Source organism: Neovison vison, chromosome 8 (genome assembly GCF_020171115.1).
Source record: "Neovison vison isolate M4711 chromosome 8, ASM_NN_V1, whole genome shotgun sequence".
NCBI classification, from domain to species: Eukaryota; Metazoa; Chordata; class Mammalia; order Carnivora; family Mustelidae; genus Neogale; species Neogale vison.
The window spans coordinates 124,834,839-124,904,784 of record NC_058098.1 but is presented as its reverse complement, the minus strand read 5'-3'; the positions used below and the strand labels follow the sequence as shown (position 1 = coordinate 124,904,784).

General features: G+C 50.9%; 2 protein-coding genes across 4 annotated transcripts; one reads left to right on the top strand and one right to left on the bottom strand.

Annotated features, from left to right (window-relative positions):
* Window positions 1-12,600: 12,600 nt before the first annotated feature.
* On the top strand, window positions 12,601-60,549 carry EFR3B (EFR3 homolog B). Of its 3 annotated transcripts, none has more exons than XM_044261965.1 (22): window positions 12,601-12,677; window positions 13,704-13,831; window positions 22,046-22,196; window positions 36,971-37,092; window positions 40,349-40,498; window positions 41,972-42,106; window positions 42,568-42,646; window positions 43,371-43,476; window positions 43,700-43,861; window positions 44,556-44,667; window positions 45,046-45,097; window positions 47,544-47,716; window positions 48,430-48,505; window positions 48,832-48,993; window positions 50,188-50,319; window positions 51,874-51,941; window positions 52,650-52,777; window positions 53,534-53,625; window positions 56,143-56,191; window positions 57,489-57,595; window positions 58,891-58,940; window positions 59,371-60,549. In XM_044261965.1, the coding sequence occupies exons 2-22, from the start codon at window positions 13,725-13,727 to the stop codon at window positions 59,474-59,476; spliced, it is 2,319 nt and encodes a 772-aa protein (XP_044117900.1). In that variant the 5' UTR covers window positions 12,601-12,677; window positions 13,704-13,724; the 3' UTR covers window positions 59,477-60,549. The 3 variants fall into 3 exon arrangements, with proteins under 3 accessions (XP_044117900.1, XP_044117899.1, XP_044117898.1); XM_044261964.1 differs by having other exon boundaries at window positions 43,368-43,476; XM_044261963.1 differs by having other exon boundaries at window positions 43,341-43,476.
* Window positions 60,550-66,667: 6,118 nt separating this feature from the next.
* On the bottom strand, window positions 66,668-69,912 carry POMC (proopiomelanocortin). The gene is made up of 2 exons (XM_044262543.1): window positions 69,781-69,912; window positions 66,668-67,482 (listed from the first exon to the last, which is right to left on the bottom strand). Exons 1-2 carry the CDS (start codon window positions 69,910-69,912, stop codon window positions 66,817-66,819), a joined length of 798 nt encoding a protein of 265 aa, XP_044118478.1. The 3' UTR covers window positions 66,668-66,816.
* Window positions 69,913-69,946: the final 34 nt, after the last annotated feature.

The window sequence follows — 69,946 nt, the reverse complement described above, 5'->3', positions numbered from 1 at the left end:
AAAAAGAACATACATTTGGGGCACCGGGGTGGCTCAGTCTTTAAGCGTCTGTCTTCAGTTCAGGTCATGATCCCTGGGTCCTGGGATTGGCCTGCATCGGGCTCCCTGCTTGGCGAGAAGCCTGCTTCTCTCTCTCCCACTCCCCCTGTTTGTGTTCCCTCTCTCTCTGTGTCTCTCTCTCTCTGTCAAATAAATACATAAAATCTTAAAAAAAAAAAAAAAAGAAAGAAAGAAAGAACATGCAATTGTATCTTTAAGAATTTTCATGGAGGGCACCTGGGTGGCTCAGTGTGTTAATCCTCTGCCTTCGACTGGGGTCATTGATCTCAGGGTCCTGGTATCAAGCTCTGCATTGGGCTCTCTGCTCAGCAGGGATCCTGCTTCCCCCTCTTTCTCTGCCTGCTTCTCTGCCTACTTGTGATCTCTCTGTCAAATAAATAAATAAAATCTTTAAAAGAAAAAAAAAAGAATTTTCATGGACCATGTTCTCTAACACAGGTGAACTGCTCTGAGAAAAGGCAGTAAGAAAATATTCTAACGTAGTGCTGCCTACTAGAACTTTCTGTGATGATGGAAAGGTTCCATTATCTCCGTGCTGTCTAATACAACATCTGGTAGCCACATGAATACATACCATGATTTCACTAAAATTTTAATAGTTAATCACAGATAGTGTGATCATGTGATGTTTACATTCATTTTTATTTCTTGCTATTTTACAAATGTCTACACAGGAGCATGGATTCCTTTTAAAATCAGAAACAAGAGGGGCTCAGTGGGTTAAAGCCTCTGCCTTCGGCTCAGGTTGTGATCCCAGGGTCCTGGGATCGAGCCCCACATTGGGCTCTCTGCTCAGCAGGGAGCCTGCTTCCCTTCCTCTCTCTCTGCCTGCCTCTCTGCCTCCCTGTGATCTCTGTCTGTCAAATAAATAAATAAACAATCTTTAAAAATAATTAAAAAAAATAAAATCAGAAGCAAGAAAGAAAGAGATTTTTTTTTTGCCCACTTTACTGATAAGTACCCCATCAGTAACCCATACAGCTACATGCTCAAAAAGATAGCATCTTTTTTGTTTTCTTCAATTCTCTATTGAAGAGCTGTTAATTTTTCCTTCTGTGGATTCACCTGCATTTACCAACTCTCTCCAGCCCTAGAGATCCAGCTCAGGTCTTGCCTCTTCCAGGAAGCCTTCCTGGACTCACTGAACTCCCAGAGATTTCTTCAGGCTTATGGACTCCTTGGTCTCATTGTGACATATCATCAACTTTAGATATGTATCGGTCCCAACTAGACAGTGGTTGTCATGAGACAGTAGTCCCATCAAGTTCCTTGATGGCAGAAACTATATATTTTAAACTTCCTCCTCTTCCCCACCCCACCCAGCAAGTACTGTGCAATGTGCTGGCTCAGTTAGCATCAGCTGGACCTGGCCAGGCCCTCTCCAGAGGCACTTGAGTCTGACGCTCCTTGTTCTCCAAACTTTGTTCTGCTTCCTCCAATTCATCTAGAAGGGGTGTCTGTGCTATCACCCTGGGGCTAAATTTTATTGTAAATTGCTTAAATAGAATTAGTTGGGTTTGGTAAGGATAACCAAGTGTAAAGCTAAGAAAATAAATATGAACTATTTTGAGTAAAAAGGCATTGCTCTTGGTGAATGGGGATAATGCAGTTGATGTTTATAAGAAGGAAACTAAGGGCCAGGAGAGGAGGTGACTTCGCTGGGTCCCACGCTGATCAAAGGCATCACACGTCATACCCGCTTTCCTCCAGTCCTTCTGGGCTCAGGATACTGTACTGAGGTCAGAGGAAAGAGACCCAAGGAATTTACAGTTTATCTGGAGGAGGGAAATATGAGTCACTGAAATCACTTAGACTGAGCACGCGGGTAATAGGAGAGTGTGTAAGACAGTACAAGAATACAGCTGGAGAAGGTAATGTCTAGCGCCGGGGCTGTTACTAACAGAGGTCTTTCAAGGAAGACCCGGCAGGTGCCAGAACCCACCCGATGTGATGATTTCAAGGCCCCAGTTCCAAGGTTCAGATTCTCCGGCCCCTTCACCATCTTCAGCTTCTGCACGGTCCTCGTCACCCAAACACCCCCTCATCAGCAGGTGCATGACTCCGTAACTAAGCGCCTCCCCATCGGCTCCTCTTCAGACCCCTGTCTCTTGTCACAGCTGGTGTGGCCTCTGGCGGCTGGGCTGGCAGTCGCAGGAGGAGAGCATGGGCGAGAGCCCCAACCCCCCCTGGTGGGGAAAGGACATGAAGACAGACCACCGCCACCACCCCCAACCCCGCCGCCGCCACCTGGATGAGCCGCCCTGTGTTGAGTACTAAGTTGAAGGGATGACATTTAATGAGTTAGCCACACTGACTGCTTGACTGTGAAGCAAACTAAGGCAAACATAGATTCACCTCAAAACTACACATGGAATGACCTGAAGCAAGGAGACTGGGCAAGGGACATTTACAAGGACTGGCTATCAGGTGTCCAGCAGGCAATCTAGGACAGTGGCTATGGCCAAAGACAGCCCAGGATGAACCCAAGGAAGGGCTGAGGATACGTTTTGGGGGAAGGTATGGGAGAGCCTCATGGCAGAAAGCTGCACGCTGTTTCCTGAGGCAAGTGCTAAACCCCTTTGGTCCTGCTTTTTTATCTGTAAAGTGAGAATAACAGAACTTATCTTACTGGGTTGTTATGAGTATTATATTAAAATGTTTGTCAAGTGCTTGTTTTAGTGCCAAGCATAGAGTGGGTATTTTCTTTAGATATTAAAGTTCAACACATGAGATGCTGGGCAGTGAGGAGGGACAGGAAGGACCCCGAAGGAATGAACATTGTCACTCAGAGCATCTGATAGAAGATGTGCTAATAGGGAATTTGGAGCAAGGGCCTTGGATGTTGGAAAGAATGACGTGTTCATGGTGTTGGCGATTTTCTGTTTGTTTACTTCAGATCACCCATCGCCCTGGTTAGTGGGTAGCTCCCTTCCAGGGGTCAGAGCAGTGGAGGAAACCATCAGATAGGCGAGCAAAGGAGAAACAGGCTGCAGAGTGTAGGAGGTGAAGATGCTGCCGGCAGACCAGGTGAGAGGTCCAGAGTCCCCAGAGGCGGCCAGCAGCTGGGAGACCTGCGGCCACATGCCGGGGGCGGGGCTGGTGCTTCTCCCCGGGCCGCGCACCAGAAACACAGAGGAACACCTCAAGCTTCTCCTGAGACTCAAGGTTCTGATTCTGATGGGTGGTCAAGGCCGCAGCCACAGGTCACGCCAGGAGCTGGCAAGGCTGGTGGACCCATATGCGGTGGGGGCAGGGCAGAAGGTGCCCTGTCCTCAGGCTACCCGCCAAAGCGCCCCCTCCCCACCTCACCCCTGCCCACCTGGAGGGAGCTTGACTCCAGTGAGCTTGGCCTCAAGAGGCACAGAGGGTGGCCACCCCAAAAGATGGGCTGGAGTTAGTGATTCTCCAAGGGCGCGTTTCCCCAAGGCCCTCCTAGAGCTCTGTTCTTTTGTTGTCCCCTTACCGACCTTGACATTCGTGATTCCTTTTCGGCCCCGTCACACGCTCATTCTTCATTCACCAAATATGTAGGACCATGGACCCTGCCCCAAGGGCTAGACCCTGTCCAGACTCTGGGATTCAGCCGGGACAAACAGGCTAGGTTCTTGCTCTCGAGGTCCTCACTGGCAAGTGGGGGAGCCAGAGTGTAGACATAATATGAAATGTGTCAAATGGTTAAAAAAAAAAAAGGAAAGGAAAAAAGTCTTGTGAAGAGGAGTAGGAGGAGGAAGTCAGGGATAGAAATAAAAGGAGAATGGGGGTCAAAGAAGTTCTCGCTGGTTAGGCGATATTTTGGGCAGAGACCTTAGCAGAAAAAAGTGGGGGAAGAATGTTCCAGATGGGGGAATATTAAGTGTGAGGGACCCGAGGTGGGGTCGTGCAAGATGGCTCGTGCAGCTAGGGCAGAAAGAGCCATAGGGAGATAGGAGGAGGGGCAGGGGACCCCCCGAGACAGGTCTAACCACTCTTAAGAGTTTTCAAGTTCAAGGAGGTCAATAAACTCCTGTCATTGCCCACCATTAATCCCTACTGATGGGATTTGTCAGTAACCCATACAGCTCCACGCTAGTGAAGTTGGGTGTATCACTTTCCCCTCGTTTTCTTAAAACAGGGACAGGAGCACCTAGGAGGCTTCGTCAGTTAAGTGCTGACTCTTGGTTTCAGCTCAGGTCATGATCTCAGGGTCGTGAGGTCGAGCCCCACGTGGGGCTCTGTGCTTAATGTGGGGTCTTTTTAAGATTATGTCCCTTTTAGATGAAACCAGAGAGAGAGACAAACCATAAGAGACTCTTAATCATAAGAAACACACTGAGGGTTGCTGGAGGGGAGGGGGATGGGAGGATGGGGTAACTGGGTGATGGACATTGGGGAGGGCATGTGATGTAATGAGCACTGGGTATCGTATAAGACTGATGAGTCACAGACCTGTACCCCTGAAACAAATAATACATTATACGGTAATTTAAAAATTTTTTAAATCCCCCCCCCACAAAAAAAAGATCTCTCCCTCTCTCTCCCCTTCTACCCCTTCTCTTGTGTGCACTTTCTCTCTCTAATAAATAAATAAATGAAATCTTTTTAAAAAAACAGGTAAAAATATATTAGGCAAGGGGCACCTGGGTGGCTCAGTGGGTTAAAGCCTTTGCCTTCGGCTCAGGTCATGACCCCGGGGTCCTGGGATCCAGCCCTATTTTGGGCTCTCCGCTCGGCAGAAAGCCTGCTTCCTCCTCTCTCTCTCTGCCTGCCTCTCTGCCTACTTGTGATTTCTGTCTGTCAAATAAATAAATAAAATCTTTTTAAAAAAATATTAGGCAAGACAGGGTCTAGTGACAGATCAGGATCCTTAATAAATTTACTTTTGCCATCCGGTGGTTGGATCTGTTAGACGCAATCCCTGGAGAGGAAGAGAGAGCCCTGGGGGAGAGTACTTCTGCTTAAGAAATAAAATGGCTCAGAATTTAAAAGATACTTTTAGAGGCCGTGGCTGAGTTAAACTCCACCTACTTCTACAGACTCACATTAGGAATAACTACGGCCAGTAGCAGGATTAAATAAATATAAAACACCGTATCGCTCTCTTGTAGCAGTGAACAGTTTTCAAATTCTTTGCAGCGTCTTCTGTTTTAGGGTTTTTTCTCCTCCTGGCCCGGTTGTGGCTGCTTTGAATTCACCTTCTCCGGGTTGGAAGCTTTCTAGTGGTGCCTGTGGGTTCCTGTCATGCCCTGAGCTGCTCTGGCGCCGGGAGGCCATGGGGTCTGGACCAAGCCTTGCCAGACATCTCCCTTATCAGAGAAGAGACGTATCTTCTGCTTTCAGCTCTGATTACTGACCGGGGAAGTGCAGAGGGCTGCTCAAGGCTTTCTGCCCTCTGGCTGAGATTCGGAAAAAAAATCTCTGTAGTTATATGACTGCTTCCTTTCCAACTGGGAGCAGATACAATGGTAAATAATAGTGTTAGGCTGATTTTCCTCAGTGACCCATTCTCTCAAAAAAAAAAAACGACAAGCATTTTCTGTTCTTCCTCTCTGCTCCAAAAGAACAAACCTATTAATTTTGTTTCTCTAGCTAATTTTCCTTAAAACTGGGTATGTAAAAGGTTAAAAAACAAACAGGAAACCCCAGAGTCCAACACAGCAGATCAGTGTACAGACACTTGTACACTGGTTTTCCTCTTATAAACGCCCTACCCCTGCCCTGTGCCTTCAAGATTCTACTCTTAGAGATTATTTTGTTTGAGATTTTTTTTTTTTAAGATTTTTATTATTTATTTATTTGACTGACAGAGATCACAAGCAGGCAGAGAGAGAGGAGGAAGCAGGCTCCCTGCTGAGCAGAGAGCCCGATGTGGGGCTCGATCCCAGGACCCTGAGATCATGACCTGAGACGAAGGCAGCGGCCTAACCCACTGAGCCACCCAGGTGCCCTAGAGATTTTTTTTTTTTTTAAAAGAAGCATATGCCCTCTGGAAGACTGTTTATCAGCTGTCTACTAGCATCTTGTGAATTAGATAATCAGATCACTGAGATAGGGAATTTTGATTTTTTGGCAGGGTGCTAATAAGGGGATGTCTCTAGGACCAACGTAAGCAGCCTAAAGGTCCCAAATGCCTTAGTTGCAGGGCCTCAGGGAACGGGAGAGGAATGAGGAAAAGGTGAAAGTCCTCACAGAAAAGAAGTGGGAGGGGAAAACAGGAAGAAAATAGCAGAGGGAAAGGACAAGGCAGCCATCTTCAGGAGATCTGCCTTTTGCCCGCCCCCCGCCCATTTGCTCTGAGCTATCAGATCCTGTCTCACAGCACTGGTGGTCGGTCCTGTCTGGGCCAATGAGCCTCAGAGCTCCAGCCTTGATCTCCATGACAAGCCCTCAACCTCCTCCCTGACTCCTGTTGGACAGTGCCACCGGATGTCCCCAATCCCCTGTCTTCCCCCATTCAGCCGAGGGTGTCGCTGGTCCCCCGTCATTGTACTGGAAAGCCCACGGTCCTACCCGGAACCACCCTCCCTTCCTCCCCACAGAACCATTGCCAATTCTCTCCTTCCTCTCCCAGACGGCTTCCCTCACTTCAGGAACTTACCCCTGACCCGGGGTGATTCACTCATTTATCTCTGCCTTAAATCTCTGGGTCCAGTGTTGCACGCCACCCCCAGGCTGATCATCACCGTCACTCCCTGCTCATGAAGCTCCCAGAGCTCCCTGGTAACTTGGCAAAACCTAAATTGTCTGGCCTAGTGCTCCAAGCTGTCTTCAGTCTGGCCCAGCCTGGCCGCCCGGGTCCCACCTTCAAGCGGGTTGAGGAAGAGAGAGGAGGCAGGGGGCCGAGCTACCGCTTAATTTGTGTCCTGGCTCCCTGGCAAGGAGCCATCACTGTCTTCATTTTTTATGGGAGAAAACTCCACTCTAGGTTAAGTACGTTGTTCAAGGTCAAACAGTCAACAATGGGAAGCGCTGGGATTTCAACCGAAGCCCGTCTGACCCCTGAGCTCAAAGGCTTCACCACTGTGCTCTGGGACCTCGCCCTCCCGGTGCAGCCAGTGGACCCAGGCGGGGGCGGCACCTGGGAGCCTGGCGGAGATGTGGGGGTTCAGGTCCCATCCCCACAAGCTGAACGGGAATCTGCATTTTAGTTGATTCCCCAGATGTTCTCTGGTGCCCTTTACAGTTTGAAATTTTAGGGGAGAAAAAAGTGTCCCTTGACCCTCTTAGGGCTGGGTCCCAAGATAAAACGGACAAAGATTAATGGGACAGACGCACAGGGATTTGAAGTTTTACAGGAACCTGAGGGCCTTCATGACAGAAGGAGACCCTAAGACGAGACCAGAGCAGGACGCTTTCGTACCTTTTAGGCAAAGACACAAGAAACTTGTGAAGAATTGACAAGACAAAGGGGTTTGGGCTATGGGGTAGTGGATGGTGAAGAAGTAACTAGGAAGATATGGGTAAGCTTAATAAAGTTTGTTTGCCGGTTCCTCTGGTGCCTTCTCTGCATTTCTGCCTTTGCATTTACTGCTCCTTGATCGCCTTCAGTTCAAAATAACTTTTATGTCAAAAGGCATATTTTGGGGTGACATAACTCAATTCCCTTTAGGATGCGGGGTGGTTCTTCTCTTTCTGCACAAGCTCTTGGCTTTCTCAGCTCCGTGACGGTGCCATCCCCTCCCCTCCCTGGTATAGTAGTTAACGTCGTGGCCCCTGGATTTTGGGGGCTCAAATCCTGGTCTGCCGCTTATCGGCTATGCCACTCTGGGCAGGTAACTTTGCCTTTCGACGCCTCAGTCCACCCATCTGTGAAATGGCAAAACAACAGGACCACCCGGGGTGGGGGGGTTGTTGCAAAGATTTAACACTTTTTTTAGCACTGTGCCAGACACACGAGGAAGAAAGCACCCACCGTGTTTTTCAAGTGTGAATCCTACCCCACTTCTTGTCCCTTCTCTTCTGAGAAGCCCTGCCCTGACCATCAGCTCTCTGGGTGATCTCTTCCTTTCTGGAAATCTGTGGCACATTCTGGGACTACAGTCACAGCATTGTATCTTAGGGAAAATCTTTTCCTCTTATGGTCTTGATGAGGAAGCAGTCTCGAAGATAAAAGGGCAGAACCAGAACTTGAACTCAGAGTTCACAGCAATAGAACCAGGACTTGAACCCCGTCCTTTTCAGACTCTAAAGTTAGCACCATTTCCAGTGTACTACGTTTATAGCCTTGTAAACCAAGGCATATGCTCTTGGAAAAAGAGTGTTAAAAGTATTCCTCATGGTGATATTTGTAGTTGTGAAAAAGGAGGAGATGTTGGTTTGAACAAATGTCAACAGATTCCCTTACCTTATGACTTACCAGAGGCTTTAATATGCTAATTTGTACTGTAAATCTGAAATCGGGGGATTTGGCATGCACAGTTTCCTGCACTGATTTGCCCCTAGACCCTTTTCTGAGGGGTGCTTGTTAGCGTCTGGCAACTACTGTTCCACGGAACACAGTTTGGGGAATGCAGCTCTGTTCTCCAGAGCCCCCCCTTCTCCCCATGGACTCCTCAGTTCATTGAAGTTCACCTTTGCTTCCTCCATGGTGATGCTGGCAGTTTGGGAGGAGCCAGCGGGAGACAAAAGCAGAGTTTATTGAAGAAACAGAGAGAGCAGATACAGACGGAACCTCTGGGAGACGTGGAGAAGAAAGGAGCAGGAGTCTGACTTTCTCTGGGGTCTGCGGGATTTTACTGAGGACAGTGGTCTGGTGCACCTGCCCTCGCAGGTGTCCAAGAACCAGTTAGAACAAAGACAAGGACCCAGTTGTTATTCCTTAGAGCAGGGGGTCTGGAGTACGCAGATGGAAGCTTCCTCCGGTCATTCTCACCTGGTCCTTCCTTAGATGTTATCCATCCTAGAGAAATCCATTAGCTCCTTGTCTCTTATAAGGAGGACATATGCTATTTGCAGCACAAGGCATGTCTGAAGTGGAGTGGGGGTGCAAGTCCTAGCAAGAATAGAAGCCCCAAAAGGAGCAAAGGGAAAAAAAAATTAGCTTTTTCTCTCACGGGGTCCCTTCTGTTTCCCTGTCTCAACACATGACCACTGCTGTCCTGATGACTGACCTCCCAAGGACCAGTCCTGGGGATTCTCTCCAGCGACACTTGCTTTGTCTCATCAGCACCTGGCTCTGCTCTGCTGAGGGAGCACCTAGCAGATCACATTTGCACTGGGGTTCGCGAAAGCACTATGGTTTGGGGACGCTGGCTGCGGGGAGGGGCTGGAGCTGGAGGTCAAGGTACTGTGATTTGCAGGTGCCTCGAGCTGCCTCGGGCAAGCGGTACATGTTTCAGACCCACAGGTCAATGAGGTTTGATCCGAAGGAGCGTGTCTTGTGTCTCCCTGCTCAGGCCTTCAGATGTGCACCGGCCTTGGATGCTGTCACTGCGCAAGCGGTCAGTGGGGAAAGCCCCACTATGACGTAGCAGCCAGCACAGAGCAGTGAGCAGCGAGGAAAGGACTTGGCTGCCCCGGGCCTGGGGAATGCGGGGGGTGGGGGGGGGCACTACCCTTGAGCCTTCTCGGGGAGCTACCAGGCCCCACCCTGCTTCAAGGGATTTGCTGCCACCAGCTCACTTAGACCTCACAACAGCCTTGTGCCCTGAGCCCAGGACACTCACAAACACAGTGTGGTTATTTGTTCAAGGTCACACATCTGGGAAGCGGCAGTGCTGGGATTTCACTAGAAACCATGCTGTGGGGTGTCTTGGTGGCTCAGTCTGTTAAGCTTCGGCCTTGGGCTCAGGTCATGATCTCTGGGTCCTGGGATCGAGTCCCGCAGCCGGCTCTGTATTCAGTGGGGAGCCTGCTTCTCCGTCTGCCCAGGCTCCTCTCCCCTCCCCCTGCTCCTGCACGTACATGCTCTCTCTCTCATTCTCTCTCTCCCTCAAATACATAAATAAAATCTTTTTAAAAAAAGAAAAAAAAGGGGGGGGGAAGGCCTTGCTGTTGACCACTCTACCTCACAAGCCCTCAAGGGGTCTGAGGAGGTCGGAAAGGAAGAACAGACCAGGAAAAAGCCCCAGGACCTAAGTCAAGAAGGACCCTGAAAACAGTGGCAGCTTTGTTGATGAGGGGGTACCCACTCTCCTCTCTTGTTCTCTTACCGCTCCCTGTCTGGTGGGACAGTGCCCTGGGGCCTTGAATGCGACTGGTTCTCCCTGGGGCCATGCCCTGTGGCTCCTCACATGGGAGAGGCGTGTTCCAGGGAGAGGCCCGTGGGTTAGAGAAGGAGGCACTGGATAGAAGGGGCACGTGAGGCATACCCCTTCTAGACACAAGAGATCAGGAGACCAACAGGCTGCCTGGTTTTACTGGGAAGACACCGAGCCCATGTCCCCAGACCGAGGTACAGCCAGGCCTGCTCACTCCGGGACGTGACTCGTGTCCCCACTGGTAGCACCAAGAGCCCCCAGCCCCTTCGGTGCCCCTGCACAGAGCTTTCTGCCCTGAGTACCCAAAATGGGCTTATGCTTCCTGACAAGTCTGGGTTTCTAACGAGCTTGGCCTCTGTCCCGTGCAGGCCCTGCCCCTTAGGCCTCTCAGACACGCTGGAGGAAGGGACAGGCACTGGGGCTGGGCAGTGCCAGCTTCTCTGTGATGCTCTGTCCTCGCTCCCTTCAGACGCAAATGGCCGGTTCTCCTGGTCTGGAGACAGCGACAAAGGAGGCTGCCGGGAGAGCGGAGGGCATGTCCGTGGGCATCTTGGGAAGAAGCTTGCGAACGGCTGCACTGGGCAGAGGGCAGGGTGGCCGAAGGGGAAGGATGGAAGGATGGGCTTCGATCCCAGGCTTCGAGACCCGGGACAGAGAACACCACCCCTGGGAGCTGTTCCATCAGGAGAACTAGCCCTGGCTGGCGTCCAGGGCCCGAACACCCCCTCCCAGGCGTGGACGGAGAGGAGAGGAGGAGACGTCAGGCCAACCCAACGAGACTGAGCGCAGAGGGCCTGACTGCAGCCGCCGACCAGGTCTGCGGCCCTCTGCAGGGCAGGGGGCCGGCTGGGGGTGCGCAGCTGCCTGTGAGGCGGGCGAGGGGTGATGTGAGCCAGTTACCGGGTGGCCTGTCCTCCTGTGGCGTGCCCCCGGGCTTCTCCCAAATAGCACCCGTTCCCTTGTACTGGAGTCGCCCCAAATCTCTGCTCCTTCCTCCTCCTGGCACAGCCGCCCGCTACCCCCTCCCAGTCAAAATTTCCAGAGAGCCGCTTTTCTCCACAGCGGTAAAGCTCTTTGTGAGATTCTAGTAATTCCCACTCAAGTAATTCATTCTTTTCTGAATGGTCCATGGCCTTGATCCTTCCACGGTGCACTTGCATTCCAACTGGAGAGTTTGTGCAAGCGGAATTAAGCATTAATTGGGAGGATGAGGGAACAATTATTGTTGGGGGTTGGACTTTCCCAGGCCCTTCGCTGCCCTCCCCTCGGCTCCTCCCCGAGGGGCCCATTCCCCGCACCAGGCAGGGAGAGGTGCGGCTGGAACGCGGAAGGAAAGATCCCTGGGGCGGGAGGAAGGTGGAGACAGCGCCGGGTCCCAGAGGGTTCCGTGTCCTTTGTCTAAAGACAGTTTATGGGGGGGCTTGCAAGAGTCAGCTTTTTATTTTCCCAGGGTTTGGTCTATTATCGCTGATTTCCTAACGCCATCATTTCACAGCACCCAAAGACACAGAAAGAGGTCATGTCAGGGAGCCTTCTCCATGCAGTAGATTCAGCTTTCTGGAAATGTACCACGTTGTTCTCAGTCTCTCATTTTGCCACAGGCTGGTGGACACCTCGTGGGGTGGGGATGGGGGGAGTAGCCCAGGGTAGGGGGGAGGCTGGCACAGGGGGCTGGTACAGGGGGGGACTGGGATGGGGGGCTGGCCCCCTAGGGCCCCACCCCACCCTGAAACACCACCCGTCACCCTGCATTAAAGATGCATTTTCAAATGTTAATAATTAATGGTAACGTTAATTTATCAGCATTTCACGTAACGTTCTATAATGGAAATGGCCGCAGGGAACAGGAAGGTAGCAGATATTGAGGAGCAGAGAATAAAAGAAGTGGGGTGCCCGTGGGGGTGGGTGGGAGGAACGAGCACTCCTCGAGCTGTGCATCTTCCCAGGACACTGGGGAGGCTCTTGGGCTGCAGGAGGCAGGGTTATAGTCCTGCCCCCTAGTGTGTGTGTGTGTGTGTGTGTGTGTGCGTGTGAGTGTGCACGCACGTGCACGTGCACACGTGTCTGTCCAGGGGTAGCACCTGACCTTTGGGTGAGCTCCCAGCCCTCAAAGTTCCCCTCCATGGCCCGGCTTCACGTTCACACACGCCGCCAGGCTTGACCCCCTAAGCGAAGGACACAAAGCACAAAGGCAAAGGTGTAGCATGAGGCAAGTCGTGGGAGTCGGCCACCTCAGGGCCCCTGGCGCTCGGCACTGGAGGGATGGGATCTTTCTGCTTCCCGGCCTGGGTTTGATTCCTTACAAGCTGCCTTGGCCTGGTTCCCAGGAGGCCACATTCATGGGTTTTTCTTCTTGCTGTTCTAGGTGTCTGTGGCTGCTGCGGCGCTCTACGCCCCAGGTACAAAAGGCTGGTTGACAACATCTTTCCTGAGGATCCCGAGGTGGGTCACTCCTCCGCCTGGCATCACCTCCCACTGTCTCACCCCGTCCAGGGCTGCGAGGGGAAGGCGGGTCTGCCGGGCCCCTCGCCCATGGGCCTGCTCAGACTCTGCCAGGGTTCTGCAGGCCGCGGAGATTTGGATCTGTCTGAAGTCAGGATCTGCAGGGGGCTTGGGAAGCTGGTTTCAGCTTGGTTTAGGTCTTTACTGCACGGCTGAGACATCTTTCTCACTGGTGTCTCTCTGAGCAGTGGTTTCTAGAACTGCTCGCTCTCTTGATGGTGCTCTCTCCCTGCTGTGTCCTGTGAGCACTTCCCTTCTTGGGTTTTGGCTCAGGAGCCGGTGTCTTCTCTTTGGCTCCCTCTGGCACCTGCCCAGGGTCTGGCTGTGCGCACACGGGAGGCCTGGCTTCCTGGCTTCCCGGCCGCTACTCCCCGCTTGGGCTGCATTATGGATTGTGTGGTTTTGGAAATGTCAGGATCTGATATTCTTGATTTGCTCTTTGGAAATCAATGACATCTTCTTGATGGACAGTTGAAGGGCCACATTTCCAGCATCCTCTGGAGAATTCCCTAATTGCTACTGAACTGCCTTCTCTTCCTGTTCATGTCTTAGGGCTGGATTTCCAGCACATTTTAATTCTGAGTTGCTTTCAGTGAAGGTTTATCATTCACACACACACACACACACACACACACACACACACATATAAATGCCTACACACATGTACATATATACATTCATGTCTTTATATGTACACATGTATCCATATACATACAAAAATAATATGTACATTTATACAACTATTCTAATTTATAGCTGGCACACTCTGGGCTAAGTTGTGAGTTCCTGGGAGGTAGGAACCATGTTTTCATCATTTCTGTATCCTGACCCCACATGGGAGGTTTGTCACATACTTAAAGGCACTGGGAAGAATGATAATTCAATCAACATATGATTTACCTTTAGACTTGAACCCTTCTAGCCATGGGATGGTCACGGTGAGACATGGGGTCTTGTCTTTTACAGGATGGCCTGGTGAAGACCAACATGGAGAAGCTGACCTTCTATGCCCTCTCAGCTCCAGAGAAGCTGGACCGAATTGGCGCCTATCTCTCCGAGAGGCTCATCCGTGATGTGGGTCGTCATCGATACGGGTGAGAGTGTGAGAAAGTGAGAGAGATACTTTTAGAAGCATTGGACAAAACATAGGGTCCTTTGATGAAAATGATAGTAGACTTGGTCACCGAACAGACTGGAAAAACAGGGACTGGGCCTGAGGGAGGTTTGCATGTGTTTTTCCAATGGCAGGTAAAATTTGATGCCATTGCCAAGATGTGGGAAGAAGGGGATGTCGGCTTCCTCGGAGCACCTCTGTTAGCATCCATTTTCCCCTTTTGTCTCTATCCAGAAGCCTCACCCACACTCTAGGGCCTTGAAAAGTTGGTCTAGTCCTAACTCTGCCATTATTCTCATCAAACCAAGCAACTTACAGTCTAAAAAAGCAGGGAAGGGGGGCTGTCCGATTCTTGATATTGGCTCAGGTCATGATCTCACGGTTGTGAGAGCAAGCCTCATGTAGGGCTCCGTGCTGGACATGGCACCTGCCTGGGATTCTCTCTCTCCCTCTCCCCCACCCACCCCCAATCTCTAATTTAAAACAAAAACAATAAATATTTAAAAAAAAAAAAGGCAGGGAGGAACCATCTACATTCTAGTGAGAAGGCAAGGTTGGGGTAATTTGTCCATTAAAAATACACTTAAATGAAATATTTATCAGTCTGAGGGGGAAGGACTTGCTATGTTTAGTAAAGAAAAGAAACCTTAAATGAAAATGACTGATCGATAGATTTAACTGTTTAAAAATTTAAATATTTTGATGTCAAAAAAGAAACCATCAAAATTTAAACAACAACCAAAAGAAGTGTTTTGAAAGAGTAAGACAAAGGATTCAAACTCATCTATTATTTGTATAAACCAATGATGGGGCTGGAGTGGGGAAACTGAGTCACTAAAAACTGAAACCAGGGCTCCAAGTAACCAACTCACAGAAAGAGGAAGGAGAAATAATAACGGTCAATAAATTTATAATCAAAGATGTGGCTTGAAGCACTAAGATACCATCTTCACTTAGCAAAAAAGTATTTCCAGTACTAACCAAGGAATGGCAACGTGAGGGTAGTTTCGTACTTTTCTAGAATAAGTGCAAATTGATTGAACCTTTTTAGACCATAATTTTTTTAAAAGATTTTATTTATTTATTTGACAGAGAGAGAGATCACAAGCAGGCAGAGGCAGGCGGAGAGAGGAGGGGAAGCAGGCTCCCTGCTGAGCAGAGAACCCATTGTGGGGTTCAATCCCAGGACCCTGAGATCATGACCTGAGCTGAAGGCAGAGGCTTAACCCACTGAGCCACCCAGGTGCCCCCTAGACCATCATTTTAAAATATAAGTCAAGTCTTCAAATAACATGTATGCCATTTGATCCGGTAAATTCTTTGTCTATTCTTCTATCCCAAGAAATCAATCTTAAATATAAACTAGCTTTCCACACAGAGATGTTCATTGTAGTGTTTTTTATAATAATGATATATTGAAAATTAATGTCTAATAAGAGGGAAAGGGTTTAGTGAATTATAATGTGTCTCACTTGGTGAAATATTATCTATTCAATAGAAACGATGTTATAAACACACTTTCCCCATAATAATGAAAATGCCTTAAGTAAATGAAAAACAGACTATGTCATTACAAATGCAATGTTTTACAATTAAGTTTAAAAATAAGCAACAAATACCAATGCCTAGAAAATAAAGTAAAAACAAATATGCTGTAAATACTACGAGAGCTCATTTTCTGAGCAGTGCGGTTGGGGTTTTGTGTGTGCAAAAGCTGAATGTAAGAAAACCCGAAGACATCCCTGGTGGCATTGCTGATGGTTTGGAGAGCAGGGTAAATCTTGTGCAATTGTTCTGAAGTCCCGGTTGCTTCCGTTCTCCATACCTCCATGCTCTGCTTTCCTCTGCTTCTTCCTTTCTCCTACTGCAGACTCCAGATCATGGTAACATTAGCAATTTTCTCCCTGCATTATCTCTCCTGTTCTGGTCCTTCCAAATGAGTACTAGCTATGACCTTCAGAACAGGGACCTGGCTCCTTTAGAATAAAATATAGGCTCCGCAGCTTGACTTCTACAACCTGCCCCTAACTCACCAGCCTCCCCCAGCCATGCCCGCCACACCTGCCTTGCCTGCTCAGACCCACTCCAGCCACCCCCGGCTCTCTGAGCCTCATGCCTCTGCGACAGTGCTCTCTCCCCTCGATCCCGATCATGCCCCCCCCCCCCCACGGCCCAACAGCCCAACCACCTGCCAAGCTCCCTTCCTTCTGGCGAGGAAGCCGGAGTGAGCGCTGGCGTGAAAACATTTGCCTTGTACTGACAAGGTGTAGACCTCCAAGCTCTGTAGGACCCACCCGCAAATCCAGAATCAAGCTATCTCTAGGAGGGACAGCAAGACCAGAAACAGTACATTTCTATCATTGTTTTATAAAATAAAATTAGGTTACACGCTCAATAAAAAGGGCACAGATACACTCTACGTGCTGATTACGTAAATCGCCCTGACATACGGTAAAGCATGCTCAAGCAAGTAAAAATGACTTCGTCCTAGATTCAACCGAAAACTGATAGGCTAGCAGTAACATTAAACATTTAATACTAATTTCATCTGCCCTCTCTGCAGGGATGGTTCTCTAGATAAAAATGTCCCATAGCCAGCAGAGCCGATTAGAATCCTTCCACTGCCCTTAGAACTGCAATTCGAAATCGGTATCATTCTGTTAAAAATAGTCGTGGCAGCCTCTCAGTGTTTAAAGTCTTGAAGGCCTCACTGGAAGTTTTAATCGTAAACATTTGGAGAAGAGAAATCCGTTAGATTTGATCTCCCGTTCTCCTTCCCTGTTCACCCCTTCTTGCCCAGCCCGGTGCTATGTACATCATTCCCGTCTTCCTTGTCATTAGCAGCTTCCCGATGGCAGCTTTGGAAGCGCAAATATTCACCTACAGACGGTCTGAGGGCTGTGTCTCCCTGTGATCACGGAGGTGTCTGTATTTATGGTTTAACTACATGGACGTGAACCTCGGGGGTTGGCCTCAGGCGTAGAACCATCCTCTCTGGCCCCCCTGCCTCTCGGCCTTACCACCCCTCTCCTGTGGGTATGAACTCTGCCTTTATCCGCGTTCAGCATCAGGAATGATGACCATATGTGGGCGGAGAGAGACTAGGCTGTGAATTCTGAGGTAGAGCTCACTGACCTGAGCTATGACGGATGGGCAGAGACATGCAGAGCGGCAAAAAGTGAGATTTCCTCCTGTTTTTCTCTTTCTTTGTGCATGTTCCTTCCAGCCCTAGAAGGGCTGTTCTACGGCTAGAACAGCCCTAGAACCTGGAGAGGGGGTTCATGCTTCCCTCCCTCTGCCGAGGTCAGCCCCTACATCTGAGTTCCTAAAACCCAGAAGTTTCTGTACTGGAGTGGGGCTGACCAAGTACATTCCAACTGCTTAGAATAAGAGGTTCTTTGTCAAGGCGACTGACCTTTGAATGATTCTCGGGCAGGGACTGGCCTTGCTAAAGCTGTCCCCTCTCTCCTGCCTGCCTGCCTTCATCTCTGACTTTGCCTTTCCTCTCCAACCCCGCCCCCCGCCCCCCTCTGTTCCCAGACTCTTTACACCTGCTCCTCCTTTCCTCGGGTTCAGGGCCTCTTGACCGAGCTCAATGTGTTCAAACAGAACCGGCTGCCTCTTCTGGACTTCAGCAGGAGACATGTCTTGCCTCATCTCCTGTGTATTTCCCTCAGTTGTTATGACGTACCTCCTGCCTTGGCCATTGTCATTGAGTTCCTGTCGTTATCACCTGTCAAGTGTCTTCTCCGGATTTCAGTTGCTGCCCACGAACCCAATTCTCTCCCAGGTTCCTTGGGCTCTGCCTTCCTCACCTGCTGGGGAGCCTTACCAGTACATCCAGTACCCTTCGTTGTCACCTGCTGTCATCTGTACCCACTCTCGTCCTTCCCCCCCAGACCCTGTGGCGGGTTAGACACTCTATTCTCCTTGACAGTGTGGACCCCACTACAAGACCTCCTGGGGAAGGTAGAGATTAGAGAGCTCATCTTTGGAGATACTTGGAAAAATTCAAGCTCATAATTACAACCTTTCCATCCTTCGTATCGGGGCTGGACATGGGGAACAAAGCAGAGCATGTTCAAAGAACTAGGCTTTAAACTTCTGGACTTTTCAGTTTCTCTTTCTACCATAATTTTCACTTCCCATCAGAGTTTCGACTCTGGATTAGTAGCCAATTGCTTGTTATTTTATTTTCTCATTCATTCAATCATGTTGTTAGCAAAGGACTATTTTTTCCTTCTTAGGGTTTTCTGGTAATTTTTAACAGGAAAAGGAAAAGCAGCGATCTAAGCTCTGGAATCCGGGAAGCCTTCTAGTTTCTTCTCTTGCCAAACCCCACCCCCGCCTCTTCCTTTCCCTCGTTTAAGCTCTGTGAACTAAGGGTGAAGCCCTTCATACGTAAGATGCTGGCGATGATTCCTGAGAGAAGAGAATTCTACCCTGACTGCCCCCATTTCCCACCTGCCGTGTTTGGTTGCCCGGATGGGGCCTGTTTTTTCTGCCAGGAAAGTGTGTCTCCTTTAGAAGGGCCCCAGCCAGGCCGTTTCCCCAAACATACATGACTCAGTCTGCCTCACTGGCCAGCACAGCCGACCTGAAACACACAGGGACTGTCTGCGAGGCATCGCAGGTTTCCAGGACTGTGACAATGATGGCATCTGAAGAGCAAGGCTGTCATGAGCCAGGAATGGCCAGCACTGCGCCCCCCCCACCCCACCCCCAGCAGGGACTGGGGGCTCCCGTTTGCTCCAGGAGCTCAGAGACCTAGGGCTGGCCTTCTATTTGAAAGACATTCTGTAGACAAGAGCATGACCTGTTCCGCTTGTAAACATGTCCAGTGATGACTGTTTAATGGTGCTTAATAATATTAAGCCATAATTTAATAATTATTAAATTATCAGTTCACCAAACATTTTTTTGAAAATGGGCAGGAAAATTTCAGGGTAGGGAAGCTGCTTTTCTTCTAATTGCTCAGTACAAAGGTTAGCCCAAGAGCACTTAAGAAATGGTATCTGATGTCTTTAAAAAAAAAGAAGAACATTAAGGAAACAGACACCATGATGGCCGTTACTTTATAGGTTTGGATTTGCAAGGCTGGCTCCTGTGTGAGGTGGTTTGGACACACATTGAAACCAAACAGCTGCCCCAAGAGTTATCATGCAGCCTTGTGTTGTGGCCTCGTGGAACCCCCAGAAATCACCTTGTAGTCATACTTTTTAGCTAGTTCTTTGTATTTCACCAAACTTGGTTTTAAAAAAAAGAAGATAAGCAGCTCGCTAATCAAAGTCTTTTTAAAATACTTGCCGAACATTCAAAGATGGGTATGATTGGGATCGAGGCATAAGGGAGAACTGATCTCTAAATTCATTCTTGATTCTATGTCTGGCATATGAGCCTGGATCTCGAGTATGAGGCAGCTTTCACACTCCGGAAGCCCGTGCTGACAGCTCTACCGTAATCTTTAAGACAGGTCTTGTGTTCCCTGCTTTCGACTTGGAGGCACTAACCTGATTCCTCCACACCTCTGTTAGGTTTGGGGTCCTTTGCCCACTTGACCTGTCCTGCATTTCCGTGTATCAGGAAGGACTCTTCTAGTCCACGTGGTTTGAATTAACAAGTAGAAGGATCGACATCCCAGGCACGTGGGTCCACTCATGAGTTCGCGGAGTCTTGTGATGACCTCCCCGTCACAGGCTCCAAGCCCTTCCAGCTCTCCTCCTTCCTGGGAGGTCGGTCACCGATTTGCCTTGGACTGCTCAGGATTCACTTTTATTTGCACCACTGGGTCTCCGAAGTGCTCCTAGACCTGAGTATTAGGTATCTGGGTTCTTTGTGTAAAAATACAGTGGCTCCAGCATTTTGGGGTTTTGCAAGGGGTTTTGCTCTCTCTTGGGTGACTGTCCAGCCCCACAATGTTGGGCGGGGTGGGGGGATCGTCTGGGGACTCCAGTGCTTGGGACTCCAGTGGCTGCCACTCCTCAGTCCCAGGAGGAAGGGAGGAGGGGAGGGGCCAAGCCTGTCTTCTAAGTCAGTGATGCCAACATTGTTCACCTCGATTTCCCTCATTTTTTGTGTGTAATTAACATATAATGTATTATTAGCCCCAGGGGTGCAGGTCTGTGAATCGCCAGGTTTACACACTTCACAGCACTCACCATAGCACATACCTTCCCCAATGTCCATAACCCAGCCACCCTCTCCCTACCCTCCTCTCCCTGGCAACCCTCAGTTTGTTTTGTGAGATTAAGAGTCTCTTGTGTCTTGTCTTTCTCTGATCCCATCTTGTTTCATTTTTTCCCTTCCTACCCACCAAGCCCCCTATGTTGCCTCTCAAATTCCTCATATCAGGAAGATCGTATAATTGTCTTTCTCTGATTTATTTATTTCGCTCAGCATAATGCTTTCCCTCATTTTAATGGCAACATTTTCGTCACGTGGCCTCAGCTAGCAGCAAGAGGGGCTGGGAACTGATCCTCATGAGCCCCACAAGCTCTGCTAAATTCCAAATTATGAGGGAAAAGGGGGGAAAGAGATTCCAGGGGTGATGTCTAGCGTTCTGCCTCAGAAACCTGACTCCCTAGAAAAAATTACAAAGATTTCAACTAGAATGATACTGGACAGATTTGCAGCAGCTTCTTCATTAGAAGGTGAACGATGACCTTTTCTAATGAAAGTCTACTCCGTTTTCTTTTTCTTTATTTTTATTTTTTCATTTTTTGAGAGAGAGTGGGGGGAGGGACAGAGGAGAGGGAGAGAGAGAATCTTAAGCAGGCTCCACACCCAGCATGGAGCCCAATGCAGGGCTCGATCTCACAACCCTGAGATCCTGAGCTAAGCAAAATCAAGAGTCAGATGGTCAACCGGGGTGCCCCTCCTCTGTTTTCTGCCGTGTGCAGTGACTTATAAGTTGGGCATGTACCCTTCATGATGTAACTTAACCAGCCACACACTCGCGTGGCCACTGTGGAACACACGTCGGGTTTGGGCTCAGACGTGCCCTCCTAATTCTCAGGAGGAATTTGATTCATGGTATTTTTTTCTTGGGGTTCAAGAGAGGCGTTGAAGGGGATAGCCACCAGCCAGGATCATCAGGGGTTGTCCTGTGAAGGCTAGTTTGGGAAGGATTGGGTATTTTTAGCGTGGAGAAGAGAAGAGCAAGAAAAATGGGATTGCTCTTTTCAAGTGGTTGAAGGGTGGGCAGGTAGAAATATGAAGCTTGAAATAGCTTGAAATATGAAGTCGTTTTTATGTAGTTGTCAAGAAATGGGATGGGCTGACCTACCTAGTATATTCATCATTGGGTGCTGCGTATTTCCGGTTTCGGAAGGTATTCAGGTTTTAGACTTTAGAAGGAATAAGAAGTCTGGGCCTCAGAATCATCTTCGTTAGGAAAAAATAATAATTTTGTTCCTGTGTATCTTATCCTCTGTGAGGTACAGATGCTCTCTAAGTAGGGAATGTGTCCCCTAAATATGGTAATACCATATTGTGTGATGATCAGAGGACTTCTGAGGTCTTCAAATGCAATATCTGCAGGTTTTATACTCTTTAACCTTCACAGTTGATTGGTCTTCAGGCCTATATGAGATTCTTCATAAACATTCTTCCTAAAGTTCTTCTCTTCCTCCCCATTAGAGTCATCTCTGTCCTTTGGAACTCTGTGGAATGTCCTGCATGATCTTCGTGTAGCATTTCTTATCTTCCCTTTACAGGAGATATCTTGTCCATCGAACTCCAGGCTCCTCGAGTTGAAGGACTTCTTCCCCCTACACCCTTGCACTAAGACAGAGTGTTTCCCCTGTGGGTGCCCAACAAGTACTTCTCGACTTCAGATCGAGCAATTCTTTGATCTCATTGGGTTTGGGTTCAGAATTTGCTCTTCTGAGCATCAGTTCTTTCTGCTTGGATCAACTTATGAGATGGTACACCTTGTCTGTCCTTACGTTCTTCATCTGTAGAATGAGCGGCTGGGGAGAGCTGGTCTCCAGGCTCCCTTCCAGGGCTGGTTCCTGCTGATTCTTGGTGCTGGGCTGCAGTAGGCACTAGCTGGAATGGCTGTCCAGACATTAGCATCCTATTGGAAGAGCCTCATTACCCACATGCTGGCCAGGGGGTCACTGTGCTGATTGTCCCAGGCATGCAATGAGGGTGGGACGGGCGTGAAACCCAGTGACGGTGCTCCTTTCCCCAGGTACGTGTGCATCGCCATGGAGGCACTGGACCAATTGCTCATGGCCTGCCATTGCCAGAGCATCAACCTCTTCGTGGAGAGTTTCCTCAAGATGGTGGCCAAGCTGCTGGAGTCAGAGAAGCCCAACCTGCAGATCCTCGGCACCAACTCGGTAAGGAGCCGGTGGGGGTGTGGGGAGTAGGGATTGGGGAGAACCAGGGAGGGGGCAGTTCCTGGAGGACATCTGGGTCAGCCTTGCTATAATCCATTCCTATTTGGTTTCTGACCCTAAGTATAACTCACCTCTTACCTTCGTGTCCCTCTTTGCGTGAATTAAGGGCTATTTGGTCTTTTAATTTAAATAAATATAGAATAAACAGAATAAATGTTAAAGACAAAGTTCACATAGTAAAGCATATGATTCTGTGGTTTTTAACATGTTCACAAGGTTGTGCAACCACGGCCACGATCTACTGTGTGTGTATCTTTAGACTGGCGATCTTCAAACGTTTTCTGGTCTTGGATTTTTTCCCCCTGAAATAATTTTAAGTGGAGCTCCAACGGATATAAAAGTAGATGGAAAGGGAGCCGTTCCTTTGAGGGTGGGGGGTGTCCCGTGTCCTCACAGTGTGGCCCCTGACCCCATGGGGCCCACTTTGAAAGCTGTCGGACAGAGGCATCAGGTAAGTGGGAAGATCACGGGGAAGCCGGAAACGGGACTTCGGGCTCAGTTCTGCCCTTGCCCTGCTGGTGACCTGGAGTGGGCTTTTATGGACCCGGCTTTCCATCCATACCGTGAGCCGACTGAAGTTGGTCCAAGCTCTGTAATACTGTTCCCCGTAAAGGGGCTGCTGTCGTGAGAGGTTATGGTTTGGGGGGATATCAAATGCGATGTGTCAAAAACTCCCCAGTTCGGATTTATCTATATATCCTGGAATACCCGGTGGCTTTCTTCAATGTCTCGCTCTCGGTCCTCCTCCCTCCTCTTCCGGGCATACTTTCAGCTCCAGGCCTTCCAGCGGCTTCCCCTTAAGAGCCCCGATAGGCAACCATTTTACAGCTATCACAAAAGACAAGGCAAAGGTGTGTGCCCTCTTCGCCTTCCCAGCCTGGCTTTTCTGAATTTTTATTGCACAGATCACAGCTGCCTTCCTGTCCTACCTGAGCTGAGTTCACCAGCAGATAGTCTTTAAATTTTAATTTTCATTTCTGGGCCCCAAAGTAGCAACTGTGGCCTTCCCTTTCCTCTCCCTAGAAGCCAGCTGCCTTCGACACATTACACGTACAGTAGCTGAGGGTGAAGTCTTTTGTCAGGTTGCCCTGGCAACAGCTTCCGATACTGTTTCATTTGTCCTGTTTAAGATAACTCTAGTCTAGGAGAGAATGTCTGAACGGAGAATAAGCCAGCCATCATGTATCCAGAGGGCCTCTCCCCAGGGGGGATGCAGAAGCAGGCGGCTGCCCCAGCTACCCTTCCCCACAGCCAGACCCAGCCCGGCCCCGGGGGGCTGTTTTCTTAGCTCCAGCCTCGCAAATTTCCTAGATTCCCCATGACAGCGAGTCCCTGCCTCATCCGCGGAGTGAGTCAGCTCGTGATTCTGGTGCTGCATGCAATGAAGGTTACATAAGGACAGGCGATAAGTGAAGTCACATCATTACAATAAAGTCAAAGTCCAGCTTGGGAGGGAGCTTGTGCCCCTCATCCAGATGCTTTTCCCCGCTCTCAAAGCCTGGGACCTCCACAAGCCTCTGCGAGAACAGGGTTCCTCTTCTCCTCGTCATCTTAGAACAGCCAGCCTGCCGGCGCTGGATGTCGTCCGAGAGAGTCTAGCCTGGGAGTTTCAACTGGTTTTCGTGGGGCTTCGAGGCCTCGTGGGGGCAAAGAAGGACCCAGGAGGAGGACTAGAAGGGTCCTGTCTGGAAGTTTGCAACCTTTGGTTTGGATAAAGAGTTTTGTTGCTAGGAAATTAACAGAAAGATACGGAAGGAGGGGGAAAGAGAAAGAAAGAGAAAAGGAAGCTTCCCATGCAATGCTAGCAGCAGATTTGGGAACTGTTGAAGCACAGCAGCCTTAAAGCTGTGCAGGGTTCCTCCCTCCCTTCCTTTCTTCCTTTCTTCACCTTTAAGAGGTGTTCGTCCAGCTTGTACTTGATCACAATAAGGATGACGTTGTGTTGAGACTTGTCACAAAATCCAAATTTGCTAACACTAATCCTGCATGTTGCATGCAGTAAAGTGTGATTTTTGAAATGTAAGTGATGTTTTCAAGCCCTTAAGGAGAATATCGAGGTTTTGGAGGTTGATGAGTGCCAGGAAGATCTGCGAAGATGAGACCCAGGGCCTGCTAAGCTCACTTTACTTGTTCAGGGATTTGCCTGTGTGAATGCACCTGCCTCATTGCCTGATGGGTCCATATATGTGGCTCAGGGACAGGGATGTGACCATGTGTCTTGGCCTTTTGAGATCACTCCCTGATGATAGACTGAAAATATTAAATATGCAAGTGCCAAGGTCCCCTACATGACCAATCCAATGTGTTAGCCTCATGTACACAAACAGTAAACTCTTAAGAAGATTCATGGGTTACAGTTTGCACTTTGGTCCCTACATCACAATATATACAAAACTTAACTCAAAATAAACAAAGACCTAAATGTAAGAGCTGAAACTACAGAGCTCTTCGAAGAAACGAAAGGATTCTGTGTTCATGATCTAGAATCTGGCAGTGGATGCTTAGGTACAACATCAAAAGCAGAAACAACAAAAAAGAAAAAATAGACCAGCAGACTTCATCAAATTAAAAACTTTTGTGCATCCAACAACACTACTGAGAAAGGGAAAAGACAACCATAGCATGGGAGAAAATATTTACCAATCATATACCTGATAAGGTCCAACAACCAGAATGTATGAGAAATTCTTACAACTCAACAACAGAAAGACAACCCAATTAAAAAATGGCCCAGGATTTGAATAGACCTTTCTTTAAAGGCAATCCACAGGTGGCCAAGACACACGTGAAAAGATGCTCAACATCACTAATCGTTAGGGAAATACAAGCCAAAACCATGGGCTACCACCTCACAGCCTGGGGATGACCATTAAAAACAAAACAAAGGGTCAGTTAAGTGACCGCCTTCACTCAGGTCATGATCCCAGCGTCCTGGGATCGAGTCCCGAGTTGCGCTCGCTGCTCAGCAGAGAGCCTGCTTTTCCATCTCCTTCTGCCTGCTGCTCTGCCTACTCTGTTAAATAAATAAGTAAAATCTTTAAGAAACAAAACAAAACAAAAACCAAAACACTGTAAAAGACAAATGTTGGCAAGAATGTGTAGAAATCAAAACCCTCATACATTGCTAGTCAAAAGTAAAATGGCGTTGGTACCATGGAAAACAGGTAAGTGTTTCCTCAAAGTTAAACAGAATTACTAGAGGACTCAGCAAGTCTTCCTCGGTATAGACCCCCAAGAACTGAAAACAGGTACTCAGACAAATACTGGACACAAATGCTCACAGAAACACCATCCGCCACAGCCAAAAGATGGAAACAGCCCAAAAGTCACATGGTGTGTGATTCCATTTAGATGAGCGTCTTGTCTCAGTCAATCCACAGGTGCAGAAAGCAGAAGACTGCTTGCCTGGGGCTGGGGAAGCGGGCAGTGGGGGTGACTGCTTAGTGGGTGGGTACTGGGGCTCCTCTGGAGATGATAAAATGCTTTCGCTGCAAAATGGGAATGTATCAAAGGCCACGGAATTGTGCACTTAAAGAGGGTTAACTTTAGGTTTTATAAATTTTTTTAAGATTTTTATTTTATTTATTTGACAGACAGAAATCACAAGTAGGCAGAGAGGCAGGCAGAGAGAGAGAAGGAAGCAGGCTCCCCGCTGAGCAGAGAGCCCGATTTGGGGCTCGATCCCAGGACCCTGAGAGCATGACCTGAACCAAAGGCAGAGGCTTTAATCCACTGAGCCATCCAGGCGCCACAAGGTTTTGTAAATTTTACCTGAAATTTTTTTAAACTGCCCTTCAGGGGCGTCTGTGTGGCTCAGTCATTTAAGCACCTGCCTTCCGCTCAGGTCATGATCTCAAGATTGAGCCCCAGTCGGGCTCCCTGCTCAATGGGGAGCCTGGTTCTCCCTCTGCCCATGCTCCTTCCCCTGCTTGTGCTCTTTCTCTGGCTCACTCTCTCTTTCCCAAATAAATAAAAATAACGACAAAACCGCACTTTCAGCTCTCAGCAGCCCAGCGTCAACGGCACACAGGCATTTGTGTTCTCGCTGAACCACCACCTTGGATCAGGCACGCAGAGGCCCTGCAGGGAAGCGTGGCTTCCTTCCTGGCGCTGGAGGGATGCAGGAGCCGGGAGTCCTCTCCCTCTGGGAAAACAGATCTCCCGCTGGGACTTGCCTGTGTCCCGTCCTTCCCATCTCGCCCTCCCCCCAGTCCCCTCCAGACCTCACCTCCAGGATGCCTTTTTCTCGCCCCGGGTTCAGCTGCCTCTGGTGCTCCCTTTCTTTGACTCCCATCCTGGACCAGGTGGGAGCAATTGCTTTCCACCTGTCCTTGCTTCCCTGCCCCTCGGCCACACTGCCCTCCCCACCCGAATGGCCCGTTCGGAGAAGTGCCTCTGAAAACCATAAGACATGTGGGTCTGGGACTCTGTGGATACCTGCTGCAAAATTTAATTTCGGCTTTCAGGGTGGCTCCTTAGTCCATTTTTTTTGGCCACTGCCCTCACTCACCTTCTCAGTGGTCTCTGCAAATCTTCCTTCCTTTTCCGTCCAATTCCCTCCCATATTGGCTTCCTGGCTTCCTCCGTGTCAGAGGCAGCTTCGCTTTCTTCTGTCCATGAGGAAATAGGTGGGGCTCCCTCAACTTCCCGCATCCACCTTCCTCTCCAGAAGAGTCCCATCTGGGCAGGATCCTTCTCCATCCATTCTCTCTCTCCTCCAGGTTCTCCATCCTTCCCCTTCTCTGGTACTTTCCCTCAGTTGACATAGAAGTTGTCAAATTGTCTTTTATCGCTATCGTTCAAATCTGAATTCAGTAAGGGTGATGCGTTGATGTTGTTTTCTGGGGCTCTTCGCCTGTCCCCAGCCCTCTCCTGCCCAGCTTTGCTTTTCATGACACAGACTTCTTGGAGAGATTGGGCTAGCTGGTTTGTGGAATGCCACACACATTCTGGGTTTGTCCGGTTACTTGCTTGTGGCACCTTTTCTTTCACTCTCCTGTTGCCTGTAATTCCTGCAAACTGGAATTATAACAGGAACACAAACGTCTAGGGTTTCAGGTTTTTAATGGGTGCCACCCCAGGTTAGGGTGGTATCAGCCGGCTCTCTCCGTTTTAAAAGTATATCGTTGTCTCTTGCTGGTAGAGATCCGTGGAAAGCAGGCGAGTAACCCATCCCCCATCTTTCCACCGATGTTTTACCTTTGAGAGCATCTTCTCCTTGTTGACTGCACCTGCTTCATCAGGCTCCCCTGACTTTGCTGGCCCCGTGACCCCAGCTCTTCCCACCTGGTTCATCCTTCTTGGCTCCTGTGGCTGAGTAAGGGTCCCCCAAGGATGTCCACGTTCTAATCCCTGGGACCTGTGAATGTGAACTGAAATGACAAAAGGGCCTTTGCGCATAGGATCAGACTGAGGATCTTGAGATGGAGAGGTTCTCCCGAGGATTATCCAGGTGGGTCCGATGGCATCACAGGGATGCTTATAGGTGGTGGGTCAGAGTCAGACAGAAGGTGAGTGATGATGGAAGCAGAGGGAAAGAGAGAAAGACTGCTGGCCTTGAAGACGGAGGAAGGGGGCCATGAGCCAAAAGCTGTGGGTGGCTTCTGGAAGCTAAAAAGGGCAAGGAAATGTTCCTCTGGAGCCTCCAGGGCGCACGCAGCCTTGCAGACCCATTGTAGACTTCCGATCTCCAGAACCGTAAGATAATAGATGTGTGTTGTTTTACACCAATAGATTGTGGTATTATTGCAGTAGCAATCGGAAACGAACAGTTTCCTGCGATGATTCTCTTCCTCTGCACGCCCCTGCAATGCCTGTGGTCTCCTCGGCCCCTGGTGCCCCATCTTCTCATTCTCTGTGCTCCCCCTGGACCATTCATCAGCTCTTGCGGTTTTGACTGTCATCTCTAGACTGGAAATCCTCCCCCATTCAACGCTGGTGCAGAAACCACCGCTAGGAGCCCATGAGCTACATAGAAGGGGCCTCCTTTGGAGGTGGATCAAGTCAGAGTTCCGAGGCCACAGGGGTCAGCAGCAGCAAAGCACAGGGATTCTAGAATAGAGGCAGCTGGTGCTTCCCTGGGTAGCTTGGGGCCGGGGGGATCACCTTCTCGGGCAACTAGGACCAGGCTTTCTCAAAAGACCTTAAAACTGTGTCAGTTTTGCAATGAATCTTGACAAAGAGAAGACATACTGTGGGTAGACAGGAGGCAAATATCCTAGGTCTAGGGGAGGACCATGCCTCGGCTGGCATTGGCAGGCCATGATCACATCACAGTGGAACTTTCTCTGGCTTTAGTGGAAAGTGCTCCTGGAAGTTGCTATCAACAAGAGGCAGCTGGAGGACCAGGCCGAGGGTGTTACTGTCAAACCCACGCAATGTACAGCATCTGCTTCCCAGCTAGGATTTGTCTCAGCGAAGCTGAGAAGCAGTTCCTGTTTCTCCTGAAGGCCAACACAGCACCACGGCCTACAGTCCTAGACCCAGGAAGGAGCTGGGGTTCTGTCTATGCCCAGCATTTTATTTATTTATTTTTTTAAAGATTTTATTGAAAATCAATGGGGGGGGGCAGCAGGCAGAGGGAGAAGCAGGCTCCCCGCCGAGCAGGGAGCCCGATGCAGACTCAATCCCAGGACCCCAGGATCATGACCTGAGCTGAAGGCAGACGCTTAATGACTGAGTCACTCAGGTGCCCCTGTGCCCAGCATTTTAGACTGCGGTTCTGTCCTTGACAGCAGGAAATCGTGCAGCTCAGAATGCTTCTGTACAAGAGGGAAAAGCTAACTTCTGTGTGGAGACACTCAGTTGGCACAGAAGTGAGGCCAGCCAGCTCAGCTTCCATTTTCCACACCAGGGAAGAGCTGTTTTTACACTGTCAATATTTGGAGATTGCTTTCCCTTTATTAACTCAGGCCCTTAGGAACTCTCAGTATTCGCAGCCCAGCCGCTCCTGCCTCTGCCGGGGGTGGGTGATCGCCCCAACAAGCCTGCCACCCTTTGTTGTATATAAAGAGCTGAAACTTTGATCTTGAAAGGGTGGTCCTAGCAGTGCCTGGGGCCTTTGAAGTGTCACATGTTCAGAATCTTCAGTCTGGGGGCACCTGGGTGGCTCAGTCGGTTGAGAGTCGGCCTTGGCTCAGGTCATGATCCCGTGATCCCGGGGCACTGGAAGTGAGCCCCGAATGGGGCTCTTTGCTCAGCAGGGGAGCCGGCTTCTCCTTCTCCCTCTGCCCCTCCCCCCATTCATGCTCTCTCTCTCTCTCACACACACTCGCTCACTCACTCTAAAATAAATAAATAACATCTTAAAAAAAAAAAAGAATCTTCAGCTTGTTGCTATGGAGAACTTCCTCATCATTACTATATCTTTTTTTTTTTAAGATGTTATTTATTTATTTGACAGAGATCACAAGTAGGCAGAGAGGCAGACAGAGAGAGAGTGAGGAGGAAGCTGGCTCCCTACAGAGCAGAGAGCCCAATGTGGGGCTCCATCCCAGGACCCTGGGATCATGACCTGAGCCGAAGGCAAAGGTTTTAACCCACTGAGCCACCCAGGCGCCCTCAGCATTACTATATCTTAAAACAAACAAACAACCAAACCCAGCTTTATTATTTCACAATCTTATTCACTAGGCAAGTAGCATTTTAACAAAAGCTGATTGTAAAGTATGAATTAGCAATAATGGGAGCAAAGCAGACAGGAAGTTCCTGGTGTATCACGCGTTTAAAAAAAAAAAAAATAGGGACGTGTCACACAGGTAAATGGGCCCCTAGTGAGAATCCAAGGAGTGTTCATACCAAGCCAAAAATGCTCTGGGGTTGGGGAGTGGAAATGTCGCCACCCCTCCCCCCAATCAACTGGGATGGGCTACTCATACCAAGCTGCTGGTAAGACAACTGCCTTTATTAGCTCCATTTCCCAGATGGGGCAACTGAGGCACAAGAAACTTAAGTAACTTGCCCCAGATAAGCTTCATAAGTGGAGGCAGTGGGACTCAGTGATGCAGTCTGGCTCCAGACCCCTACTTATAACCGTGACATTCTACTGTCTCTTGTGACAGGACTGAAGGCCTTCCTCTCACGAAACCCTAGTGTTCCAACCCCATGTCTGCCAGGCCGTGGTGGACTTCCTCAGCAGGTATGGGGCCTTGACCAGGGCCCCCATGAAGCACCCCAATTTCACCCTCTGAACCGTGATTACCAAAGGTTCCTGTCAGCCCCTAGAAGCCTCAGGAGCAGCTTGGGGTGGGCTGTCTAGGAGGTGTCCCTTGGGGACTCCACAGGCCAGTTCTCCATGGGGGAGCTACTGGGGGCTGTCGTGTCTGGGCAGTCATACTCTCAGACTCAAGGGAGAAAAGCTCCTTCTATCAAGTTATCACACCAAGGGTTCCTAGGGACGCTCAGATATCTTGGTAACAAAAAGTTACCTATTTCACATGCCCCATCATGTAATAAACAGGGTACGTACCCTTTGAATAGGAGGTTCAGTTGGACAGTGAGTGTGGGCTCATGACCAGACCTCCGGACAGAGCAAGAGTCCCAGCAAACATGGGAATGGAATGGTTGGCCACCAAAACCTCGGAAGCTGCAGCTCACCCCCAGGCCATTTGGGACCCCAGAGATGGAGCTAAGGCTCGGTCATGTATCCAACCTTTGGTTTAACCCCAAACCACTTCAGTTTAAAGGAACTGGTCTTCAAAGGAGATGACTATCTATTCTGCCTTGCCAACCTCCTTTACCAACATTTTCCCAGCGTCCCGCATAAGCGGTCTCCCTCCCAGCCTGACTGGAAACATTTCCAGAGCTACTGGTCCAGCCTGCCAGTAAAGGGACAAAAGACATAGAGTCTGTAGACCTGCTGCTTCAGAACCTCCAAGGGTGGAAGTTGCCTGAGGGATGGCTCTTCAGAATGCAGATACCTGGGCCCACTCCCCAGATAATCGTGTTCACCAGTCCTGGGGTGGCTCAGAAGTCTGCATTTTCCACAAGCTCCCCAGATCATTCCAAGACACAGTAAGATTTTTTTTTTTTAAAGATTTTATTTATTTATTTGACAGAGAGAGAGATCACAAGTAGGCAGAGAGGCAGGCAGAGAGAGAGAGGAGGAAGCAGGCTCCCTACTGAGCAGAGAGCCCGATGCGGAACTCGATCCCAGGACCCTGAGATCATGACCTGAGCCGAAGGCAGCGGCTTAACCCACTGAGCCACCCAGGCGCCCCCCAAGACACAGTAAGATTTAAAAACCAGGGCGCCTGGGTGGCTCAGTTGATTAAGAGGCTGCCTTCAACTCAGGTCATGATCCCAGGATCCCGGGATCAAGCCCAGCATTATGCTCACTGCTCAGGGAGGGGTCTGCTTCTCCCTCTCCCTCTGCCTGCCGTTCCCCCTATTTGTGCTCTCTCTGTCAAATAAATAAATAAAGGGCACCTGGGTGGCTCAGTCGATAAGTGACTACCTTCAGCTCATTTCATGATCCCAGGGTCCTGGGATCAAGGCCCACATCTGGCTCCTTGCTCAGCAGGAAGCCTGCTTTTCCCTCCCACTCCCCCTGCTTGTGTTCCCTCTCTCTCTGTCTCTCTGTCAAATACATAAATAAAATCTTTTTAAAAATAAATAAATAAATAAATAAAATCTTTAAATTAAATTTTAAAAACCGCTGGTAGAAGGCAAAGAATATGAGAGTATCAGAATTCCCAAGTTTGCGGCCCAAATCCACCTGTTGCACAGCTCGCTGACCTGAAATAACTCAGTTGCTCCCTTACAGCCTCAGTTTCCTTATCGTCACAATGGGAGCAACATAGACCCAGCCAAATTCCTGGGTTTGCCAACAATTACATCGATAAGGCAGGTTTAGGTAGGCTGAAGAATGGTCCCCAAAAGAGATCTATGTGCTGATCCCTGGAACCTGTGAACATCACGTTCTGTGGAGACAGGGTCTTTGCAGATGTGAATAAAACTAAGGATCATGAAACGGGAGGGGGGGGGAGTATCCTGGAGTAGCCCCAGGAGCCTTTCGTGCTGTCTCAAGGGTCTTAGGAGAGGGAGATGTGACGCAGAGGAGAAGACGGGGTGAAAGCGAAGACAGAGGCGGTCCTGACGCAGCCCCAGGGAACTGGGGTGAGGTGCCCTAGAAATGTCGTAGGTGCCTTAGAAATATTTCATGTTGTTATGACAGGATGTCAGCGTTAGGGGCTGCTTTTGCGTATGGCTCCCATCCACATTGGGTGGGAAAGATGGGCGGGGCCTGCTGTGGCCCCACCCCATACTCATTCCTTTCTATAAATAGCCTTCTCTAGGGCCCCTGCCTTTTGCACATTTTGAGGACTTCAACAGAACAAGGTATGAGTTAAACGGAGGCAAACAGGCTTCGCCATAGCCATACTGGAAATGGGTTTTTCTGGTCCGGTGGGATGAGAACGTGCACTGAGCACCGTCGCGGACATGCGCAGAACAGACCCCTGGTTGCTGAGCGGGGTCTTGGATGATCTTGCGCTGCTGAATCCTGTAAGACCCGTACAAAGTTACAGCCTCAGGGCGCCTGAGTGGCTCAGGGAGTTAAGCCTCCGACTCTTGGTTTCAGGTCACGATCTCCTGGAGCCTGCTTAAGATTCTCTCTCTCTCCCTCTCTCTCTCTCTCCCTCTGCCGCTCCCCCACCTCTTAAAAAAAAAAGTTTAAGCCTCTTAGAAATAAGAACCTTGCTAATATGAAAACTTGGAATCACAGAGTTCCTGTTATAACAGGAACTTGGGAGCTTTTCTTAATTATTTCTAATGTATTCACATTCCTAGGAGATGATGTGTGCATTTTAAAGAGAAGAAAACGAACGTTCAGCTGGTTTGTCCCTGATCTTGCAGTGATGACTGCGGGCTATCCCGTAGTCCCACCCTCTTGCCCCTCAGTGCGGTGCTCTGTCCTAGTGCCCTAAATGACCTCAGTCCCTGAATGGCACCTGGAGGGGGCGTGGCCATCACCCCCCATATCCCCTGCCCTCTGCCGCAGCCGTCACTTTCATCCTCAGCCACCAGTTCCCTGGGGGGTAGCAAAAACTAGTTTCCTTCTCTCCACACCCCCAGGCATCACATTTGAGGTGTGTTGCCTGCATGGTCCGTGCTACCCACCTGGACCCCTCCTCTGTGATTGCCTGGCCAGGCCCTTGTTGATGACATGAAAAGGACAAGTGTCACGATGTCTAGCCCCCGAGCTGACAGACCAGACCACAGTCACCACGGTCACTGCAGCACTGTTCCCTGAGCTAGCCAGGCACCGTGCTAGTCATTCTGCATATGTCCCCACATTTAATCTTGGTGACCATTTGGTGTCCTAGTGTCCCTACTTCACCAAGGAGGAGGCAGTGGCTCAGAAGTTTTACAACATGTTCATAGTCACACAGAGGATAAGAGCCAGAGCAAGGAGGCAGCCGTCCACTTGTGGCCCCAGCAGCATGGGGGTACCATTGTCTACTTAAATGTAAGAACTCTCTCGTTGAAAGCAAAATTTGAGAAGACGCAGACCTAAATTCCCAGGGAGGAAGGGTGCAGAGGAGTGAAAATCCAGGGACACAGACAGTCACAGAAGAAAAGAATGAGGGCAATTTCCAGTGTGGTTAGCAGCTGGAGCTGGCCCGGTGGGCACAGATCCAGAAGAAACTAAAAAGGCCGCCCCGGTTGTAGAAAAGGGATCCCCACGCATGTTTTCTATCCTGCGTTACCAGTGTGGCTGTCGTGGAATTTTCGGTTTTTAAATATCGATCATATCTCAATTCTAACCTTACAGCCTGTGGGTATGAGTCAAAATATTTAGCAGCTTGAACAGCATGGATAATGGCCAGACTCAACAGCACTGGGCGTGACAAGCACTCAGGCTGTGCCGCTAGGCCATGCCCCTGACTGGGGTCAGGCCTCCTCACGGTGGCTTCACGGCGCTTAGAAGAGGAAAGTCAAATGGGGGCCGTCCCATCAGGTCTCCTGGGACCGACCATGCTACAAGGTCAACCTCTGGGCCTCCTCCCAGAGTGACTCAGCATGTCTGGGGCCGGCGGTGCCAATCCATGTGGCTCTGGAGCCCTGTGGCTCTGTTTACCATAATCTGTCTCTCACTTAGAGTCATTCTAAGAAGAGATGATGCATGTAAAATGCTTGGGATGGCCCTCCTAAACCAGTGAACTTGAGGTCTGGGCGTTTGTTCCCCTGACATACATCTGAGTCTACCCAGTCAGTAAATGTGAGAGATGAAATCTTTGACTATTTCTCCCTCTTTATTATGGTCTCTTGTTTTAATACTTTCAAATGCATATTCTCTTGAATACACTTGGATTGTCTCATTTTAAGCTGCCTCATCATATGGGAAGTACATACAGTATAAGAAAAAAATTAAGGGGCGCCTGGGTGGCTCAGTTAGTTTTAAGCCTCTGCCTTCGGCTCAGGTCATGATCTCAGGGTCCTGGGATCGAGCCCCACTTCGGGCTTCCTGCTCAGCCAAGAGCCTGCTTCTACCTCTCCCTCTGCCCTCCCCCTGCTCTTGCGTGGGCACAGTCTCTCCCTCTCAAATAAGTTTTTTAAAAATCCTTTTTAAAAAATGAAGACTCTTAGTGAATGATGACTGCAGTATTTATTCACATACGGGAAAACCAAACCGTAAGAGAAGCTCAAAAGTCATGCTGCCAGTGAGGGGCCCCTGGGTGGCTCAGTGGGTTAAGTCTCTGCCTTTGGCTCGGGTCATGATCTCAGGGTCCTGGGCTCGAGCCCCACATTGGGCTCTCTGCTCCGCGGAGAACCTGCTTCCTCCTCTCTCTGCCTGCTTCTCTGCCTACCTGTAATCTCTATCAAATAAATAAATAAAATCTTAAAAAAAAAAAAAAAGTCATGTTACCAGTGAGAGTAGATCTGCTGTGTGTCCCCTTTGAGTAGATGACACCCTGACCACGCCAGACTCCCACCGTGAGGAGGGAAGGGCGGCCAGGGATCATCCTATCGGTAGGTATGAGCAGGCGTGAGCCCAAACTTCGCTTGAACCTTTGGATCAACCTACCTGTGTGTTCTAACCTTTGGAGACTTAAGAAGTTCACGCAGCCGAAGGCTGACTTTATCGTTGTTTCTAGAATTCCTGAACTTACATCTAATCAATGAATTAATCTAATCAACTTACAATCTATCAATGATGGATTACCACTATGCCTCTTCTGCAGAACCCCATCAATAATGCAAGCAGGGTCCTTTGGATTTATTGCTAATATCAGAATATTCGCTTCCAAATAGAGGTTACATTTCAGATGTTAACTTGGAAAGCAAGATCTCCTCATCTGCTTTGTATGTTGAGATTCGTTCAGCCAGCAGAAAATAAATGTATATTTATTAGTGAAAGAAACATTAATGATGTTGGTGCAAGCTGCTAATTGTCATCAGAAAAGTGAACAAATTTTGAGTAGTTACATAGAGAAACAGATTTGGAATTGGTAATGAATATTATGAGTGAATTAACTAGATGATTTTAGAAATAATAGCATATCCTTTTAGAGCCAAGAAATGTTTATAAAAATTAAATAATGCAAGACAGAGTCATGGAGAATAGATTTTATTATAAGCGTAATCTTTTGAGTTGTTTGCAGTACTAAATTTATAACATTAAACAAAATAACCTATAAGAATTATACTTAATTTTTAGCAATTTAACTCTACTTAGTCCCTGATTCTTGCTTCTCTGTGGGAGTCCATTGAAATTAAGTCCCTGTTTAGAATTGCAAATGTGCAGCCGGGTGGCAGAAGGAATCCAGCCCTGATAATACTGAGCTAGACTTAACAGAACTGAATCCGCAAACTTTAAAAATGTGCTCAAATTTGAAGCAATAGTGGTGCCTGGGTGGCTCAGTTGGTCAAGAGCCTGTCTTTGGCTCAGGTCATGATCTCGGGATCCTGGGATCGAGCCCTGCATCAGGGCTCCCGGCTCAGTAAGGAGTCTGCTTGTCCCTCCCTACATCCCAATCCCCTGTGCTCGCTCTCTCTCTCTCTCTCTCTCGTTAATAAATAAAATCTTTAAACATAAATTAATTAATAAATAAATTTAAATAATAAAATGGAATTACATTTTTATAAATTATATTTATTAACATATAATGTAGTATTTGCCCCTGGGGTACATACAGGTCTGTGAATCATCAGGCTGACACATCTCACAGCGATCACCATAGCACATACCCTCCCCAGTGACCATCACCCAGCCACCCTCTCCCTACGGAATTACATTTTAAAATTGAATTTCAGGTTTGTTCTTGTTTCCCAGAATTCATTCTAAAGTGTTGAGACACGGTTGGCTTTGGCTGTTTCAGCTCATCCCTGACTGCCTCTGGGCCTCCGTGTGTTTGGTGCAGCTCTGGGCATGGAAGGGGGCAGGAGCTTAAGAGAGTCGCCTTCGTGTCCTCACCTGTTCCATCCTCTGCTCACCTCTGCCGGGATGGGCTGAAAGGGGCCATGGGTCCGGTCGTGTGGTGTAGACGGGAAGGGCAAGTAGGATTTGGAATCCACGGAGGCATGGAGACTGGGTGTGCTGCGGGAAGCAGAGCCGAGCCACGTCCTGGAAGGCGCGGTTCCCTGGAGTGTATGTCCCCTGACTTTACTAGGGCAGGGGGCCTCGGGATGGCAAGTGCCAGAGCTCAGAGCCCGAAGGTGAAGAGCACAGTGGGTCACCTCTCACCTGTACATCTCTCCTTCCTCCCGGGCAGTTTGTGAAGTTTGCCAACATCGAGGAGGACACCCCATCGTATCACCGGAGCTATGACTTCTTTGTGTCCCGCTTCAGTGAAATGTGCCACTCCAGCCACGATGACACGGAAATCAAAACCAAGTGAGTAGGGGAGGCAAGGGGGCCCACTCAGCTAAGGGCAAAAGCATCGAGGGGTCTTACAGCGTTCCCAGCCCAGAGCACACTGTCTGACCTCAGCCGCATTGACCTTGGCTCTGACATCGCTGGGGAGGGAGGGAAACACCTGGCAGGACATATGTGGGCAAGTGGGCAGAGCTGGACTCCCAGCTTGTGCTTTCAAAGGAAAATCTTCTGGGGCACGAAATAGGAGCAGATGGAAGGCAATGGTCTTGGGAACCAAATCTGAGCACACTTACACACACATGCACAGACCTGTGTTTTTTTGTTCAGGAGTACGTGCATTTATACACACCCAGAAACACACTCACTTGCCACTAGCCATCACCACATACATCTGCCGATACAAAACCCAAGTCTTCACATTGGCTGATCTCTGTGGGCATCCTGGCTTTGTCTCTTCCACTAACCCCTGGCTCATTCCCCTCCAGCCACACAGGCCTCCTTACTGCCCACAAACACACCAAGGACATTCCTGCCACAGGGCCTTTGCACCATCTGTTTCTGTGCCTGGAATGCTTCCTCCATAGATCTGTCTAGCTCACTTGCTTTCCCCCTGCAAGCCCTTGCTCAAATAAGTCCTGGTCAACACCACCTTCTCTCAAACATCCCACATACCCCCTTCTCTTCTCCCTTGCCCTGCTCTGTTTTCCTCACATAGCACAATCCCCTTAAGGACACCTTATTGTTTCTTACTCTTTGTCTGTCCCCCAGCAGAATGTAAATTCTGGGAGGCCAGGAATCATCATTTTGTTCACTGCTGCCTCTCAGGTGTAGCAGCACTGCCTGGGGACCAGTAGGCGCTCAATAAACAGTCATTGAGTGAATGAATGAATGAATGAATGCTTTCTTTTTTTAAGATTTTATTTCTTTTATGTCATCTCTGTGCCTAACGTGGAGCTCGAACTCACAACCCCAAGATCAAGGGTCGGATGCTCTGCCAACCGAGCAAGCCAGGTGCAAATAATGAATGCTTTCAGATAAACGTCCTGAATTATGGACTACACTTTTACGTTCAGACACAAACTTATCAAGTTCTTCAACTCACAGAAACACACTTATCCACATAGAATGAAAACTTCTCAAATAAAATCACAAAGACATTATGTGAACATATGCCCACAGAAGATAAGGGGGACAGAGCATCAGACCAATGGAGCAGTGCATGAGCAAGGAAACAGGGAATTGGGGTTTGTGCCAAGTCTCGTCATAGAACGATAAGGTGCAAAACGATTAGAAGGGGGCCTCTGCCCAAATGGGGTGTGTTTGTGTTATCAACTCGGGGAGGCCCTATGAAATGGAGAATATGTTCAAAGGGGACAAAGAAGGAAGGAGAAGGGAAGAGAAGGGAGAGGCCAGGGGGAGTCAGAGCGAGGAGGCTTGGCGGCCGACGTTGATGGTGGTATGCCCACAGCAGCCCAATTCTCCAGTGCTTTGTTCCAGAACTCAGCCGCCGGCTTTCTCCTTCATCACTCCAGTCCCTCAGGGGGGCCCTGAGTGCCATGTTTTGTGCAACAGCAGGGCCAGGGAGCCCTGCTGATGGTCTGGGTTGAAGGAACCGAAAGTGAACCCTACCATCCTGCAGAGAGCCAGTTCCCAAAGCTGTGAGCCTGTGGAACATCTCCAGGGCAGGTCACCCTGTGAGTGGTTGGCAGGATCCCCTCTTCCTCAGGCCCCCGTTTCTTAAAATAGTCATGGACTCTGGAAGGGTGCTACCCCAGTGCCTTCAACGGGTAGTGGGGGCCTCTGGAGGAAGGAGCCCCTTGTCATCTCCCCAGCACTGGCCCTGCCGTAGCCCCCTCACTGCAGATGGGCTCTAAAGAGACAGAAGGTTCTGGAACAGTTGGGGCATGTCTGGGGGCAGGTGCTGGGGAAGGCACAGGACTGAAGCCTGGTGTGGCTGTAACAGGGGCCAGTCATTCAGGCAATACTGAGCTTTCAGAAGGGGGAGCAGAGGGGACAACCCTGTGCCATCACACACACACACACACACACACACACAGGACGTAGTGGGGGAAGAAGGCACAAAAGCAGACGTCTGTCAGCCCTATGTTGTGACAGCATTGGGATGTACAGCCCGTGGGGAGGACAGTGGCTGAGGTTGTTTGCTCCTAGCACCTGAGCAGGGCCATTAGTGCCCACAGACGGCACGTGCCAACCCTGCAAGGAAGGCCTGCCAGGGTGACAGGTGTTTCTGGCACAAGTCATCCTTTTTCTTTCTGTCAGCCTCCCTGTGCCCCTTTTCCCCAAAAGCCCCCTGTTGTTCATTCACAGCCCCAGCAGAGCCCAGAGCCCCTTTCCAAGAACAACACTTGGGTCTTATAAATAAGATTGTGTTCGGCAGGGGGGGGGATGTCCCTTGGGTTCAGATACTCCCCAGGCCCCTTGCTCTTGGTTAAGCCTCCGATGGGCCCATGACAGGGAGCCATAAGAGGAACAGACAGGTCTCTCTGAGGGCCTGGTCTTTGGGGCTTTATTTTGAAAGGGTCGGTCATTCCAGGTGCCGTGGAATGAAAGGTGTACATGTGTGGGAGGCATTCTGGGGAGACGGAATTAATTCACATTCACACATAAGGAAGCCCTGGAGAGGAAACCAGCCAGGCCTGGTTTCTTGCCGGCCAGGCTCTCTTGGGTGGGACATAGGAGCCCAGTGTGTTTGGGACGTATTTCTTCCGTGCATTAGGAAGTACCTTGTTTTTTGTTTTTTTAAAAGATTTTACTTATTTATCTGACAGAGAGAGAGATCACAAGTAGGCAGAGAGGCAGGCAGAGAGAGAGGAGGAAGCGGGTTCCCAGCTGAGCAGAGAGCCCAATGCGGGGCTCCATCCCAAGACCCTGAGATCATGACCTGAGCAGAAGGCAGCGGCTTAACCCACTGAGCCACCCAGGCACCCCTAGGAAGTACCTTGTAACCCAGAACCAGGAGTAAGAATAGTGAGGGGGACACTATTCTAGTTACTTCACTCTAAAGTCTGCATAGCCTCTCGGTCAGGGTCAGGGGTGCGGGTGGGGCAGGATCAAAGCAGCTCATGTCCACTTGCACAGGAAGCCGGCCGGAGAGGAGGCTGAGTCACACGGAGGGTAGAAGGTGGGCTCCCTTCTGCCTTTGGATGGATGAATGCATCCCCGGTCCCCACATCGTGCTCCTCCCCTTGCCACAGAAGCCAGGCTTCTCCGGGCTGGAGGATTTCATGACTCCGTGTTGCCCTTTTTCTTCCAGAATCAGAATGTCAGGCATCAAAGGTCTGCAAGGGGTGGTGAGGAAGACAGTGAACGATGAATTGCAAGCCAATATCTGGGACCCACAGCACATGGACAAAATTGTCCCGTCGCTGCTTTTCAATCTGCAGCACATAGAGGAGGCAGAGAGGTAAGCAGGCGAGGCAGGAGCTGGGGCAGCAGCCATGCATGGCCCTCCCGGGCTGCCTCTGCCATCTGCTTGGGAACCACAGGGCTTGGGCTGGCTGGTAAAGCCTAATTAAAAGGCTAGGTATCTTGGTTTTTGTGGCTTGTTATGCAATGCATCCAAGGCCGGCTCCCTAGGAGCCTTGGCTCTGGCCTTCTGCCAGCTTGCTGCACCCCCTAAGATCTGCGTTCAGTGAAGGAAGGACAGTAACCGTGCTGGGTTCCCTAAGGGTAAGTGCAAGCTGGTAAGAACACAAAGAACGAAAAGTCGGTTACCTCTGTCTCTCTGAAAGCAGCAAGCCAAGGAGGTTTTAAAGCACCTTTCATGGCTCCAGTGGCTGAGGACTTTCCCTTCCTCCCTCACTTCCTAATGGCACTGCAGACCCTTAAAACTAGCTTGACCAGCCAGCAGCCCCCGGACCCTAGTTGCAGATGCTGGGTTTTAATCTGGGAGCCTTGAGACAGGGGATTCAGTGTGTCCCAGTCCCTCGATCTTCCCATCTGTAAAATGGGATGCAGGGAAAGGCTCGTGTTGCTGTCCACCTGGGCTGTGCATGGCCAGGTGTGAGAACACCAGGTTCCTCCCTCCCTCCCTCTGACTCCCTGGAGCGGGTGAAGCTGGGGACAGGCTGGGGGGAAGGAAGTGTGGCCCTCTAGGGGCCATTCCTGGAACTGCACCTCACCCCAGAGCTTGGCCTGTGGACTCTAGGGGTCTCAGCCCCCAGAGAGACATGAGGCTCCTTCTTCAGTCCAGATCCAGCCCCTGTGACTGAGGTACCACTGAGTCCCACTTGCACCAACCGCCTTGCCTTTCTTTTTCCTCTCCCTCCCTCTCTCCTTCACTTTCTTTTGCTTTCTCTATTACTCGGCCTCCCTTTCTTTCATACTCAATCTTTTTCCTTCCCAGGCTTTGGGGAATGGAGACACTGTGGTCTGTGCCTCCCAGACCTGTGATGTGCAGGCTATCTGTCCTTCCTGCTGGGACACCTGTGCTCAAGGATTTCCGGAAAGAGAATTTGACCCCTTCTCCCATGATCTTCCTTCATCCTGGGGTCCTTTACTCTGTTTCATCTCTGACAGTCAGGATATCTCCCACATTATCTCTGCAGCCCACATCAAATTCCTGCCTGTCCCAGTGCACCGTGTGCAAGGATGCAGTGTGGAAACGCAGGCTGCCGGGACGCCTGGGTTGTGCAGTCGGTTAAGCGTCTGCCTTTGGCTCAGATCATGATCTCAGGGTCGAGATGGAGGCTCGCATTGGGCTCCCTGCTCAGCGGGAAGTCTGCTTCTCCCTCTTCCACTCTCCCTGCTTGTGCCCTCTCTCTCTCTCTAATAAGTAAAATCATCTTTAAAAAAAGAAAAAAGAAATGCAGGCTGCACAAAGACTGATTCGAGCTTTGCTCGCCATCACTTACCCACGTGCTGCTTGTTTCCACAGCCGCTCTCCCTCGCCCCTCCAAGCACCAGAGAAGGAGAAAGAGAACCCAGCAGAGCTGGCCGAGAGGTGCCTTCGGGAATTGCTGGGCCGCGCTGCCTTTGGCAACATCAAAAATGCCATCAAGCCTGTTCTCATGTGAGTGCCACCGGCCCCCACCCCAGCACTCAGAGAACTTTCAGGTCCTGGCATCTTGCTGACTCGGGGAGAGAGGAAAGAGGTGTTATGGTGGTGGTCCTTTGCCCAAGATGGTCCCTTGTCTGTGCCTGTGTGACAGCAGAAGCTACCACACAGTGGCCAAGAGCAGTGTTGGGGAGAGGTGCTGGCAGGAGGCCCGGAAACCAGAGGAAGGTGCCCGGCTTCACTCCTGAGTCCACAGCTGCGGAACTCTGTTCTTGGCTTCCCTCCGGTTCCCGTGAGGGGCCAGCCCCGGGGTCCTCATCCTCCCCCCCCCCCCCGCCACCCGTAAGGCCTTCCTCACCTGGGAGCTCTGCCAGGGGCTGGGTCTCTGGGGAGGCTCCTCTCCTCCCAAGCTTGTCTGTTATCCCTACCGTTGTTTACCTTTCATAGCCATTCCCCCTGTGTTTTCTCCCTCACAGCCACCTGGATAACCATTCTCTCTGGGAACCCAAGGTCTTTGCCATCCGTTGCTTTAAAATCATCATGTACTCAATTCAGGTACGGCGGCTTCCCCCTCCAGCTTGTGGACCGGCCAAGGGCACCTCGGGGAGCAGGCCGGTGTGCTAAAGGAGAAAGCCAGCCGTCCTCTATGACTTCTCCCCAGTCCCCAGGTGTCTCAACGTGCTGCTTCATCTGGCTGGGAGGAAGGGCAGGTTTTAGTTTTATTTCTGATACAGCACAGATCAATACTTTATAAAATAAAATTAAAAAGAATTCTTTAAAAAAGCAAATGAAAAGCTCATGTAAAACACAAGCCCCTAGACCCCACTCACCCCACAGCCTGATGACGTTGCTTACTAAGCCCTTATTCTCGAGGTTTCTACTGTCCCAGTGTAATCAGGCTACACTTTGTGCAGCACGGGACTAAACCCGGTGGCCTGTGGTGGCCCTTACCAGTGTGACCTGGGACCCAGGAACAATGAAAAGAAAGACCAAAAAAATGACTTTTGACCCGTTTGAAGTGGAAGGGCCCAGGGCAACTCGAAATCAAGGTCGTCCCTGGGATGGGGCTTCTGCTCCTGTGGGACCAGGGGGAAGGGACTGAGGAGACATGGACACCACCTCCAGTGCCCACTGGCCTCAGGACCTCACCTTCGTCCACGCCGGCCGTTGCGTCCCAGTCGAGAGCTGCCCTGGCGCAGAGGCCGCGTGGGGGTTGCCGTTTGGGGCCAGCACGTCTTCCTCCCCCCAGCCGCAGCACTCCCACCTGGTTATCCAGCAGCTCCTGAGCCACCTGGACGCCAACAGCCGCAGTGCGGCCACGGTGCGGGCGGGCATCGTGGAGGTCCTGTCGGAAGCTGCCGTCATCGCGGCCACCGGCTCCGTCGGTAAGGGGGCCCCGAGGGACAGCGTGGGGGCCCCGGAAGCCTCCAAGGACAAAGCCCTGCCCTCGGCGGGAGGCTGCCTCCCCCTCCAGAAAAGGGCAAGGGAGCGCGGGGAGGGGGCAGAGGAAGGCCCCGGCTGGATTGCAAGACCGGGGAGAACGAGCGGGGGTGCCAGCCCTGGATTTCGGGTCTCCCCCTCCCTGCACCCCGCCCCCGCTACGCTCAGGGCCCACGGTGCTGGAGATGTTCAACACTCTGCTGAGGCAGCTGCGGCTCAGCATCGACTACGCCCTCACCGGGAGCTACGACGGGGCCATCAGCCTGGGCACCAAGATCATCAAAGAGCACGAAGAGCGCATGTTCCAAGAAGCTGTCATCAAGACCATAGGTGGGACCCGGGGCGGGGCCGTGGTGGGCGGGGCCGTGGTGGGGCGGGGCCAGGCGCCGCGGCGTCCGCCCGGGTTGGGAGGGGCAGGGGGCTGCCTCCACCCGGACCGCGCTCGGACGCTGCAGGAAAGTCATCGGCTCAGGTTGCGTTACCCGCGGCCGTCGGAGGAGATGGAGTCCGTCGGCGGCGCGCCCAGCTCTCGGACTGGCCGGGGCCGGGCGTGAGGGAGAGCGCAGAACGACGTCCGCGGGTTGCTCAGGCGGGACTTCGGATCAGAGGCGGAGAGCCGCGAACTCTTCCCGCCCCCGGCCCCCATCAGGCCCGTCGGATGCCGCCACGCGGGAGCGATTGGTGGGGAGAAGCGAGGAAGAGGAGAGACGGGAGGGAGGAAAGGGAGAAGGCCGTGGATGCGCACGTGCATGCGGACGGGGAGAACCGGACGGCCACCTCCGAGCTTGCAGAGCTGGTCACTTCAGAGCCGCCCTGGCTTAGCAGCAGGGCGCTCCCCTCTCCTTCCCAGAGACGCTGACCACGGCCTGCGGAATGACAAGCGAAGGTTTCTCCCTCCGCGTCTTAGTTGTCTCCCTAGGGACGCAGCCCGCACTCTGGGCGGTAGTTTGTCCAGTTGAGAGGCGGAGCGGAGACCCTGGCAGCCGGCAGTCCCACCTGAGCCAACCGCGTCTCCTTCCTGCAGGCTCCTTTGCCAGCACGTTGCCCACGTATCAGCGCTCCGAGGTGATCCTCTTCATCATGAGCAAGGTCCCACTGCCTTCTCTGCATCATCCCATGGAGACAGGGAGGACAGGGTAAGCCTCCCAGCCTTGCTGCCCTTTCTCCCCTATTGGCCAAAATTCCACCCCAGCTTCCCTTCCCGTCTTTTCTCCCTTACTTCGCTTTAATTTTCCTGGTCCTGCCCTCACTTTCCTTCTACTCTCAAATCCCTCAGCAGTCTTTAGTGGGGCCCTTGGAGCCCACAACAATTCCTCAGGCTGCCCCACCAATAACTACCTCCCACCTTTGGGGCAAGCCGTTAATTTTCTGGTCTACTTCCTGGCTCTGGAAGTCAACTGTCCTGGGAAACAAGCTTAATGGAGAATCTAATCACAAGGGGAACCTGGGCAGGCAAATGTGGGGTTTCTCCCCACATCACCATCCTGGTGAGTATTTGTGTCTCTGGTCTACAGAGAGAACAGGAACCGGCTGACCCAGATTATGCTGCTGAAATCCCTCCTTCAGGTGAGCCTCTCCTGTCCCCAGTCCTGCTCTGACTCTACAGGAGGCAACTCCTCCCAAGGGACCAAGAGAAGGCTACCACATACAGTTGCGCAGGTTGCACACTGCACAAATAGGTCCGGCTTGAAGGGTGACTAGGGGGCTGAAATCTAGCCTGTGTTACACTCATTAGCAGTCTGGGCATCCACAGAGCTGGATCATCCAGAGCAGGCAGGGCACTGCTCCTAATTTTCACAAAGGTTCCTTATCAGCTACTAATAGCCTTGTCACTCAAACATTATCTCTGAATTGGTATGCTAACTTTGGTTCCTGCCCTTTTTTCCCCTTCCAAGTACCTCCCTAGGTCCCTTCCACCTGTTTCCCCCTCAGCACTTGTGCCCACCTCAGTCTGTCTTTCCCTTCATCGGGATTTTACATTCCTCTTTACCTCTTTGCAACCATCACTGGAGTCCAGATCTTCAAAAGCCATCTCATGACCAACTTGTTAGAACATACATGGACTCGGTGGAGATTTGGAGCCATGGGTCTGAGTGGGGTCCTGGAATCTGTTTGTAACGGGCTCCCCAGGGATTCTTACACACAGCTCTGCCTAAGCTCTGGAAATCTCACAGCTAGATTCTCCTCATGGTTGTCCTTATCTCCATCTGTCCTCATCAATCAGACATACAACCACAAGGAGAATCTTCTAGAAATGATGCTCCCTACACGTTGCTCCTTTTTAAATAGTAGGTGTCCGTGTACAATTGACATGCCTCCAGATTTCACACCTCTCAGACTGAGGTGGGAAATCCCCAGGCGCCTTCACCTCCCTAACTCCCCATCTCAACCCTCAGCCCCAATCTTTATTCCAGCCCTGCTGATCTGCACCACCCACCCGCTCCCGAGCCCACGCCGTTCATGCCACTGTATTTTTATAAAGGCTTTTCATGCTGGCACTGCCCACATCTGGTGACCTCCTTGGTCTGTGTGCTCCTACCATTTCTGCTGAGCTTGCCTTCACTGTACCCAGCTCCTTATCAAGGTGACAGTTTGGGGGGCACTCACACCCCCCTTTAGCTGATGTTTACTATTGATACCACCGGGCCTTACTAGATCCCCTAGGGTCTGCTGAATCATCAAAGGCATTGTTTTGCCATTTGGATTTAACCGTCAATATTGTTTTGCTGCTTTTGTTTATTGTGGGTTTTTAAATTTTTTTTTGTTTTCATTTAAATTCAATTAACTAACATATAATATATTATTAGTTGCAGAGGTAGAGGTCAGTGATTCATCAGTCTTATAATACCCAGTGCTCATTACATCACGTGCCCTCCTTAATGTCCTTCCCCCAGTTACCCCATCTCCACCCCCCACCCCTCCAGCAACCCTGTTTGTTTCCCAAGATTAAGAGTCTCTTATGGTTTGTTTCCCTCTCTCATCTCATCTTGTTTTATTTTTCCCTCCCTTGATCCTCTGTTTTGGTACTTAAATTCCACGTAGGAGTGAGATCATATGATAATTGTCTTTCTCCAATTGACTCATTTCGCTTAGCATAATACCCTCTAGTTCCATCCACGTTGTTGCAAATGGCAAGATTTCATTTTTGATGGCTGCATAATATTGTATTGTGTATGTACATCACATCTTCTTTTAAATTTTTTTTTTTTAGATTTTATTTATTTATTTGACAAACAGAGATCACAAGTAGGCAGAGAGAGAAAGGAGGAAGCGGGCTCCCTGCTGAGTAGAGAGCCCAATGCCGGGCTCAATCCCAGGACCCTGGGATCAAGACCTGAGCCAAAGGCAGAGGCTTTAACCCACTGAGCCACCCAGGCGCCCCACATCACATCTTTATCCATTCATCTGTCAGAGGACATCTGGGCTCCTTCCACAGTGGGGCTGTGGTGGACGCTGCTGCTGTAAACTTTGGGGTTGTTTTACTACTTTTGTACACTTTAACAACATTACACATGATGTGTCTACCAACAGACACTGGCTTTAATCTGAAGACCCCCAGGATGCCCACCTTGAAGAGTTGTCTTGAAATGGTTGTTGTAGGGGGGAGGGTTGTGGGTCCTCAGCCCCGCTGTAAGCTCTCCCACTGTCTCTCCGTGTCTGTGTGACCATCCGTGCCCTTATGCAGTGTCATGTTTGTGGGGAGTGTTCATCAGCTGTGCCCTGAGAGCTGGACCATTAGGTCCAAAGGCTCCCTGGCCCCTGCTTCCCTCCAGGACTTACCCCTTGCTTGCTTTCAACAACCTAAAATAGGTCTAGGTGGTTGTTGGCATGTTCAGAAAAGTTGCCTCAGGCATCCAGGGCCTAGGATGGAGGACAAGGGAGCTGGACTGGGAGCTGTCAGGAGGGGTCAGGTTCATTAGACCCCAGATCCGCCGGCTGCTGTCCATCTCCTCGCTGTACTGAGGGTGCCAGCGTCCCTAACTAAGCTCGGCCATGCTGGGCTTGCTCACAGGTGTCCACAGGCTTCCAGTGCAACAACATGATGTCAGCCCTGCCCAGCAACTTCCTGGACCGCCTTCTGTCCACCGCCCTCATGGAGGACGCAGAGATCCGCCTCTTTGTTCTAGAGATTCTCATCAGTTTCATCGATCGTCATGGCAACCGCCACAAGTTCTCTACCATCAGGTGAACTTGGGGTCTCCCCTCCGGTAGGTGTATGGTGGGGGAGAAGACTTCCCGTAGGTCTCACACCCAGGTGAGAGGACAGTTCCCTTATTCATTGGGGACCAGCAGGAGCTGATCACGGACATGGACCCTGGGGTCCTAGGGGAGCGGGAGTGAGGGAAGAGTACTTCTCCCAGGGAGCCAGGGGATGGAGTGGAGACGGGCAAGAGGAAGAGCAGCTACTAAAGGGAGTTAGTGGGTGGGAGGAAGGAAGGGGGTGCAGGTTTATCAGGAAAGACTGGGGAGGAGGGGAAGGGAGGAGAGAATAATTGGAATTGGTTTTTAAAGATTTTATTTATTTATTAAAGAGAGAGTGAGAGAGAGCATGAGAGAGAAGAAGGTCAGAGGGAGAAGCAGACTCCCCATGTTGCTGGGAGCCTGATGTAGGACTCGATCTTGGGACTCTGGGATCGTGACCTGAGCCGAAGGCAGTCGCTTAACCAACTGAGCCACCCAAGTGCCCCTGAATTGGTGTTTTAGAAAAAGGGACCAGAAAAAGTAGGCAGGACAGAGGGGTTGAGAACTTGAGGAAAGTGGAGACTGAGCTAAGAACCAATGCAGGGGGGTAGGAGGCTGGGACCCAAATGACAACATTGGGGTAAAGCCCAGTGATGCTGCCTGAGCTCTGACTGGCCTTGCACAGGGCTAAGGTGGCCCCTTGTGTCCCTTCCCAGTACCCTCAGTGACATCTCTGTCCTGAAGCTGAAAGTGGACAAGTGCTCCCGACAGGATACCGTCTTCATGAAGAAGGTTAGCCCCTGTGACTTAAGCCCCAGCAAACCCGAGGTGGGCCAGGCTTTATGGGCCCCCGCCTCCCAGCCCCCAAGACAGCACTGACCCCATCTCCAGGCCTGCTTGCTCCCTCTTTGAGCACACTTACTCGGGATGACCAGCTGAACCCTCGGGGGGCCAAGTACTTGAGAGAGAGAGAGAGAGAAGGCACCCTTTCCCTAAGGGTGGAGGTGGGGTGCACGCAGCCTCGCACCACCTGCAGACTGGTCTTCTCCCATTCTCCCTGCCCCTCCCACCTCCACCCACCCACTGTGGCCTTGCCCCCACCCTTTTCCCATGCCCAGCACTCCCAGCAGCTCTACAGACATATCTACCTGAGCTGCAAGGAGGAGTCGAACATACAGAAGCACTATGAGGCGCTCTACGGCTTGCTGGCGCTCATCAGCATTGAGCTGGCCAACGAGGAGGTGGTGGTCGACCTCATCCGCCTGGTGCTGGCTGTTCAGGTGGGGCTGTTCAGGGGGGACCTGGCATGGGCAGCATGTGGCGGGGTGGGATCAGCGCAGGGCACCGGCTGGGCGAGCACTCATGAGAGCATGGCTGTCTCAGAGCCCGGGAATACGGCACTCTTGGCTCCCCATTCCTCCAGGGACCACAAGCCATGGTTCTGTTTGGGGAACCACCCCAAAAGGCCTCATCCGTGGCTGGCGCCCATCCTCAGGCCAGAGGAGACCCAGGGAACAGGCTCTTTCAAAAACACCCTTTGGTCCCTGGTATTTCAAGTCTCACAAGGTCTGAATGAGACTTTAAGGGGTACCAAGTTCCCATCAACCTTGAGTGATCCCAACACAAACTTCATCTGTGGGTCGTCTGGTGTCCAAGCCTGGCTGTGTCTCAGAATTACCCCAAGCACTTATGAAAAATACATATTCCCAGTTCTTGCCCCATGCGTGGGGTCCTGGAGATTCAGCAAGCCTCCCTCACGACTCTTAGAGAGCCAGTGTTCACTAGATAGGGCTGCAGCCTTCCAGAGTCCTTCTGGATGGAGGTGTACTATCAAGGATGCTAGGAATTGGGGTGGGTCCTTCAGACCTCAAAAGATGGGGCAGTGTCCAGGGTCCTGAAGCTCGGCAGCTTTAGATCCTACCTAGGAGCAGGAATGAGGGCAAACCTGGGAATTCAGTGGGGGAGAATCTTGGGCCACCAGGACTAAATCCTGCAAAGCCAGCCCAGCTGCTATGATTGTCTTCACGCTAGAAATTGAGATTCCTCTGTGTCCCAATCCCGAGTACCTGTCGCAACTCTCTCAGCTTAATATGGGGACCCAGTTTAGCAAACCAGTCCAGTCCCCCAAGAGTCATTCAAGGACACAGCATCCTAGAGGTAGGATTAATGATGAGGGTTTGGACGGTCAAGGTCACCAAAGCTGGAACTGCAAAGTGGACAATGGTGGTCATCACCCCTCCACTCAAGTACATACAAGCAACCAGATCATGTGCTGTTCTCGAGTGATTCCCTTCCACTTTACCAAGGATGACTTCTGTCTCCCAGGAAGTTACGGGACAAATGCTGAAAAAGGCTTAGTCTAAAGAGATGGGCCGTCCCTTACTAAAGAAGGCTGGGAGAGGTTGGGCGGAGGTTGGGGCACCAATGTTAATTTGTCTGTTGAGAAACTCCAAGGCGCTTCTGTGTTGCCCCAGGACGTGGCCCAGGTCAATGAAGAGAACTTGCCCGTGTACAACCGCTGTGCCCTCTACGCACTGGGTGCGGCCTACTTGAACCTCATCAGCCAGCTCACCACCGTCCCTGCCTTCTGCCAACACATCCATGAGGTTGGTATCCTCGCGACCCTGAGAGCTCAGGAGGCCCTTGGCTTGGGGTTTCCCCAGAACCACTCATCCTCCATTGCGGGAGCCCCATGCCACATGTAGGCATTGAGGAAGGGTTGACGAAACAACTAGGGACCAGGGTAAGTTTACCAGAGGCAGCATTTCCTCCTGTATGACACCACATAGCATGGTGGGGTCTGCCACAGGCAGGAACCTGGACCCCTTCCTCACCTGCAAACCGCCTGCCTCTACTCTCTGCCCCCACTCATGCTGCCCCCGCTCCCGGAGGCCCAGCTACACACCACTCTCGTGTGGTCTGGAACCAATACTACGTTAAAAAAAAAAAAAAAATTTATTATGGAAGTTTTCAAACATCACCAAAGCAGTGTGAGAACAGGGATCATCCATATTTCTATCATGTGGATGAAACAGGAGGGTTTTCCCACATTTGCTTTATCTCTTTTTCGCTTTTTCTTATTTTACAGCAAATCTCAGCTTGCATGTCATTTTACCCCTGTGGATATCAGTGTTGTGTGTAAAAAATATGGACCCCGTCCTACCTAATCGCCTTGCTATTAATGTGCCTAACTAATTTATCTGTAATGCCTCAGTGTTATCTAATACCCAGTCTATAATCAAATGTCCCCAAAAGACATTTTAAAAACATACTGAAGTATTTATAGGTGGAATGATAGAATGTCTAGGATTAACTTTAAAATACACAAGCAAAGGGGCACCTGGGTGGCTCAGTGAGTTAAAGCCTCTGCCTTCAGCTCAGGTCATGATCCCAGGGTCCTGGGACCGAGCCCCGCATCGGGCTCTCTGCTCAGTGGTGGCCTGCTTCCCTTCCTCTCTCTCTGCCTGCCTCTCTGCCTACTTGTGATCTGTCTGCCAAATAAATAAATAAAAATCTTAAAAAAAAAAAGTACACAGGCAGAACGAACTACAATAAGAAACCTCAAGTCCCAGCTGGCTCAGGGATGCTGGGGGCCATGGGAGAGGGGGACTGTGTCACCTTGCCCCCCCAGCATGGGCCAGTAGGGGACGCAGAGAAGGCCGTGCCCAGACGTGGCCCAGACATGGCTGGCTCTCTCCTGTCCCTACTTGCACGGCAACTACTCTCCTGCCTCTCACCATCTTACCAACTTTCACTGGTACTTTGTCTGTGACTGTCCGTCAGGATGTTTCTGCTCTGCACCTGGGTTGGGGGGAGGGTATGACCACTGCCCCCTCTTCCATGTTTACATAGAAAATAGGAATAGGGCATAGGAGCAAGCAAACGCCATCTCCCCAGGGCTAAGTGCCCTGCCTTTAAAGGATGCTTGATGCGTACCCGTCACTGGGGATGGCCTGAGCCGTCCATCTGGGCTTCTCAGGCTGCTGTGAGGGTCACTGTTGATCTGAGTTTGTCCCTTCGAAGCCCAGCTGCAGGGTGCTCGGGGAAGGAGTCTGTGCGAGGAAGGAACCACCAGGAGAGGGGTGAGAGCTAGCCTTTGCCTCCCCAGAGCTCCTCCCCTCTGTTGACCCCAGCTCTCATGTGGTTCCTCCCAACTGCAGGTGATAGAGACCCGGAAGAAGGAGGCTCCCTACATGCTCCCTGAGGCCGTGTTTGTAGAGAAGCCCAGGTGAGGGGAACACCCGGGACGTGGTGAGTGAGAAGGTGGGCCGTCTGAAGCCGGGGCTGAGGCCTCCATGGGCTCAAGGGCCCAAAGTGGACCCTACCTGTGGCCCAGATGTCCTGGGTCCAGTGTGACCTTCATCGCGGGGCCATAATCCACCCTTGAGCTGTGTCAGTGTGTTGTGCTCTAGAGAGTTTGACGTAAGCTTCCGGGGCTTTGGCCAAGCCCATGGGCTGTGCCTCCTGGTTATTGCAAGACACCAGATCCATCGAGGTGGCATCCAAGGACTGCAGTCTGTGCCATGCCAACCTCAGAGGAACTCAAGGAAAATACTATGAAAAAGCAAAATGTCCAATCATAGGGGGTAACTTTATAAACGATGGCCTTTCCACCACAGCAGTTTAGGAGAAAATTTCATGCGAACCACGCACGGTGCAATCGGTAGACAAAAACGATGACAGAACAGGAATTTAAGGGGGTGAGGTGATGTGTGTGTGTGTGTGTGTGTATACACTTGTATGGGCACATGCACATAGACCTGAGCCGCCAGAAGGATTGTGCACAAAATGCAAAGATGTTGTCTCTGGAAAGTGGGACTATGGCTGATTTTCTTTTCCTTCTGCTTCTCTGTCATTTTGTAGGATGAATGTTCCTTTTATAATAAAGTCATTAGGAGATCCCGCTAGTTGCCTCTTTTCCTTCTGTGTCTTCTAGGTTGTCCCAAAATCTAGACGGAGTAGTCATTGAGTTCCTCTTCCGCCAGAGCAAGATCAGCGAGGTCCTGGGGGGCAGCGGCTACAACTCCGACAGGCTCTGCCTGCCCTACGTCCCTCAGCTGACAGGTAGGCCCTCTGTGCGAGCACTTCCGAGACTGCTTCTGGCTGTTCCTCAGCAGAACAGGGCCTGAGCCTGAGGGGCTTGGATGCCCTTCAGGGCCTTCCCCGGCCCCTGGTGTGTCACGTGAGAGCGGACAAATGCAGGGGAAATCTGCAGTGAGAGCCTCTCGATTCCCCAACCTCTTCTCCTCAGGGCCAGATCCTTGGGGGAAGATGGCCCATGAGACAGGGGCCTGTCCCGCCTGTGGACAGGAGAGGCCTCACGGAGCCCCAAAGAACACACATGGGCCGTGCACGTTCCCTGCCCTTTACTCCCTGAAAATCCTTCAGCGGGTTTCCAGGCATCTGGCAAATGAAAAGCTTCATTTTCCTTGACTAGCAAATAGGGATTAATGACCCCTGCCTTAGGGGGCTGGTGGGAGACACACAGAGAATAATAACGCCACAGGCACTTCAGGAAATGCTCCACAAGTGACAGCTTCTCCTGCACCTTGCTGTGTGTTTTCTGGTCATGAGTGGCTGCTTTGTGCTCATCGAGGATTTCAAAATCTCAGCCATAAACAGCAAAACTCACCACCCTAAGGTTGGCAGGGGAGGCCGGCAGCCTTCGGAAAACCAGCTGTCGCCTCTGTGCGTCCTGAGCCTTCCAGAAGGACTGTGGGTCAGGCAAAGGTGGGGCATGGGGGCGAGATGGTGCCAGAGCTATGAGCCTGGCTCGCTCTGAGCACTGGCAACTCTAGCTTCTGGGCTTCCCCTTCCCAGATGAGGATCGCTTATCCAAGAGGAAGAGCATTGGAGAAACCATTTCCCTGCAGGTGGAGGTGGAATCCAGGAACAGCCCAGAGAAGGAGGAGGTAAGTGGCCTGTTCTTGCTATGCCATCCCGCATCCCCAGGGGAGGGGGCTGGCTCTGGCTGCTCCCCAATCAGGCATTCCAGGCTCCAGGCTCCCCTAACTGCACAACACATTTAAAGTTGCATGGAAAGGCAATTTCTCAAATACCCCATTTTCTTACCGTCTCTAGTCATGTATGTCATAGATATTTCCATCTGGAAAAATTATATGCACTACACACACACACACACACACACAGAGCGCTCCCATGACAACGTCATACAAATCCCTCTTGAAAAGCTTGCTCTTCGTGATCATTTCCCATTCCCAACGGAGGCCGGTGTGCACCATGTTGGAAACTGGAAGGCCTCACAGGAGAGATGAGGGCGAGAAGAGCTTTCACGGTGTTTCTTCCAGAAAGATCAATAGAGGTGCTTTTTTAAGACACAGTTGTGGCTTAAAGATCTCTCTTCCATCTTCTCTTGGGGGCTCTGAATATCTAATTTATGTCCAAATGAACCGGGGATATCTCCGCGGTCATTACTTCTTCTACCTCCGAAAATAAAGCAGATGAGCCCATGAGTAAGTAAGAAGGAATCACAGTGGAAAGACTTAACTTACTTCTACAAATGAAAAAGAAATAAGGGCGGGGCAGAGCAGGAGCGGAAGGGGTCAGAGGGAGACGAGGCCATGAGACACAGCGCACTTGGGTTTAACTGGGTCTCCCGCCATTAAAGAAATTGACAGGTGGGGAAGCCTCAGCAGGAAGTGAGGAGGATGCCCAGGAGCAGGAGGGGGCACTGGGACAGTTCCTACCTGTTGGTGCTGGGGTAGCCGTGGAGGACAGCCTCTACCCTGAGCCTTTCCCCAGACGCACCAGAGCAAGGAGAAGTCGTTGGGGTCGGGACCAAGCCTCCCTCTAACTGTGCCCTTAGCCACCTTCCCTGCTCTTCTGTCGCTGGGGCACTTGTCTGGAACCTTCCCCTACGAGGAAGGAAGCCCCGACTTGGGCTAATTGGCAGACTGGAATGGAGTTGAAGCCGGCGTCCTCCCAGGCCTTCCGGCTCTGCAGGACAGGGAACCGTGTCAGGGCTGCCGCGGGAGTTGGCTGCTGTTCTCCCCAAAGCTGTGATTCTCCTTCCCAGGAGTTAAGAGACCCTCAGGAACTGATGAGTAAAATGAAGCAGAAGGAGAAGGAGAAACAGAGCCTCCTACTCTCTAGTGTCCCCTGGGTCCCCAGAATGGGTTCCTTTTCTTCCCAGGGAGTCCTCCTACCTCAGGGGGAGCCTGATAGCTACAGGAAGAGTGTGGGGGCCTCCAGCCCGTGCCCTGCAGCCATGCCGCCGCGCTTCTTTCCACTCTCAGCCCGCCATACCCTACCAGGAGCCCGCGCTGGCTCCCTGTGACTGAGGGCTCGGCACAGCGCCCTCTGCCGGTCCTTCCCACGCTAACAGGCTGTGCCCTCTCCACCGCGGGACCAGCCGAGAGTCCTGCCCGCACTCAGGGCTCACTTAATATTCCATGAACGACTGTCACCCATACCTAATCTCTGGCCTTTCCTCCTCACACTAGCATTTGCTGAATGGTAGTCAAATCAGAAAAGGACGGCTCAGTGAATTTTCACCAAAGAAATGTGTCGTGCAGTCACACCCAGATCAGGGGAGAGGACACTGTCATTGCCCAAGAGACTCCCCTCCCAAAGGGAGCCACTAGCCTGACTTCAGTCCTTTCTTGAACTTTGTATCAGTGAAATAATTTCCTCCTGTGTCTGCTTCTTTCACTTAATACTGTGTTTAAGTGATGGCATAGGAGTGAATCATGGATCCGGCCTCAGGGAGCCCAGAGTCTCCTGGGGACTACCCAGGACTTAGTTCAAAGTCTTCACGGCTTTCAGCCTCTACCCGAGGCTGTGCGGCCATGGGGGCAGTCCTTCTTTGGGTTTGTTATTTTCCTCCTCCTTTCCTAGGCCCTGCGAGGGCCGAGAACCTGTGACCCAGGTCCCTGAGCTGACCTCAGCGTGTCTGACCTTTACTCGATACTCAGATCACCTCAGTGGGTCATTTGATATCCTGAGTCTTCAAAAATGTTGTTCAGTTCTTAAAATTTCCATTTGAGGTATTTGCCAGCTGCTTCCTCTTGCTGCCAATATTTTCTGTTACATTCTCTGAAGATTTTTTTGAATTTCACGGGGTTTTCTTCCCATAGGGCTTGATGATGGGACAAGCTGGGGCAAGGTGGGGGGCAGAGAGGCAGCTGGCTCTTCCAGGTGATTCTTGGCACACTGATGAGGACTGGGCCTCCCCCACCCCACCCTGATGCTGCCATCTCGCTGCCGTCCTTCAGGGGACGGCTCTGTGCCCGCCTGCTAGGGGAGCTTCAGAGACCCTGGTGAGAATGTGGGTGTCCTGAGGCAGCTTCCACCCCTGGGGACATTCTTCTGAGGAGCCAGAGGGGCTACCCACTAACTGAGGAAGCCAGAGCCACCTCCCCCCCCACCCCCGCACTCCACCTTTCTGATCACTTCTGTCCCTTCTCCAGCGAGTGCCTGCCGAGGAGATCACCTATGAGACCCTAAAGAAGGCCATCGGTGAGTTGGCAGGGAGGCCGGGGCCGGATCCTGGGGGAGGCAGGGGTGTGTGCAGCCTGCTGCACAGAGGTGAAGGGAGGTGGGCGGCATCCCTGAAACTCATGACTGCTACCTCAGCTGCTGTGAAAAGCTCCCCTTCCCTGATCAGGACCAGCAGTGCCGGCCCGCATCTCCTCGGTCTGGCAACCCTTCTTCGACAACAGCGAGATGCCCTTAAAAGCAGAGGGTTACAGCCAGTTAGGCAAAAAGCAATTTTGTGTAAATACTTAGACCATTTTTTTGGTGGGTTATAATACAAAAGAAGAAGTTGACCATTGAAAGATAGGAAAAACAAATCAGATTTATAGTTACTGGCAACAGATTGTAAAATGCAGTAGTACCTTCCTTGTCTGGGTGAGTGGGCAGTGAAGTATTCTGAATAAAAGAATTGTTCTGATAACTGATGATAAATTCTATTTTCAGATGCCAGACCGTTTTCATTTGGGTTGTCCCTGGTAGTATTCCTTCTGAAGGCACAGTCTGCTCAGCCTTCTTCGAGCGTGGACATACTGAACCACCACCCCCTTCTTTATTTTTGCTGACTCATTTTGGAAACTAAAAGGAATGTGTAGAAGCCTTAAATTAGACAGCCTCGGACTGCTGGGCCCTAGGGGCCGAGCTCGTCTTGGCTCTTGGGATCATCTGACTTTGCCATTGTTGGTGTCCCTTTCCAATCAGTGCCAGAGCACGTCCCGTTCCAGACACTTCTTTGAGAGTCTTAGTGGTGGTGCAGCTTTAAAATCTTTAACAGGGGCAGCTGGGTGGCTCAGTGGGTTAAAGTCTCTACCTTCAGCTCGGGTCATGATCCCAGGATCCTGGGATAGAGCCCCACATCAGGCTCTCTGCTCACCGGGGAGCCTGCTTCCCCCTCTCTCTCTCTGCCTGACTCTTTGCCTACTGATGATGTCTGTCTGTCAAATAAATAAATAAAAATATTTTTAAAAATAATAATAAATAAATAATAAAATGAAATCTTTAACAGCTTTAAAAGCCCAGCTGAAGGGTCCCCTTCACAGGTTCTCAGGTTCTTTCATGAGGAAAGGGGCAGAGCCTCAGGCCCAGTCACCCCAAGATCTAGCCATCGTGGGCCCAAGTAATGGCACCCCACCCTCTGTGCGCTGCTCATCAGCGGAGGGTAGGGACCCAAACGCAGTCACAGACGGCGCTCCCCTGGAGGGGTCTTGGCCGTCTTCTCCAGCCCCTTCCCCTGGGTGCGCAGGGCAGGACCTCGGGGCTGACCCAGCTCTCTGTACCACAGTGGACAGCGTAGCAGTCGAGGAGCAGGAACGTGAACGGCGGCGACAAGTGGTGGAGAAGTTCCAGAAGGCACCCTTTGAGGAGATCGCGGCACACTGTGGGGCCAGGGTGAGTGAGCCATCACAGGGCCGATGCCTTGGGGACCCTAGCAGGGCTGAGTTTCTAGGAGGTCTTGGCACTTTTGTCACCCAGAAATTAGGGTTTAGATCCCACCAATGCCCCGGCGCTGCATCGTTTCCCCAAGAACCCAGAGGCCGGGCTATTAGCCATACACTTCTTTAGATCTCGTAATTTCTCTATGAAGAGGAAGTCCTGACCTGGGGAGCTCCTGCATCAGCCGGACAGACTGTAGTATTTACAGCAGCAAATCTGCAGCTCGCACTTAGGCACACACCAGAACATCTTCTATTTAGTAGCTCATGTCATTGTCACCACACCTCTGCAAGGGCTGTGAGCTCCTGCGCATCTCATTACGGGTGAATGGGGAGTGAGCCCCCCCAAAGGAGAGATGGCCATTGTTTGCAACAGGGTCCCACTTCCAGCCAGGGGCTACCCAGTAGGGGGTACGGAACAGCCTGGCCCTGGAAAAGAGATTTGAAAGAGGAGGTGGCAAATACGTAAAAAGAAGGACTGTGTCTATGCATTTCTTGAAATTGATTAGGATTTGTTAGTCACAATGGCCATCTGAGGAACAATGCAACATAATTATAAACATCCCAAATTGCAAATAACTTCTATTTTATTGTGATTTTTTTTCCTCTCAGTAGAAATATGTGTTATTTTCTTTTCTACTATGTAAGAGGTATTATCTATATTTCTATATATCATAATGTATAATAACAATATAATAAGATGAGTAAATACCTGTAGATTTTTCTGGGCCTATGTTATCCTCCCCTGTTCCATCTCTAGAGGTGCAACCTGCTCATTTCATGAGCTCAGAGCTGAGGGGCCCGTTCCTGAATTAGACACAGTCTCACTCTCTGTGTACATGGGCTTTGTTAGAGCCAGAAGGGACCAGAGAGAGCCTCCTCCCTAACCCACCAGTTTAGCACAACTGTTCCTTGGAAGTTGAGGGACATCTCAAACCAACTGTGAACCTCCTGACTATATATGCCCAGCAGGGCCCTACGACCCACTTGGAGGACCTAAAGGCCCTTTACGAGCTGTCTACTGAGGCCCTCCTGGGGGTCCCGGCCTCTGTGCCGTCCCCAGCCGGCCTTCCTGGGTGGCCCTACCTGATCTGAACCCATAGCCAGGATCCAGAGATAAGTGCCAGAAATAAGCTCACACCCGTTCCCCTCCTAAGACTGCAACCGGCCCCCCTCTCCACGGGTTCTCTGGACAGCGGGGCTCATGAAAGCGGGGAAGCCCCCGGCTGACTTCCCTCTGTTCCTGTCTAGGCATCACTGCTGCAGAGCAAACTCAATCAGATCTTTGAAATCACCATCCGGTAAGTGGCAGCCCTGGACAGGGACCACCACCACCCACACACACACACACCCCGCCCAATCCTCCTCTCTCACCTCTCTCCAGGCATCCTGGCCTCCAGGGCTTCACGCAGCCACCAGCTTTCCCAGATAAGGAAAGCAAGACTAGAGGGAGAAAAAGAGAGCTCAGTGAAGCCCAGAAAAGAGCCAGGGGTTCTAAGGTCCCAGACTGGTATTTTCTAAAGCAACAGTGTTGTAGAGCCTGCAGTGAAGCTACCCTTCAAGTGAAATCTGGAAGATTCTAGAACTTGCAACCTAGGAACCCATGGAGGGACTGTCTCTGGTCCCTGTTCAAAGAAAAACCCAGTCAAATCAACTACTCCTTTTGGTTGCGTGGGGTGGGACCCGAGAGCCCCCTTCTCACGCTTTTCTCCGCCGTGTGCTTCCGCCCAGGCCCCCGCCAAGCCCATCAGGCACCATCACCGCAGCCTATGGCCAGCCTCAGAAGCACTCCATCCCGGTCTACGAGATGAAGTTTCCCGATCTGTGTGTTTACTGAATCCAGAAGACCGAGCTCCTCGGCGGGGTGGGGTCTGAGGGAGGGGCTGGCCTCACAACCCACCCCTGTGGCCTGGAAATGGAACTGAGAGGTCAGAGGAAAAGCAGCTTGGTTGGCGGCACCTCCCCAGCTAAGCAAGGGGGAGCCTTGGGCCCCCTGTCAGCCCCCCCACTTCCTCCTCGTCTTCCCTGAAGGAGATCAGCCTCTGGAGCCAATAAGCATCTCACCTGCCCTTTGTCTCCTCCTTTGTGTCCGCCAAGAGCTGAGAACCTTGGGAGGGCTGGGGCTTACTCTCCGGAGGGAGACAGGGGTCCTGAGAATCTCCTGCTTGCTGTAGGTCAGGAAGGGCTTTCATGGGGGTGGGTCTGGGGGGCACAGCTGCCGATCCCCCGGGAGGGAACTAAACAGAGACATGGGACGACAGTCAGGAGGATGCAGGGCGAGCTCCCAGCTGCTCTGGGAAAGCAGTGCTGTGCAAGGTTGGGAGGCGGCTGCTGTCTTCCAGAGCATTCTCCCTCTGCCTGGAGGCCTCCAGCCTCTCCTCCTTTCCACTCTCCTGCTTGCCCTGCCGGTTGTGTCCTTGTGATTCTTTCTATTATTAATTCACGTCAAGCCCTTCCAACAGGAACTGCAGTCAAGACACCATGCACAGCAAGAAAGGATAAAAATCCAGGATGGGCAGCTTGGGCCATAGAGGGGACTGGCTCTCCCTGGGCGAGGCCTGCCCCCTGTGGAGGAGCAGCAGGCAGAAGTGGGCAAGGCCACGTCCCCTGTTGCATCCTCACCTCCCTCATGGAGAGGGAGCTTGCTGGCCCCCCCCCACAGTTCTCTTCCTTCTGGATGTTTCTCTAAGTTGAGTTTTCTCTCTGATGCCCTTCTTCCTGAGGATCCTAGCATGTTTCTACAGCCCCTGAGTTGAGGGAGGGCAGAATGAGGTAATGGTTAAAGAAAATCTGGTTCTATGTGTCTCAAAAGGAAGAGGAATTGTGAGGGCCTCCGGGCCTGCCCACCTCACTTCCTGTGGCAGAGGCTCCCGGCCTGATTTGGGAGGGGGCAGGGGAGGGGCTTGTGAAGATAGCATTTCGCATCTCAAGGATGTCAGAGTCAACCTTTTGGATGTTTCATTCAAGGAAAGAAGGATCTGGCACCCAATATTGGAATGATCTCTTCGCTTTTTGGGCAAAGTCAGGACATCAATGCCAACTGGAAAACTTGAGGCTTGGGGAGACGCAATGGGGACCCCTTTGGGTTCTGGCTTTCCATCTTTGCTGAGCGCCCTGCCTATCTATGTGCAGAGGCAGAGCTAGAAGGCCTTTCGCCATGTTCTCTCCGCTCCCCTCACCCATCCCCCCTCCAGGAGCCTTTGTCCCTCCGGAGCCTCCTGGGTCTCCTCCCATGGCAGCACCCTATGGTCCCAAATAGCCCCTCTCTTGTCTCCCAGGAAAACTTCCCATCACTTTTCTGAGCCGATGGAACTCGCAGGAAGGTGTGAATGGTCAAATGATTCCTCCCTGGAGAATTTGCTTTTTAAAAAGAGGGAGAATGAGATTTCTTGACCCAAAGGAATCCCTTCTTAGGGTACAATTTTAGGCTGTGTGGTGAAGGGCCAGAAGCAGGATGTTTCTGCTAAGGGGAAGGGGCTTCATGGGACACCCTCTGGTCACACTGGTGCCCACAGCCCTGCACAGATACACAGTGAAAGCCTGGGTATGAGGGTAAGTAGGTGTATTTTCCCAGAACTGGGAAAACCTTAGCATGTGCATTTTTCCATTACGTGTGCAATAACTATTTTGAATAGGGGGGCTATCTGACACTCATCCTGTAGTTTCCACTCAGGTCGGTGCCTCTGTGCTAAGGGCCTGTGGCTTCTGGATGGCCTGCATGATTACGAGGCCCAAGGATCTCAGCTTCTGCTCCCCACCCCTCCCCCACCTGTGGCTTTTGGCTCTGGCTCTTAACTAGTGCTCAGCCCAAATTTATAAAGCATGAACTTTGACTTCTCTTTACCTTACTGTCTCTTTATTAAGAAACAAATTTTAAAATAAAATATGAAGGCAAATGACCTTTGGAAGAAACTTTAAAGAAACTCTCAATCTTGAGCCACAAATGGGTCTTTCCTTACCAGATCTTTCCATCTGTATCCCCTGCTTGGCTTTGATGAGAAACCCTATTTCTTCCTTGTGTCCACTTGACTTTGGGGGTTAATTCATGGCAGCTGCACCCTGGGACATACCCTCGGGGTCCTGGCCCTGGGACTGGGATGTCGTGGTGCTGGAGTCTCTTTCTAGACCCAGCACCAGAACCAGAGATCTGTAGGCGCACCCGGATGCCCCTCCCTCTTCCGCCCTCGAATGGAGTGAAGAAGCAGGTGCTCAGTTACCATTCTTCTTCCTACACTCACCCCTGTCTCTGTCCACAGCAGCTCTTTCCTTACCTCACCAGGGCTTAGCAAAGATGTGCTTCTTTTGGGGGAACTAGCCATTTCTTGAGGACCCTCTTCTCAGTTTCAATTTAGAAACTTACATTCGGTAGAATACTGGATTGCCGACTAGCAGGAAGTAGGACCTGGATCCTAGCCAGATACGCCTCAGAGTCAGAAACCATAAAGTGACTTACCTGGAACAATTACTCCGTAAATTGCGGAGTGTCCTTCACACCCACACTCCCCTCCCGTGAGCCCAGGGAGAGGGGCAAAGCAGACTGTTATGGGCACCCAGGCCTCGGGCTTAAAGTCACTGCTTACTGCCTTCCAAGCCCTCTGGTGTCTGGTGGCCCTGTGTCACGTGACTGACACTGCGTCCTGCCTCTCTCTCTGGCTTGAGCCAACAAGCCCATCCAAAGCAGCGGCTCCTGGGAGCCATAGAGGACTCTTGCTTTGAGGCCACGGCGCAGGGCTGGTTACCACTCTTCGCATTACTTAAGGCATGAATGTATTTGAGACTTTAAAGGTCCTGTTAATTTGGTTGAATCATGTAAGTGGGTAAGAAGCAGCTCAGCAGACAGTCCCCGTAGGATCCTGGAGGCTCCTTGTTTTCCTTTCAGTGGGGTCCCTGGTGCCCTGTACCCGTTCCCATTTTCCTCTCTCTGAAAAGCAGAGATAAGTGGTTCTTTGACTCCTAAATGCCTCCTCACCAAAGGAGGAGCCCAAGGAAGTGAGAAGAATTAGAAAGGTGCTCCCTCAGATGCTGTCTTCTGTCCAGCCTCTCCCACAGACGGATGGGCAGTGAAAAGTGGGCGGGGACCACCCACAGTGCTGGATGGAGAAGTCAAGGACCATACACACACGCTGCCCTTTGCCCTGGGTGGCCTGGGTCCCAGAGAACATGTTTCAGTTGGCCTAAGAATCACAGCAGCTTGGGGTACCATGAAACAGCTCAAAGCCAGACCTTAGGGCTTCTCTTCCCTGCGGCATGATAGTTTCCTGTTGCTGTTACACGGTCCTCAGGCCTTCTGACCTGGTCACACGGAGGGTCACTGGGAAGTGAGGCTGTTTCTTCCAATCCTTTTCTGTGACCATAAAATGGCAACTGGCCTGTGGGGGTCTCTGGGGAAGGAGAAGGCCTGTGAGTAAAGCCGAGTATTAAGTTTAAAGGAAGATAGGAAAGGGGCGCCTGGGTGTCTCAGTCGTTAAGCATCTGCTTTTGGCTCAGGTCATGACCCCAGGGTTCTGGGATCGAGCCCCGCATTGGGCTCCCCACTCATTGGAAACCCTGCTTCTCCCTCTCCCACTCCCCCTGCTTGTATTCCCTCTCTCCATGCCTCTCTCTCTCTCTCTGTCAAATAAGATCTTTAAAAATAAAAAATAAAGGTAGACAGGGAGGACAGCTCATGAGAGCAGATCATGCCTGCTTTCCCTAACCCACAGACCCTGGCAGGCAGATCCTGCTGAAACATGGTATCTTATGGTGTCTGAGGAGGTTTAAGGTCCTGTGCTGCTGCTTCATCCCCAAGAAATCTTCTGGTTAAAGTGACCCTACATCTGAAGATTGCAGCAGAATGGTCATGGTGGGCCTGGCCAGTTGAGGGGGTGGGGAGGAGACACGGACTGTGGATGGGGCTCAGTGGCCCATTGGGGACAGAGGGCAGTTTTCTAGGCTCTCCTTTAGCATGGCCAGGTTGACCTGGTCTTTCTCCTTCAGGGGACCTTGGGGCCTCAGGCTATCCCCTTCCCCTTCTGAGCTCTTCCTCCGTGACCGTCGGTTCTGGCCTGTGGAGTGCAGAGCTGGAAATCCACAACTATGGCATTACACGTACATCACGACGTGTCTGTGTCCACTTAGACCCTCCTGACCTGGATGAGAGTGTGTTTGCCCACGTGCACACACGTGCGTGCAACGTAGTTGATAGTTGACAATATATGTACATAACAGCTGACGTATTTATGTGGGAGCACAGAATTAGTGCCTGTGGCAGTTTTCTGTATTTTAAACTCATTGAGTCAAATTAGTTTTATTTCAAGGAAGGGGAAAGAGGGTGGGAGTAAGGGGGGGATTGTACGAAGAAGAATTCTTTAGCGAGATTATTCTCTAGGACTATTAGTCACGATTTCCCAATGAGTCTTCATGATGCCCTTTTCAAATAAATGTTAATGTTGTCACCACATGGTTGTGTATTTGGTTTCTTTAAAGTAAATGGTTTTGGGGGGATGCAAACAGGATCTGAAAATACCAACATTAAATACTGCCATTTAGCCACCTCCACCTACCATTACTTTATGCACCTAAAAAGGAAGGAGAGTAGGGGAAAAGATGCTGCCCAGATGTAAACACCAGGCTTGGGGTTCCCAGCATGGGAGCATTCTGATGGGAGAGCCTAGGCCATTTCTTCTTCACAGCGACTGGACTCTAGCCCCATTAAAAAACCCACCATAGGGGAGATTTTAGGCTTAAGAATAGGGCTTTCCGATTCCCTTTACAGAAGATTACTCAGGGTATGTTCCGGTTTTCTTTAATTAGGAACTCCTAGAGCATCAAAATATGGGGATCTCTGTGCACATGCCATACACAAATGTTTCCCAGCGGGATTTGATCTGTGCCATTCACTGCTATGTCTAATGTAATCGACATATATGTGTGGATCTCTGTGTGCACATGAGTATTTTTGTTTCTTGTGAATTGTCAGTATGTGTGGCTGTAAATCCATGACCCAGCATTATGCAAACGCTATGGGACATCTGAAAGAGAAACAGGGGTGCTGGGCTTGGAGTCTACTTAAAAAGAAAAAGAAGAAAGAAAAAGATACAACCCGAAGCTTTTGCCCTTTGGACCGTGGAGTTTCCCTGAAGAGAACACAAGAATGCGTGCAGCTAGGAACTTACCATCCAGCCGGACTGTGTGCCCTGCAGGGCTGAGAATGAGGAGACTCAGCTGGAAGAGATCACGAGTCTCCCCAGCAAAACTGCAGTCAAGCCTGGGCTCATGTTTTAGAAAAGGGTTTCACAATGGTGGGGGAAGGTGGGAAGTTCGTTCCAGGCAGAGGGGGAAGAGTGAAGGGAAAAGAAGGATGAGAAGACCGGGCAGTGGAAACACAGGAAATGGGGTTTGGTCGGGAGAGTGAAGCTGATGGACGAGAGTCCATGGCCCGTGAAATCTGACATTGAGAGCAAATTGGGGTGGGGTGACTTTTGGCTCTTGAACCAGGGAATGTAAGGAAAGCAAGATTTTGTATACATTAATCTGAAGAACTTGTGTATGGTGGGCTGGGAAGGAAACGGACTGGAGACAAGGACACGGGTTGGTTAGGAAGCTGTTGGGATAGTTGAGGCCGAGCACTGAGTATAATAAAGAGAAAGGCTGTGGCTAGGCAACATGGGAAGGGGTCTGGGCATAGCTAGGGCAAGAAGACAGAGCCATGAAGGCTGGAGCCTAAGGGTCTAAAAGAAGCATCTGTGTATGTTGTGTTGTATTTGTACAGGTGTGTCTCCATGGGAGGGGGTGGGGTGTGTCTATGTAGGTTAGAACAAGTGTTTGGGGACATTTGTGAGTAGCCTGAGAGAGCAGCCAAGTCCGAACTGTCAGCCACCCTCAGCTGTCACACGTAGCCTCTCAGTGATAAAAAGATCACATCTCTTTTCTCATTAATCCTCACACTAGGAAGGGGTGGGTGGATGGATGAGAGAACCAAATCTTGGAAAAGTAGAGACACTTGCCCAAGGTCACACAGATAGCTGAATGCAGGGAGGTGTTACCACAGCTTCCCACCTCACAGCCAACAACAGTGAGCTTCAGACAATGTTGGGCTGGTTCTTAGACATGGTAAAAAGAAAACCACAGACCCCCAGAATGGCATCAGCCAAGTCACCAAACTGGGGCTTAATACCTTACCTAATTGCACCCTCCCCCAGAAATGTAAATCTAGTTCCTTGATCAGGAATTTCCTGATAAGCACCAATCAGGTAATCTGTCACATGGGTCCTTTCCATTTGCTGCCCACCCCTCTCAACCTGCAAACGTGCACACCGGGCATGCACACACATCACACACCCCCACCCCAAAGATTAGGTAGTCAGCATGAGACGCCCCCCCCCTGCTTTTCCCTCCGAGGGAAAGACCTTGCCCTGAACAGTTCTTTCCCTAATCATCTTCTCGCCCAACCCTCCTTCCTATAAAAACCTTCCATCTTGTACAACCATTCTGAGCTTCCTTCTATTTGCTAGACGGGATGCTACTAGACTCATGAAACAATAAAGCCAATTAGATCTTCAGATTAACTCAGCTTAATTTTTGTTCTTTCATAGAGGGGAGCTCCTACACGATTCCCCTAACACCCATGGGGCGGGGGTACATCTTCTCTTCATTCCCACTGTGTCCTAGAAAATACACTTCCACGTGGTCACGTGGAAACCACTGTCCCTCCGATCAGTATATGCTACTCTTTTTTTTTTTCTTTTTTTTTTTTTTTAAGATTTTATTTATTTACCTGACAGAGAGAGATCACAAGCAGGCAGAGAGGCAGGCAGAGAGAGAGAGGAGGAAGCAGGCTCCCCGCTGAGCAGAGAGCCCGATGCGGGACTCGATCCCAGGACCCCGGGATCATGACCTGAGCCGAAGGCAGCGGCTTAACCCACTGGGCCACCCAGGCGCCCCAATGCTACTCTTTTTTTGATGGATATGTATTTTTATTTTATTCGCCCCGTGGACATTCAGAGCCGGAGTCAGATGTGAGACTGGAAAGGTTTTATTTCCTAACTACAGTCAGCTTGAAGAGGCTGACTATCGGGCCGTCACGGCCTGAGCGAGGAGCACACCCAGGCCGGGAGGCGGCGGGAGGGCAGGCGAGGAGAGGGGGGGCCTTAGGGTCGACTTCCTGGGGGGAGAGAAGCCTCTGGCCCCGCGGTGCCCTCACTGGCCCTTCTTGTGGGCGTTCTTGATGATGGCGTTTTTGAACAGCGTCACCAGGGGGGTCTGGCTCTTCTCGGAGGTCATGAAGCCGCCGTAGCGCTTGTCCTTGGGCGGGCTGCCCCAGCGGAAGTGCTCCATCTTGTAGGGCCCGTCGTCCTTCTTCTCCGCCACCTCGGCCTCCGCCACCAGGCCGTACTCCAGGTCGGCCAGGGCCGCCATGCCCTCGGCCGCGCCCTCGGGGCCGAGCGCCGGCTCAGGCCGCTCCCCGGCCAGCTCTCTCTTGAACTCGAGCGGGAAGGCCTCGGCCGACTCGTCCTCGGCGCCGTTGGGGTACACCTTCACCGGGCGCCGCTTCTTGCCCACAGGCTTGCCCCAGCGGAAGTGCTCCATGGAATAGGAGCGCTTGCCCTCGCGGGGGCCGGGCTCGCTGCCATCGCCGCGGAGCTCCCGGCCGCCCGCGGGCAGCAGGGCATGGCCTTCGCCCACGGCGACCTCCTCTTCTTCGCGCTTCTGGCCCGCGCTGCCATTCCGGGGGCCAAACCGGTCCCAGCGGAAGTGGCCCATGACATACTTCCGCGGGTTCTCGGTCAGCGGGGGCTCGTCGCCGCTGCGGGGGAGCACAGGCGTCTGGGCCAGGAGGTCAGGCTTGCAGGCCCGGATGCACGCCTGCGGGGTCGAGCGGGGGGGGGGGGGGCGTGGTTAGGGCAGCCTTGGCCCACGGCCAGCAACCCGGAAGCCCGCGCTGCGCCTGCGCTCTGCGCGCCCGCGGCTCTCAGCACGTGCCTGCAGGACCTGGGGCCTCGGCAGCTGCCGCCTCCCTGCCCCCCGCCCCCGTCCTGTTGGCGCCCGCGGACGCCTGAGACCTATCGCCTCTTCTGGTCCCTGTACCCTTTGGTTCTTCTGCCTGGCAGCTACAACAAATACCCCCATCCCATTCGTGGGTTTACTTATCCCAGAGCTTTAGTGAGCAGGGTCAGTGTCTTATCTTAATGTATAGGCACTGATCAAAAAATGGTAAATGGTGGTCATCTTTGGCACTTAATGAATACTGAATAAATTAAATAAATAAATATGCTTCTGTGTGAGTCCGAGAGGGGCATTGGGCTGAAATTTGGGGGAGATTTTTTTTAAGATTTTATTTATTTGAGAGAGAGAGACAGAGATAGCAAGAGAGCATGAGTCGGGAGGAGAGGGTGAAACAGGCTCCCTGATGAGCAAGGAACCCAATGCGGGGCTCCACCGAGGACCCTGAAATTATGACCTGGGCAAAGGCAGCTGCTTAACTGACTGAGCCACCCAGGCACCCCTGAAATTTGGAGGAGAATCTATTCAGATGAGAGAAATAGAAGTCTGGCCTCTAGAGCCTGTATTTCCAATAATGCCTCAACCTTTCCCCATGATCTGCACACCTGACTGATTCCCTACCCCAGCCATCTCCCTGTACCATGCCTCAAAATTTTTCCCATGCCATCTGGCACTTTCTTTGGTTCTTTCAAGTCTTTTGAGCTGATCCAGTACTTTCCCCAATCAGTGAGCTTTGGGAGGGAGTAGTTCCCTTCCCTGTCATCTCATTCTAACTGGAGGGAGGAGTAAACAACCAGGATTATTTCCATTGCTTGGGTCAGGAAGGATATGTCTCTGTTCTCTGTAAGTAGACAACTCCACTATGGTACACATTTGTCTGAGAAAATGACCTATAGCCTGCAGTCTTGATTTTTCAGTTACTTGGGACTGCAAAGGAGGAAACAGAAGGATCCCACCCACTCTGCTGAGTTGGGAATTTCATACTCCAGGGATTTAGAATTATGAGACTGACGCGCTGCCTACTGCGCTAAGAAGGCACTCAGGGATTTAGAATTATGATGCTGCTGAACAGTGGAAAGTAAAAGCTATCTCACACTCCTCTCCCTGGACACATAAGCAAGCAGGAGGATCAGAGAGGTAAAAAGAACTTGGCAGGTTTCTACAACTCTTCAGTGGCAGAGCTGGGGCTAGAACTCTGACCATGGCCACTGCTCCTTCCCTGGTGGGCTCTCAGTAGGAGAGGCTGTGCAGTGGGTATCTCCAATCAACAGTCTCTTGGGTTTCTCTCTGACCTAGAATGGACAGAATTCCCTGGGCTCTTTCTGTTTTGTACTGTACATGAAACCTCTGTGTTTCTGAGCTCTCTCTCTTCACCATAACTAACTTCTTCATGGACAAAGCACACAGAATGTAGTGACGTTCATTCTACCCTCACCAGGCAGGTGCTGGCAGCCAGATGAAACTCATCCACTGATACTGGCAGTGTGTCTTTTAGTCCTTAACTTGGTATAATTTCTCATTTATGCCTCTTAATAGACACACACACACATACACACACACACACACACACACACAATTCCAGCTTGGCACAAATGGCTTTTACATGCTTCTGGAAAGGCTGCAGGTCAGTCCTCCAGAAGAAGAAGACATTTGGCAGTTAGAGGAAAATGGCACCGGGTTTTTCCTTCTCCTGCTAGAGAAGATTTGCAGTACCACCTAGCTGACTTTATAATTGGTAGTAGAAATGGAATGAAAATGTCAAGTGGTACAAGGTTATAAGGAATAGTAAGTCTAAAAGATTGAAAATGTAGAATCAATAGCGGGAACAATTATTATTACTGTTGCTATCATTGTTATTATTTTAACAGCAATATCGCTAAATAGCTAAAACCGAGTGGTCTTCATACAAGAAGATAAGGAAGATAATTAAGTAGAAACTGTGGACCTGACCCCTATCCCTGAAGCTGCTTGCTCCCCTCCTTGGCTCAATTCTGACTTTACCCTAGAGATCTGTTCCTTCTGTTCCTACCCTGCCCTGAGTTACCCATATCTCTGGGAATGAATTTCCCCTTCCCCAGTCCCCTTTCTTTTGTGCTGTCCCAGTCCCAGCCGCAGTCCCATCCAATGCCCAGACCAAGATGGCGGCCACAGCCCACATACCAGCAGGTTACTTTCCGTGGTGAGGTCCTGACACTGGCTGCTTTCCAGGCACCAGCCACTCACTTCCACAGAGGCCTGAAGCAGCAAGGCCAACAGCAGGGCCCCTGGGTGGCTGCAGCACGATCTCGGCATCTTCCAGGCAGGCTGAGGCTCTGCAGAGGCAAAC

Coding starts and splice junctions, on each gene's coding strand:
- EFR3B (XM_044261963.1), top strand. CDS start 13,725: ATGGAGAAGCTGACCTTCTATGCCCTCTCAGCTCCAGAGAAGCTGGAC. Junction 53,626..56,142: donor ACAGCCCAGAGAAGGAGGAG/GTAAGTGGCCTG, acceptor TCCCTTCTCCAG/CGAGTGCCTGCCGAGGAGAT. Junction 58,941..59,370: donor ATCTTTGAAATCACCATCCG/GTAAGTGGCAGC, acceptor GCTTCCGCCCAG/GCCCCCGCCAAGCCCATCAG.
- POMC (XM_044262543.1), bottom strand. CDS start 69,912: ATGCCGAGATCGTGCTGCAGCCACCCAGGGGCCCTGCTGTTGGCCTTG. Junction 67,483..69,780: donor CCACGGAAAGTAACCTGCTG/GTATGTGGGCTG, acceptor TCGACCCCGCAG/GCGTGCATCCGGGCCTGCAA.